Below are 72089 nucleotides of genomic sequence, written 5' to 3' on the forward strand. Positions count from 1 at the left end.
AGAAAGGAAAGAAATTCCAATGGGACGGCCGATGTCAAGCAGCTTTTGAGAAGATCAAAGAATATCTACAGAACCCACCCGTGTTGTCACCGCCAGAGCCAGGGAGACCGTTGATACTGTACCTTTCGGTAACTGAGACTACCATGGGCTGCATGCTCGCGCAGGAGTCAGAAGACAAAATGGAAAGAGCCATCTACTATCTGAGCAAAAAGATGCTGGATTACGAGACCCGCTATACACCGCTGGAGAAGGCTTGTTTGGCCTTGGTATGGGCAACCAAGAAGCTGCGGCACTACCTGTTAGCCCACTCTGTAATGTTGGTTTCGCGTTTGGATCCCATCAAATATCTTTTCGAGAAACCAGCACTTACGGGTAGGCTAGCTCGTTGGCTGCTGTTGCTCTCCGAATTTGATTTAAAGTATGTAACGCGCAAGTCAGTAAAAGGTAGAGCGGTAGCGGAGTTCCTTGCCGACCACCCAGTTGAGGGGGATGAAGCGATTGAGTATCTATTCCCACATGAAGCCATTCTGCACGTCGAAGAGGAAACTTGGACGATGTACTTTGACGGAGCGTCAAACCAATATGGGTATGGGATAGGGGTGTTGCTGATAGCGCCTGATGACTCCCGTATCCCTTTAGCATTCAAGCTCCGGTTCAAAGTTTCCAATAATGAAGCAGAGTATGAGGCATGCATTGCTGGCCTGGAAGCAGCCCTAGAACTAGGGGCAAGACGGTTGGACGTCATTGGGGACTCGAACCTTGTTGTGTCTCAAGCAAAAGGAGATTGGAAAGTCAAGGAGGAAAGGATGATAGTTTACCACCAAACCTTGGATCTGTTAATTCCTCGGTTTGAGAGGCTAAATTTCACCCACCTCGTAAGAGAGAACAACAGGTTTGCAGATTCACTAGCAACTCTATCTTCCATGATAGACATCCCGTCCGGAGTCTGGATGCGTCCAGTCATTATCGATCAGAAGTTCGCGCCAGCATACGAGTCAATTTCCGCCATAGATGAGGTTCAAGACGGTAACCCCTGGTATTACGACATCTGGAACTTCTTGGAAAAGGAGACATATCCACTAGGGGCAAATGCCAAGGATAAGAGGGCTGTCAGAAGAATGGCTGCTCAGTTTGTCATCTGCGGAGGAAAACTGTACAAAAGGGGCCATCTGGGAATGCATAAGCTCTGTGTAGAAGCTGAAGAGTCGAAACGCCTGATGGAAGCCATCCATGGGGGGGAGTGCGGTGCACACATGAATGGAGTGATGCTGGCCAGAAAGATCCTCAGACAGGGCTACTACTAGTCAACCATGGAGGAGGATTGTATAAGTTTTGTTCGGCGATGCCACAAGTGTCAAATTCATGCAAACCGCATGAACATTCCGCCGTCAAAACTGTACAACATGACTTCGCTGTGGTCTTTTTCAGTCTGGGGAATTGATGTGATCGGAGCTGTTACCCCGAAGGGGTCAAACGGGCATGAGTTTATCCTAGTAGCGATAGATTATTTCACAAAGTGGGTCGAGGCCCAATCATACGCGGTGTTGAAGGCGTCGCACGTCGCAAAGTTCATCAGAAACAACATCATCTGTCGCTACGGGGTGCCAAACGAGATAATTTCAGATAATGGTTCCCACTTCAAGAAAGAAGTGGTAGACTTGTTGGAGAAATACAATGTGGCTTTCCATAAGTCATCTACATACCGGCCGCAGACCAACAGAGCAGTTGAGGCCGCCAACAAGAATATCAAGCATATACTGCCGAAGATGGTGGGAACCTATCGGGATTGGCCAGACAAGCTGTCGTTTGCTCTGTGGGGCTACAGGACTTCAATCAGGACTTCTACTGGAGCAACTCCATATTCATTGGTCTATGGAATGAAGGCTGTTCTACCCATCGAGATTGAGGTTCCGTCGTTACGAGTATTGGCTGAATGCCAGATAGCCGAAGCAGATTGGCAGCAAAGCAGATTCGAAGAACTCATGCTTTTTGATGAAAGAAGACTGAAAGCACTGTACCACATCCAAGGCTATCAACGCAGAATCGCCCGGGCTTTCAACAAGAAAGTTAAGTCCAGGAATCTGAAAGAAGAAGATTTGGTGCTCAAAGACAACCGAGCTCCCATCCACGACCCAAGGGGCAAGTTCAAACCTAATTGGATTGGTCCTTACATCATCAAAGCTATCTGGTCAGGTGGGGCTGTGGTTCTGATGGATCTAGATGGCTTGGAGTTCTCACAACCGATCAATATGGACAAGTTGAAGAAATACTATCCTTGAGAGGCTCGCTAGGCCGAAAACCCGAAAGGGCGACCTAGGCAAAAGTCAGAGCACAAAAAATTAGAAAATATAAAAACTGAGCTCGCAAGGTTGAAAACCCGCAAAGGGCGGCCTTGGCAAAAGTTAGAGCGCAAAAGGAGAGTGAAAATACTCGAGTGAACCTTAACCTGAACTACGTAAGGCTTGATTCCCATCTTTGGGATACGTAGGCAACTTCACCTTGAAGTTCAGCCATAAACTTTTCCCCGATCAACTCTGTCCATTTTGATCATCTCAGTCATCTTTATCCACTAGCATTTATCGTGATCTCCGGTACAGTGCTGTTCAAACTAGGGGCAACTTTCCGTTGCCACGACGGTGCAAAGTTACTCAGACAAGGGGCAACTTTCCGTTGCTTTGCAGTGCCGCATTGTTCTTCAGACTAGGGGCAACTTTCCAGTTGCGGGGATCTGGGGTTGTACATCTCAGTGACAGATTTTCGGCGTGTCCAATTCTGATCCACACCGAAAATAGTTTTGAAAAGTTTTAATAAAAGTTGACTTTGTTCAAATCAATCTTTTTACGACTAAGACCATTTTTGGACCAAAAGCGGAAAATTTTCAGTACCACAACTTTCAATTTCATTGATTTCAAAATAGAGTTCTCCTGCTCTTGCATACAATCGAGGTTGCTTTTTAGTACATTCATAAAGAAAACTTGAAAATGCTAAATAAGCAATAAATTTGGGGCATAGTTGAATCAAGTATCTCTACGTCCCCTCCCAGAGCTGGACGGAGCGTCTGATGCCAAGCTGGGCCCAACCTGTGCCTCCTCATTAAGCCAATCCACGCACTCATCGGACAAGGTGCAACTGAAAGTAGAAGCAGGGGCCAGAAGCTCTCTAGTCCTCCATGCTGTGGCATATCGGGCAAGCTGTGCTCCCCGGATCGGGAAAGCGGCTGGATATTCAATCCCCTCCGGTGGACAGGTCTGATTATGACCAAACTGACGCAGGAACCGGAACGGGAAATAGAATACGCAGTGGGTTAGACCAACCAATTGGATCCCAATCAGCCGAGACATATTATAGCTCATTGCCGGGAGGTTGAGCCAGGGACAACGCCAAGCAATGCCGTCTGCGGACAAATTGCACATCCAATCAAACCACCACCTTTCGTCAAGAGCATTGACCAGACGCTGCCGAAAGAAGTAGCCTCGAGCTGAATAGGCCGGGCAAGAGTCCACAACCTGCAGTTTGTCCATTAACCATACCTAGGGGAGGGATGGAAAATGAGAGAATAAAGAATAGAGAGATGAACGATGAGAGAAAAGTGAGACAAGGGCTTTGCGAAAAAAAAAAAAAAAAAAATGAGCCTGAGGGCCGAGTGATGTGAGCAAATATATATGTAAGGTTGGGTGGGAAACATTACCTGCAGTAGCAGTGGACTCCCGGCAAACCTAGTCGCCTCCCGGCGATAGACGGAATCTAAACCCATCAGTGTCTCGGCCAAGGTCATGGCAATACAGCTCTTTCCTTCTCTCAAACCTTGGGCGACTTCAATCAGGCGAATGCTAGCCCCGCCAAAGCCCGAGGAAAGCAGAAAGTGAGACAACAAACATAAGCAGAGGGCGTGTTGCCGGAAACCCTGCCAATAATGGTTGCTACGGTCGCCAGCATCGGAAAAACGATGGATCAAGCCGAGGATGTCCAGTTCCCCACTACAAATCAGAGATCGAGCGTCATGCGCCGTGAGCCCACACATCCGCCCTAAAGCCTGGGCGTGACCAAAACGGAGTTGGGGCAAGATCACTTCAGAGCACTCAGACTCCATCAAAACCTGAAAATATTCGAAAGTGGGGCACATCTCTTGGCCGCCAAAGCTAAAAACATGCGTCACTGGATTCCAGAACCTTGCCGCGGCATGGAGAAAAGGAAGGTGTAACGGAGTACGGCTCAGCGTGAATAGTGCATTCAAGCCGAAACCCCGGAAATTCAGCTTTTCCGAGCCATCTAGAGAAGAGATCCAAGATGTGATATTTTCTGCGAGAAACGCCTCCATCTTTGGCTAAAACTAAGATGAAATAAATGTTCCCGAAGTTGAAACTTTTATAGAAGGAAAGACACTATTCACGGGGACACGTGTCAAAAATCTGGAGGCTGCAGGACTGAATGGCCGGCCAGCCACCTTTTCTAGCTGGCCAGCCATTTACTTTTTGCAGAAATGGCCGGCCAGCTGTCTCTCTCTACAAAAATGGCCGGCCGGCTCCCAAGATGGCTGGCAATGCTGCAGTGTATCTCCTTGGCCCTGTTTTACTCTTCGAGGGAGAATTCCAAGCATTTCCATGAAACGGGAGAGTCAAAGGCCTTCATCTCCCTCTGTTACGGATGCGTTCCGATGCCCAGATTGTCAGAAGTACACTCTGTTGTTGCCGAGTTTTGTTTATCGAGTTGTTGTTTTGATTATCGAGTTGTTGTTTTGCTTATCGAGTTGTTTGTCGAGCGGACGTGTTTTTGAGTCATTGCACTCTGTTTAAGCAATCTTTGTTAAAGTCTGGTTTATTTGTGTTGTTGCATTTTGCTTATCGAGTTGTAAACTTTCTAAGGTCTTGTTATATCTTAGTAAGTTGAGTTGTTTGGTTTGTTGCGTCGGTTCACTACCTGACTTGGTGATTACACAATGCGCATTTCCATTCAATTTCATTTTTGTGCAAAATAAATGATGCGATACGATGCTAAAAGTTTAAAATACAAACACCTTTTCAAAAGCTATTTCATTTCATCATGCTTTACAACAAACAAAGGTACAAGTTTTACAACAAAAATAAAACTGCCTAACAATGTGCAAAGTGCTACAAACTACTAACAAAAAGAAAAATAAAGCAGGAAATAGCAACATCAAAGTCCTCGGGAGTGGGAACGAGAAGCACGCCTCATCCTCTTTTGCGGGAAAATCTCCGCACCACCATCTGAGTCGGAGCTGTCATCCTCAGGGTCCCCCTCAGCCTCGCCTCTATTCCCCGAACCAAAACCGGAGCCCCCCTCCTCAGCAGATGTCTCTGACTGATGATCGGTAGCCTCCTCCTCCTCCTCAGCATCCTCCTCCTCCTCATCAGGCTCCACCTCCACAACGTGAGCCCTGCGTCTGCGGACGGGCCCTCCTCGAGCTCCACGAAAAGGCCTAGATGGCCCGGCTCCCCGGGAAGGCCGAGATGACCCCGCCCCGTGAAATGGCACAGATGGCTCAGCTCCCCAAGGAGGCCCAGATGGCCTGGCCTGCGGCTGACCGAACCATGAAGGCATCTGAAAACAAAGAGTTCAATTCAAATACATCAGTCCAAATATATACATCAGATGCAGATACAAGCAAAGGCTATATGAAGTGGGTGCATGTAAATACAGTGTACAAGTGAGGTGTGTGTCAGATGTGCTCTACACAAGTAGTCTATCGATGCAGTAGAAATCAGCATGTCATCAGAAGTATGATAAATGCCAGAAAACTGAAGGGTACCTGAATGCCCGCGACAGACAACTGTGCCTCCCTACGCAGGACCATGCCCTCGAGTGTGGCCACCAGTCCAACCACCTCCTCCATGTACCCTCGCGATGGCTGCAAAAATGAGCTCATAATCATCAGTGAACAAAAGAGTGTCTAAACATCTGAATGATGAATGGAAAAGTGTAGCATACCGGCGGTGAGTCCGGATCAATGGCGTATCGATCACTGGGCATCGGAGGCTCTAGTGGGATCAGAGTCGGAGAGATAGCCCCATACTGCCACGCCATCAACTCAGTAGGCATATCTGGCCATCCGGGATGAGGATGAGTCGACGGAGTCGGAGGAAATGGTCTACTCCCACCTCTAGATGTACCAGCCCTGCTAGTAGAAGGGGCGTCTGCAACCCGAGCCCGAGCCTGGCCCGGGGATGATATACCGGCAGGCCTCATCATCGGAGTACGAGCTCCTATCAATGGAGGCATCAAATATATGTGACGGTAAGTGGCGTAGTCCCCTTCCGCAACATATAGTAAAGCGTCACTGCCCAGCATGGCGCCGACTACTTCCGAGTAAGAGAGCCTGTCAGCGGTCCGCATACTGGCTGGGGGTACTGCGGGAGGATCCTGAGAAAGATACCCCCATACCTGGCGCAGAAAGCGTTCCCCCAGGAACCATGCCCTGCCAACCGGCCCTTCAAGCAAGACCCTATACTGGGAGATGTCTGACGCTCCGGTATACTGAAGTCGGAGACCATCATCCAGAGACACCCAGGGCTGCCATGTAATCTGCGGATGAAGTACCTCTGAATGTCGCACAGTGTCAAAGTACTGTCGCAGGCGAAGGAGGGTCTCTCGAGGTCTCGGCCGGTGCGGGCCCTCGAATATCAATGAATATGGGGTCATGGGAATCCCTACCACCTCCAGCTCTGGGGCTAATGATGGGAAGTATACATAGACCCATAACTGAGAAAAACAGTACAGAATGTAAGTATGAAATGCTGAGAGCAAAATACAGACTGTAAAAGTGCGCTGTGTGTGCAATGTACAAGTAATGAAGAACAGAAATGTAAATCAAGAGGACAGAAAGTACCTCCCAAGTAATACAGACTGTAAAAGTAAAGGGTAGCCAGGCCAGCGCCACCCCAGTCATATCGATGGATCTGTGATAGGTCAACCAGAGCACTCAGAAGGTATAGCCCAACTGTGTTCCCTCTGTCGGCGAACAGGGTAGTCCCGAAGAGGAACATCAAGAAACCACGGGCATACTGCTCTGTCTCCTCGGGACTCTCAGGCACCATCTCCGCCCGCCGGAAGTGGGAAGAGAACCAAGTGTATCGGACTCTCCCAGAAACCCTGTCAACAGGTGGGCGAGCCCCCAATAAATACATCCAAGCGGCCTCCAACTCTCCCATATCCTCATCATAGGGGATGGCCCAACCTCCGACGTCAAGGCCAGTCAACACAGCGAAGTCGAGGGGTGTCATGGTCATATCCCCGGTAGCAGAAAAATGAAAGGAGTTGGTGGTGTCCCACCATCTCTCTACCAAGGCTGCCATCAGAGTCCTCCTGGCGGAGCAACGAGACAACCCGACGCAGAAAGGCCCGAATCCTGCCAGATCTACCAAATCCCGGACACCCTCCGGCAGCTCGGCATACCAATCCCGCGCGGCAGTGGAGCCATACCCCCGCACGCTGCGAGAACTAACCTGCATTCAAAATGAATATATGTCAGTACAAAATGAATGAGCTGTGAGCCAATGAGATGAATGGGCTGTGTGCCAATGGAATGAAATGAGCTGTATGCCGATGAAGTGAAATAAACTACATACAAAATTTGGGCTGCGTGTTCAACTTTCAGTTAAATTGTGGGCTGCGTGTTCACTATCTACCTGGGCTGCGTGTTCAGAAAATTTGAAATTTGGGCTGCGTGTTCAACTTTCAGTTAAATTGTGGGCTGCGTGTTCACTATCTACCTGGGCTGCGTGTTCAGAAAATTTGAAATTTGGGCTGCGTGTTCAACTTTCAGTTAAATTGTGGGCTGCGTGTTCACTATCTACCTGGGCTGCGTGTTCAGAAAATTTGAAATTTGGGCTGCGTGTTCAACTTTCAGTTAAATTGTGGGCTGCGTGTTCACTATCTACCTGGGCTGCGTGTTCAGAAAATTTGAAATTTGGGCTGCGTGTTCAACTTTCAGTTAAATTGTGGGCTGCGTATTCACTATCTACCTGGGCTGCGTGTTCAGAAAATTTGAAGTTTGGGCTGCGTGTTCAACTTTCAGTTAAATTGTGGGCTGCGTGTTCACTATCTACCTGGGCTGCGTGTTCAGAAAATTTGAAATTTGGGCTGCGTGTTCAACTTTCAGTTAAATTGTGGGCTGCGTGTTCACTATCTACCTAGGCTGCGTGTTCAGAAAATTTAAAGTTTGGGCTGCGTGTTCAAATTTCAACTATTGTGGGCTGCGTGTTCACTATCTATCTGGGCTGCGTGTTCAGAAAATTTAAAGTCTGGGTTTCGTGTTCAGAAAATTTGAAGTTTGGGCTGCGTGTTCAAAATTTCAACTAGTGCGGGCTGCGTGCTCACTATTTATCTGGGCTGCGTGTTCAGAAAATTTAAAGTGTGGGCTGTGTGTTCACTTTCGAATTCGGGCCGTGTGGTCGACAAATCAGTGTTTGAGCCGTGTGTTCTAATGTGGGCTGTGTGTTCGCAATTAATTAATGAGCCGAATGTTCAGAAATTCAAGTGTTGAAACTACATGTTCAAGATGTAAGCAAAGTACTATGTCATAAGCTAAACTGCATGTTCAAGCATGGCAAGGGTGCAAAATGTAAAATACAGAAGATGAGGTAAATACCTCTCGGGCCTCATGAGAGAGATGCTGCTCCGGCTCTCTGAGAAGCAGATCCGCTGGCGCTCGCTCGTCAAAGCTAGTAAAGTGACGGAAAACAGCGCGCGGAAGGACATGTACTGACGGACGGTACCTCCCGGGAATAAAAGGTCGGGTCCTCGGAGGTAGATTCGTGGGATCAAAATCGTCTCCGGCACCTGAAAAACCTCCGCCATGAGGAGAATTACCCGCCATTTTCAGAAGATCTGCAAAAGCGAGCAAAAATAAGCAAAATGAGCCAAAATTGGAAAAAGTCAACAAAAGTCAACTCTCGGGAAATAAAAAGTCAACAAAAGTCAACTCCCGAGAAAATCTTCCAAATATTGAGACAAACTTACCTCAAGTGGCGAAAATGCAAAAAGAAGCTCCGAAGCCGGAATTTAATCGCTTCAAAGTGCTTGAAACTGAGTGTTTTTGCGAAAACAATTTGCGCGGGGCGTTGGAAAACACGTGTGAAACTCAAAATTGGAGAGGAAAGTGTTGTAGAAGGCAAGAAATGAAGGAGCTTCGGCTGCCTTTTATAGGCTTCAAGGCCTTGGATTGAAAGAGCACCAAAAAGGAGGTGAAAGACCAAAATGCCCCTGAGTTTGGACAAATGGCCGGCCGGCCCCTATTTCTAGCCGGCCAGCTATCTGCTTTTTGTAGAAATGGCCGGCCAGCCATTAGCTTTATTGGAAACCGGTTGGCCACCCCCCCTTGGGAAGATAAATGGCCGGCCATGTTCCCCACATGCCCACCTAGCTCTCTGCAAATTTTGAGGAAGATCGGAGTTCCCGGGACCTGAAAAAGTTCAAGAAAAGTACACTCCCGGTCGCGAAATAGCTCCGTCGGGACTTCGGCTTCAAGTTCTGACATATGTCTCATCATCACTCATCGAAATCAAAGTGTATCCTTTTTGAATGAGTTGTAACCTTTCAGGGAAGCAGATCGGAGGCCTTGATTGAGTTACCTTCGCCGAAACACGCATTTCCATACTCGTTATTTCATGACAAATGAACACCTCGATTTATGTTCGTTTTGTACTATCGTGCGCATAACTTGCATTCTCATGAGCATACCTGCATCAACGTGCACATTTCTTGATATTGGCATACCTCTGTGTTTGAGCATGCGTTGTCACGCATGTTCCACTCTTGCATTGCGATGCATTCACTCACCGGCACTGCGTGTGTCGAACTTTCGGAATCACATTAAATATATGTTGTTAGCATATTGTGCTTGTTGCATTTCTCTCTTTTGCATGCACGATATTGTATGTACGGTTCAATTGAGGCTGGTGCGACCAGACGAATCGCGCAGGTATCGTATCTTCTCCGTGTGAGACGTGGCGGGGATTGAATGATCCTCCGCATTCTTAACTGCATGAAATGTAGTTGTTGCTTTGCATTTTTGCTTAAAACTGTTGCATCTATTTGCGAATACTTGCCTCATTACAGCTTGCTGCATTTGCATGATCATTGGGTTACCTTCGGCTTCTTGCATATCATTTGCATTTTGCCCCCTGCTTGCGGGCATGCCTGCGGGCACATCTCTGTTTATCTTGTACGTTTGTCTAAGTCTTCGGCCTTGTCAAAAATGGGTCGTCTCTGGGCTTTGACATTCACTCCCGTCACTTATGACTTTCGAGTTCTGTCAAAGAGGGGCAACTGTAGACACCCCATTTTTGACCGACCTTAAGACTCAGACGTCACTGATTGAGCACTTGGTGATGTTGCATAATGTGCTTGTTCAGAAGTCTCAGAGTCACGGCCGTGAGCCCTGCCTCCGGACTTCCGAACCCTCTTCTGTGCCTTGTCTCGATTTGCGAACCAGACTCGGTTTGCGAACCAGACTCAGTTTTCTCTGTTCCTTTTCCTGAGGGGAGGGAGAGGTCCAGTAGACCATCTCTCGATGTCCGTAGGCTACATTTTGTGGTCGTAGGCCATTTTGCCCATTTCGGAGTCCGGTTTCCGGTTTTCGGAGCCGTCAGGCCGTGTGCCTCGGTTCGGGACCACTTAACCATCTCCTATTGCTCCGGTTTTCGGCATACATCTTATTTTATCCCTTTTGAGGGACACTGGGGTCCGAGAAACCCACTTCGTGGCCGAACGCCACTTTCGGTGCTTAACAGCCCATTTTCGGGACCCCGAACTGCGTGTTTTGGCCCCCGAGCATTCATTTTGCAACGGTTTTCGTTCATTTTTGGCAGGTACCTCTGTTTTATCACTGGAGAGGTCACTGAAGGGTGGGAAGCCAGTAATTGTTGCAGCAACCAGTTATCTCTCCTCTGGAGCCTCTCGGCGCCCGTTTTTCCAACTTCCGGGCTAATGTTGAACACCCTAGGGTTAATGTTGCCAACTTTCAACCACATATTTGTGATGTACACACATGGGAGGACCCTAAAAAATGGTGGCTGGCCAGTAATTCTACTTGACCCTTTTGACCCCCTCTTTCAAAGCTAATGTTGAACCCCTTGGACCCACTTTCTTGGACTTTGAACCACAGGGTTGTGTTGCATACAGATGGGAGAACACCACCAGTTGGTGGCCGGCCGGAAAATGTGATTGACCCTTTTGACCCCTAGCCGGCCGGCTAGGGGAGGTGGCCGGCCGGCCACCTGGAGCAAAAGTAATAGGCCGGCCGTGCTCCTCGCACTGTGCACTTTACAGCTGTGGGGCAATATCCCCCATTTATCCGGGGGATATTTTGTGGGGGAATTTTTCTCTCCTTTTCCCCCACCTTTACACCCCCTTTTGAACCCTTATAACCAGCTGGTGGCTTCACTTACAAGGGTTGGAAAAACTCTCCTTCAAGCATCCATACTAAACTCCATCTTCATCCTTCTCAATTCTTCAAAAAACCCTAAGTCCCTAACCATCATCCCTTCTACACCACCAAGCTCTACTACCTCCATCTCATTTCCAGCAGCAAGGAAGGTTTCTCAAAGGCAAAAGAAGCTGCAAATCCATCCAAGAAGCAACAAAAGTTTGAGTCTTCAAGGGTAAGTAATACTTTTACCCTTTTGACCCTTTTTCTTGATCTATTTCTAAGTCCTCCACGTTTTTTGTTTCAAGCTCCGGCCCTAACTGAAAAGGGCCCTCTTTTGAGCTCATCTTCACTTTTCATTAAGGGCTCAACCCTGTTTGAGCCCTCCATGACACACTTGCTTCATTGATCCTCTTGTATGTCATAGTTTTGCATGCTATTTTTGGCCCATGAGCAATTTATTTTCGAGCATGTTGTAAACTGATATTAGGCTTATTTTGAGCCCCTATTCAACATTGAAGAAGGGCTCAACACCATTTGGGACTTCCATGTTGTACCTACCTTTATACTCCTCTTTTCTTCCCCATTCTTGCATGCAATGGCAGCCTACCATGCTTTCGGTTTTGGCCATTTTATAGTTCTGAAAAAGTGTTTATTTTAGTCCATTATTCATGTTTTGTTTAGGGTCTTTCATGGTTTGGGGCTTCCATATGCCACTTCATGTTATATCTCTCTTTTGATTCGTTTTCTTGCATGTTTAGTTAGCCTACCATGCTTTTGTTTTCTGCCATTTTACAAGCCTATAGATAGTCTTATTTTGACCTATACTTCATGTTTTATTAAGGGTCTTTGGCTATTTGGTGATTATTTGCATACCTCATGTTATAGCCACTTTTGAGCCTCATTTCGCATCACATTTTTAGCATTTTTGTATACTGATTTTGAGGCTGCCATAAACTGTAAATGTACATATTTTTGGTCCGTCTTCAGTGTTGTAGAAGGAAATTTTTCAGTTTGGGTTTTTTTTACATCACTTGCTTCATTACCCCTATCTTGGCCCCTATTCTTGCATGCTATTTTTGCCATACCTATTCTTGCTGTTTGGCCATGTTTATAACTGTGGAAGTGCTAATTTTGGTACTGTCTAGCTTCTGTCTTTGCATTGCGTGTCCATATTGTGCATGTTTAGCATAGCTATAGGCCATTTCGGGTGCCTAAATTCGCATTTCGGGACCATTTCATGCATTTGGCATCATTTCGCCTCATTTCGGGACTGTTTTCCCCCATATGTTAGTGCTGAAATTCCATTAGAATGATTGCATGGCATTTCCATATCATTTTCATCGCATTCTATCATCGCCTCGGTTTGCGTGCCCGTGTGCACGCATTTCGAGGCACCCCATTTTTTATCCGCCGGCATCCTATGTGAGTGTGGCTGAGGCTCACTCATGTTGGTATAAGCCCATATCATGTTTCCATGTCATTTCATCACATTCTGTCATCGTCTCGGTTTGCGTGCCCGTGTGCACGCATTTCGAGGCACCCCATTTTTTATCCGCCGGCATCCTATGTGAGTGTGGCTGAGGCTCACTCATGTTGGTATAAGCCCATATCATGTTTCCATGTCATTTCATCACATTCTGTCATCGCCTCGGTTTGCGTGCCCGTGTGCACGCATTTCGAGGCACCCCATTTTTTATCCGCCGGCATCCTATGTGAGTGTGGCTGAGGCTCACTCATGTTGGTATAAGCCCATATCATGTTTCCATGTCATTTCATCACATTCTGTCATCGCCTCGGTTTGCGTGCTCGTGTGCACGCATTTCGAGGCATTTCATTTTTATCCGCCGGCATCCTATGTGAGTGTGGTTGAGGCTCACTCATGTTGGTATAAGCCCATATCATGTTTCCATGTCATTTCATCACATTCTGTCATCGCCTCGGTTTGCGTGCCCGTGTGCACGCATTTCGAGGCATTTCATTTTCATCAATCGGCTTCTTATGTGAGTATGGCTGAGGCTCTCTCATGTTAGTGTAAGTCCATGTTCCCTTTTCCATGCCATTTTAGTCATTTACATTGCGTATTCCATTTTCTCGATTTACGTGCCCGTGTGCACGCGTTTCGAGGCATCTCATTTTCATAGCATAGTGCATACTAGGTTGTATCTTAGATTGCATTCTGTCATTTTCTCGGTTTGCGTGCCCGTGTGCACGCATTTTGAGGCATCTCATTTTCATAGCATAGTGTATACTAGCTCGTATCTTAGATTGCATTCTGTCATTTTCTCGATTTGCGTGCTCGTGTGCACGCATTTCGAGGCATCTCATTTTCATAGCATAGTGCATACTAGGTCGTATCTTAGATTGCATTCTGTCATTTTCTCGGTTTGCGTGCCTGAGTGCACGCATTTCGAGGCATCTCATTTCCATAGCATTGTGTATGTTAGGATTATATCCTAGTTGCATTTCATGCATATCATGCATATTGCATCATGTCCGGAATAGGAGTTAGCCCGGGCACGGGAAACGAGGTACATTTCGTACTTCGAGTGACGGAATGTGTCTCAGTTCCCCAGTCACTGACACTCCGGATTATCCATGATGGAGTTAGGTTTTAGCTGTAGTTTCATGTGCATTCATCCTATATTGAGTTGTGCATTTCGACTCCTCGGCCATCATGCCTCGGTATGCGTGATTGGTGGCACGAGGATCGAGACATGCATACATCTGTGCAAATACATTGCTATGCCCCTTTCCTGCTCTCTGTTGCAGCAAAATGAAGAATCAGCGACTTTTTGGGGTTTGACACGCATTTCAAGAACATGTGTAAACAGAGGCTAATCGGGGCATTCCGGTGGATTTCCGCGCAAGACAATCCGGACATGCATCATCCATCAGAAGCAAGGCAGTCCCTGGCTTGCATGCCAGTTTTAATCATTTTCTTAGTTAATTTGTTAATTAATTTTGGACTGTAATATTCTTTTATTCGGGACTGTAATATCTGGACTGTATATTTATTCGGACCCTCTCTGCGAGGGCACAACTGTAATAAGTGTGGGTGAGTGTGATGTATGTCTTCCAACCCCACGTCTTTCTTCCTTTTTATTTATCCGCTTATGATGGTTAGATTAGGGCATATTTCAATTAGCATACAGTATGACAGCATGTTTGCATCATTCATCTGTATTGCATGCACCGGGCTCGGCGCATCATACTAGCTGCATTTGTACTTTCAATTTCAAAAGTTGAATACATGATAGTTGTAACATTTCATATGCCATCTTAGAATAGCCGAGCCCGCTATAGTTACATTTTGCATGTGTTGCATTAGGCATTTCTATATACTTAGGATTCACGCATGGATTTCTAATGAATGTCTGTTTTTGGCTTGGAGTACTCGGTGAGTTTTATGCTTTAGCATCCTTGCATGCGTGTGAATGCTGCCATGATAGCATGCTTACCATGAGGCTAAATGCTTATGTGATATATCTGCCTGAATGCCTGTGGGTGAAGGTTGGGTTATCTGAATTGGAATAATTCATTAAATGTTTTGTTCCAATTCGGACGGCCCAGTCTATACTTATATGCTGTGTGCATCACATAGTAACCTAGGCTAATAACCGGAATAAGAACACACAATGTTTTCAAAAATTGATATCATGGTTAGTAGAGGCCGATCTTTGATCGGGCGAGCTGGGGTGCTCACGAAGTGACCTTCCCCGATCGTACCCAAGTTCCCGAGCCGAGGCAACTTTGGTGATGACGGACACGTGGCCTTTGGCACCGAGTCAGGGTTTCCTAAATTTCCCATTAAAAAACATTTAGGTGGCGACTCTGTATCTGGCAAAGCAGTCCATGTTTGGCACTTCTTTCAAAAAATCAGTTTTCTCAAAACGATTTGCCGGATTTGGACTCTTTGGTTCAGATTAAGAACCGTGACAAATTTAAGAGTCCGAGCTGTAGTGACCCCAATACGAACGGAACGGGAGCTAACCCTCCCGGATGCGTTCGAGGTTTGTGGAGTTATGTTGGATGTACCAGCAAAGGGGTTGGCAGGTGCTGACTTTTGATCATCTCTTCCGAGTGTAAGATTGGAGCTGAAAGGGGCGTTTTAGGTACGACATCCGTTTTCCTGGCTTGCCCCTTGATTCAAACTGCCCCCAACTTGAGGGGCGAAAGTGTCAACCATAGTTTTTGTAATAACTGCAAGCACTTGCTGTTTGTTCAGTCCTTCGGCTTTCAAAGCCTCAACAGCCCACTGAAGATGTTCATAGGGACCAATGCCTGCCCCTACCTTGTTCTTTGCATTTGCCTCCACTTTGCCAAAGGATTGGGTCGCCATAACAGAGCAGAGCCCAGTTGTTGTCGACATGTCATTGTCCAGACATGGGATGGCTTTAGGTTGGCCATTTTCATTTGCTGTTTGCCCCAAGATTAGAGAGCCTTTTGGCATGAAATTTCTGACATGCGATGTGGTCGATGAAAGGCTAAATCTACCACTGTTCTTTGAAGATTTTCAATCATGCTCATTAACTCAGAAGTAGTAGGTTCAGGGGTTTGAGATGATTGGGGTTTGAGTGCATCCATTATGCACAAGTCTATGCTTTCTGCAATGAACACCTTAGGCTTGGGTAGATGCGCCGGGGTGATGTATATGCTGGGGTTGTTGGTGGATGGCAGTATATGGATTAGGTTGAGATGGGGAGGTGACAGGTCAGTAGTAGCCTGAGGTCCTTTAGGTGGAGCTATGGTCTCTTCGTCAATAAGATACTGAATCTTATGACGAAGGCGGATGCAACGGTTCGTATCATGACCGTGCTGTTGATGATAGGCACAATATTTAGCTGGGTCATATCTTGGTGGGAGAGGATTTGGAAGGGGATGAGGTTCTAGGAGCTGTAGGTACCCTTGTTCTCACAACATTCTCAAAGCTTGAGAGAGACTCATATAAAGAGGATGAAAATTTCGAGCTTCGGGCCGATTTGAAATGGTTGGTTTTTGGCCATTGAGGGAAGTGGTGATAGTGTCTACTTCTGAGCATTTCACAGCTGTGCTACCATCAGTAGTAGCATTGGAACTGCGAACAACATTCTTTTTTCAAAGGCTCATTACCTTCCGCAAAGATCCCTTGTCTGATGGCATCCTCGATTTGAACCCCCATTTCATGAAGGTCTAGAAAGGTAAACAGAGGTAGAACGATCATCCTCTGCAGCAACTTGCCATGCAGATTCTGAAGAATCATCCTGATCTGATCTTTCTTGGAAGGCCTTGTAGTCACCAGCGAGGCCTTTGCTCTCCATCTCGTCAGGAACTCTGAGAAACCCTCCTTTGGTTTTTGCCGGGTGACTTCGATATCACGAGTTGTGACCTCGATTTGCGTGTTATAGGAGTATTGAGCAACAAATGCCTCAGCCAGCTCTTCCCAATTCTATTTCACAGAATCCTCCAATTTAGCATATTAGATTACGGCTATCCCAGACATGGTTTGGCTGAAGAGAGACAACTTCTGGGCTACGGTCAAACCCATTGGCCTTAGGATATCAAAAAATAGGCGGAGATGCACCATTGGGTCTCTAGAGCCATCGAAGAGGTCGATATGCGGCATTTTAAACCGCTCCAGTAAGGTAACTGCAGATTCAGTGTACCCGTCCTCTAAATCCGGGATGGAGATCACTTCTTGTGCTCGTTTGAATAGCTTCTCCAGTTTATTGACTTTAATTGTAGTTGGGTCAACCTTAAATTCAAATGAAGCTTCGGTTTGATAGACAGGAGCTTTCGAGGCCTATTTTGGGATTGGCTCCGCTGGATTGCCCTAAGTCTCTTGCACATTAGCAGTATAGGTAGTGGCTCCGGGTGTCGGGTTACCCGTGGGAGGTGTATGAGATACAGAAGCCACGGTCGGCTGTGGCCGTTGTTGTTGTAGCCGGGTTATCACTTCGGACTAACGAGCTGTGACTTTAGCCTAATGAACTACGTCTTGCTGCCATGCCTAGATTGTCTGTTACAGGTGTTGTATCTATTTTTCTATATTGGCTGCGGGATACTGAGCCGTGGGAATGGGTGATTGATCTCGTACTGAGTTGAATGCAGACAACTGTTCCCAGACCAGACAAGACTCGAGTGAACTGAGGGGTGACTGTTGTAGAAACTGTACTGGTGAATTTTGCATGAACCTCCTTCGTCTTGTAACCGGTGGGGGTGAGGTACACACAGGTTGCTTCTGAACAATTTCTGGCCTAACAAAGTCTATCGACACAAGTCCAGAGTACCTAGGGGATATTGGAGCCTTTTAAAGCTATGGTTCCAGGACTACCTTGCAAAAGAGAAAACATACGGCATCTCAGCCCAATTTCACTAGAACAAATATGAGCATCGCTGAATGACTGTGCTCTCTACTGAATATGGCCCCCAAACAGATACCAACTTGGCAACTGATATGCACATTGCTGCACAGTTTCACTGTAAAGCATATACCAGTTAAGTAAGAGTCAAAACACCCCTATGATGGAGTAGGGTTACCCTGTCCTAATTTCATCAGGAGCTAGGGGTTCACTACGCAAGCAAGCGGTTTCAAACAAACCTACATTCGGGTGAGCAACCTGTCCTAGTTTGGAACAGTCTCTAAGGCTTCCGGAATGCAACTAGGTTGATTGGTCAAAAAGGGTGCCTTAACAAGTCTACCTAATATACCTCTCGCTCCTAACACCGAGAAGTGAAAGGACGATCAAATGGTACAACGGTAGTTCAGATCTAAGGTGTGTGTTCCCATCATGGCAGAGCCCGCAACCGGTCAGCCTTATGGCATGCTTTTCCAAGCAAGCCTCTAGCAAACCGTTCAGGAATAGCAGATGGAAAAAACTGTGACTTAGGCGCACCAATGCAAATGTAATGCAAAGAAACACATACGTGTAAATAAAACAACATATCATGAGTTCGAGTCATGTTCTCCAAATCCCTAGTGGAGTCACCAGAAACTGTAGCTCGATTTTCTTCGTGCCCCCTTTTAGAGAGCTTTAATTGGTCCTACAGTTTAGACTCCTGTCACGGTTCTGAATCTAATCTCACAAAGTGCAATGTGAAACTGATAAACACCAAAGAGTCCAATCTGGCAAATCATTTTTGGAAAATCAGATTTTAAATCGAATAATGCCAAAACTGGACTGCTTTGCCAGATTACAGAGTTGCCACCTAAATATTTTATTTTGGAAAAATTTAGGAAACCTTGAGTCGTGCCAAAGGCCACGTGTCCGTCATTACTAAAGTTGCCTCGGCTCAGGAAATTGGGTACAAGAGGGGAAGTCTTGAAATGAGCACCACCACTTGCCCGATCAAAGGATCGGCCTCTACTAAGAATGATATGTTGTTTTATAAATCTCACGTGTTCCTATTCTGGTTATTAGCTAAGTTTACTACGTGACGCACACAACCAAGTACAGACTAAGTCGCAAGACTAGGAACAAATTCAACTCAAGTTTTCTTTCGAAAATGGTTTGAATTTTCCACCCTCAAGTGGGCTAAAACGCAGATTTTCCATCAAACATGATGGGCTTAAAACATGATTTGCCACTTCGCAAAGTGGGCATAAAAAAACTCACATTCGTCGAATTGTTCCAATTTAAGCACCAAAGCCGCCATCCACAGGCATTCATGCAGATAATCACTTAAGCAAATAGCCTCATGGCAAGCATGCGAAACATGGCATTATGGAAAACACACTCATGCAAGTATGCTAAAGCATAAAACTCACCGAGTACTCCAAACCAAAACAAAAACTAGTTAGAAACAATGCATGATCCTAACTATGTAAAATGCCTAACACAACACATGCAATATGAGATTAATAGGCTCAGCTACGTAATCATGGCATATGGTACAATTTGATAACATGCTTTGAAACACGTATTCAAATAAGTATTGAAATACGATGCAGTTTGAATGATGCGCCGAGTCGCGATGCATGCAAGACAAATGAGTGAATGCAAACATGTGAGTATAAGGTATGGTAATTGAAAATGTCCCTAATCTAAGCATCGGAAATGATTAAATAAAAGGGACAAAGACGTGGGTTTAAAAGACATGCACACACACACACACACACACACACACACACACACTTATTACAACATTATGCCCTCACGAAGTAGGGTCCGAATGGATAAGAGCTAAGCTAAGCTAAGTTAAGCTAAGCTAATCAAACTAATTTAATTAAACTAATTAGACTAATTATTACAAATCAAATGAATAAAAAAATAGCTAAGCTAAGCTACTTAATTATTACAACGAACAATGCAAATTAACTAGGTAATTAAGATATTAAACTATGTTGCTACTACACTGCTTCAGGAAGTAGAAGATGCATGCACTCGGTTCTCACCCTGAAAAGTCCTCCGATTTGCTCTTGAAAGGCTTTATTTGAAGGGTTGAGTACACTTCAAAACCTTTCTGCTCCAACTTGCCAAATCAATGCTGAGGATTGCACCAGTGACCTGCCGGCCATGGTAGGTTGCTGCCGGCCATCTACCTGCCAAAAGTTTGCCCTCCCGACCAAGAATGAAGCACTGCTGGCCACCAATGAGCCACAGTCGGCCACTGGTGCTCTGAGTCCGCACATTGCAACAGAGCACAAATAGAGGAAAATAGAGGGTTTTCCAAGGGTATGTTTGTACTGTGCCCCTCCTTATCATCTCAAAACATCAAAGAAGTGGCACTCTTGAATCCAAAACCACCAATCAAGCATTTTCAATGCATGATGGCCAAAGATCCAAGTTGCACAATTTCAATAAATGCACAAAAGGAAGACTCTAGACCACTACCTTGTCATGAATGATCAAAGGTAATGGAGACAAACGGGATTGGCTCATTTCATCACTTTGAGTATGAAATGCTCTAATCTACCTTGTGCTCAATATAACGTCTGATTGAACACATGCAATGCAAACACAAAATGCTTAACTTGCTCAAGTTTTACTTGTCATGTTTTATTTACACATTTTACATTACCAAAGCATTCTTTAGTTGATTTAGTCCAAGGTGAGTGTCCTCTAATGAGAGAGGGGTCAACCAAAGGATAATTTAAGACATGAGAGAGATCATGCCGTTGGTTAGTAGAAACCCTCAAAGGAGGATTAAAACCATTAAGCACAGGCTTTATCTCAAGCTTAAACACAACCTTAAGGTTAACCAACCCTCAAAACAAATGGAAAAGAGAAGAAATGAGAGAGGTTGTAGATATTTCAGTACTGAAATGGCATGAAAAATGATACTTCCACATGCAAGCAACTCATGCACAACATGTTCAATAGCCAAAAACACTAAACTAGTAAAGAGCACTACACTATAGCCACGCAATATAAAGCTCAATTGACCATACCAGCTCAGAATAGAGTAAAAATATGCCAAAATAGTGGCTAAAACTTGCTGAGATTAAGGCATAAAAGGCTAGAAAAACATGCTCACATGTTAGGCTACAAACAAGACTCAAGAGTAACTCTAAAAAGCAATGAAAGAGTGAAACAAATAAGCATGTGATAGAGCTATTAACATTGAAATTACATGTAAAAAGACACTTGAACATGCAAACATCTCAAGCAAATCAAGTTTAGAGGCCTAAAATGCCAAGCTAGTGAAGCCATTTGCACTACAACCATGCAAGACAAGGCTCATATGACCAAGACAGCCCAAAACAGAGTTAAATCATGCCAAATTAGTAGCTAAAACATGCTGAGATGAAGTCACAAAAAGGTAGAAAAACATGCTCACATGTTAGGCTATCTACATTTGCAAACAAGACACAAGAAGGGGAGGCCACCCTCTCCTATTTTGGACCTCAAAACAAAATTTTTACCACTGAAAATCCCCTAGAATTCAGTGGATAAAACTGCCCAAAAAAGTTGTTTTAAGAGCTTTGAAAGATGGCACAACGCTTCAATAAGCAAGCTACAAAAATGGTGGACTACCCCTAACTCAAGTCAAACCTCAAACCACCATTTTAAATTATAAAAATAGAGATTTCATAGGTTAAAACCAACCTCAAAATAGCATGCCAAGGTGGCTAAACAAGTATTTAAATTAGACTTAAAATACAAGTATTCTACCTCTTTGAAGACAAGATGCTATTTAGGCAAGAAAGGCAAGTCAAACGAAGCTAATATCCTCTTCTAGAGCTCAAATAGGACCTCAAGCAACCTCAACACAATGGTGATCAAGTTTGATCAAGAGCTAACAAGCAAAAGTGTAGAGAATTTAGGCTTTAAGGCAAAATATTAAGAGAGAGAGAGGATTCTAGAGAGAGAGAGAGAATTTTTTTGTCTTCAAAATTTCCAACCTTGAGCATGCAAGAGGAAGGCTTCTATATATAGAAGATACAAAATCCTCTCAAGGAGATCCAGCCATACACGTACAAGAAGATGGCTCAACCTGTGCAAACAATTGGCACAAAATATCAAAAAATATCTACTGGTACACTGGTGGCCGGCCGGCCATCAGTGATTGCCAGTAGGGGCTCATTGATGGCTGGCAGGGCACATCAATGGCCGACAGGCCAAAATCCATGGCCGGCCGTGCATCAAGAATAACATGCTGGAAGGACCAAAACATGGTCCAAAAATGAGATAGAATTGATGCAGGGTTTGGAAAGCTCAAACATGTGGCATTCCATCGCGGAGTTCGAGCGCTCGACGAGCAATCAAACTTGTCACTAGATGTACCTGCAAGAACATCCAAGTCTTGAGGACGGTCAAAAATGGGGTGTCCACACCGCCAACAAGAACATGAAGCAGATTCTGCAGAAAATTGTTGAGACCTATAGGGATTGGACAGACAAACTGCCATTCACACTCTTGGGCTATAGAACTTCAATCTGGACGTCTACAGGGGCAACTCCTTACTCTCTTGTCTATGGGATGGAAGTTGTTCTGTGAATTGAACTAGAAGTTCCGTCGTTGCGGGTTATGGCTGAGTGTCAAATAGCAAAGGCAGATTGGACCCAATTGGACTGGTCCTTACATCATCAAAACTATTTGGCCGGGTGGAGTTGTTGTTCTCATGGACCTGGATGGCCTAGAATTTTCCCAACCGATCAACATGGACAAGTTGAAGAAAGACTATCCCTGAGAGGCTCACTAGGCCCAAAACTCGGAAGGGCAACCTTGGCAAAAGTTAGAGCACAAAAAAAAAAAAAAAAAATTAGAAATAAAGAAAAACTGAGCTCACAAGGTTGAAAATCCTAAAGGGCAGCCTTGGCAAAAGTTAGAGCACAAAAAGAGAGCGTTAATACTCGAGTGAACCTGAACTGAACTATGTGAGGCCTGATTCTCATTTTCAAAATACGTAGGCAACTTTATCCCGAAGTTCGGCCGTACACACCTCCAACTCAACTGTCCTGTCCATGTGTTGATCAGGTCATCTTTGTCCGTTCTTTATCTAAGAGTTCGATTATGATCTTTATTATGAGAGAAAAGCTGGTTACAGTGCTGAGCAATATTATTCAGACAAGGAGGAATTTGTTATCTTCGAATTTGGGGTTGTACATCTCGAGGATAGATTATGTGCATGTCAAGTTGTGATCCTTATCAAAAATGGTTTTGAAATGTTTTGATAAAAGTTGACCTTGCTCAAATTTTACCTTTTACAACTTAGACCATTTTTGGACCAAAAGGAAAATTTTTAGTGCTCATAACTTTAATTTCATTGATTTCAATACAAAGTTCTCCAAACTATCGATTCAAATTAAAGTTATTTTTATTACATTTATAAAACTTGAAACGTAAGATCAAAGCAATAAACTACGGGCATAGATGAGTCAGGTGCTCCTACATCCCTCGCTTGTGCTTGTGGAAGCTTCTGATGCCAAAGTGGGCCCGAATTGTGCTTCGTCCTCGAGCCAAATCAGACATTCGTCAGAAAGGGCACAACTGAAACTAGGGGCAGGGGCCAGAAGCTCTCTCGTCCTCCAAGCAGTGAGGTGCCTAGCCAAATATGAATCTTGGATGGGAAATGAAACTGGGTACTGTACCCTCTTCTCTGGGCAAATCTGATCATGTCCAAACTGAAGCCTGAACCGGAATGGAAAATAAAATACACAGTGTGTCAGGCCAATTGGCTGAATGCCAGGTTGCCGAGTCATGCTTAGCTCATTTCTGTCAGATTAAGCCAAGGGCAACACTAAGCAATGTCAGCAGCAGACCTGTCGCGCATCCAGTGGCACCACCATTCTTTATTCAGGAAATCCACTAGCTGTTGGTGGAAAAAGTATGCTTAGACAAAGTACGCGGAAGAAGAGTCCACTACCTTCAACTTGCCCATTAGCCACACCTAGAGAGGGATGAAAGAAAAGAGATTAAAGAATAGAGAGATGTATGTTGAGAGAAAAGTGAGAAAAGGGCTTTGAGAGAAAACCAGAGCGTGAGTGTCGAGTGATGTGAGAAACAAATATTAGAGGGGGTGGGAAACATTACCTGAAGAAGTAGTGGACCCCTTGCGAATTTGTTCATCTCTCACCGATGGAAGATGTCTAAGCCCATCAAAGTCTCGGCCAACACCAAACCAATGCAACTCTTGCTCTCTTTCAAACCTTAGGCTGCTTCGACCAATCGAATACTAGACCCGCCAAAACTAAGGGTAAGAAGAAAATGTGCCAGCATACACAAGCAAAGGGCGTATTGCCAAAAACCCCGCCAAAGAAGGTTGCCGCGGTCACCGACGTTAGAAAATTAATGAATCAGACTTGGAATATCTAGCTCTCCGTTGTGGACCAAAGATCGAGCCTTGTGTAGAGTGAGCCTACACATCCGTCCTAAAGCTTGGATGTGGCCAAAGCGAGGTTGAGGCATGATTTTCTCATTGCACTGGGATTCCATTAGCACTTGAAATTCTTCAATTGTCGGGCATATCTTTTGTCCCCCAAAGCTAAAGAAATGTGTAATCGGGTTCCAGCATGTAGCCGCGACATGAAAGAACGAAAAACAAAGTTTAGAATGACTCAGCGAGAAAAGTGCATTTATGCCGAAACCACGAAAATTTACCTTTTTCGAGCCATCTAAAGTTGCAATCCAATTCGAGAGTTTTTCAGTGAAAAATGGCTCAATTTGTAAAGAATTTGCAGCTAAAATGAGGAAACTACGTGGTCCAACCTTTTGTAGAAGATAAGGCAGTGAGTGGAAGCCAGATGTCAACAATTTGGAGGTCCTGTACATCGATGGCCAGTAAGGCTCATTGATGGCTGGCAAGAGATATTGATGGCTGACAAGCCACCTCATATGGCCGGCATGTGGCCGACAACCTTTACTTATGGCCAGTAGTCTCTCACTCTGACCTACTGTCCCTCTTTGTATTGAACAATGCCGAAAGCATATGTTTTGTTATGTTTTTAGTTTGTTTTAAGGTCTTGTTCTCAGTCCTTTCGACTATAACAAGTTTGTTATTTTGTATTTCAGTTGTTGTTGCATAGTTTTGCTTATCGAGTTGTATGTTGTTCTATTTATTGAGTTGTCGTTGTTTTGCTTATCGAGTTGTTGTTGTGTTGCTTATCGAGTTGTGTATTGCTTTTCATTTCAATTGTTTGTCGGTTCATTACCCGATTAAGAACATTGTGCCAATACAAGTGTTTAGTTTTCAATATCAAATTCAATCTCATTTCCATGCTAAGTGGTGCTCATGATGCAAAATACAACACTTTTTCATAAAAAAATAGCTCTTATTTTGATCATGGTTGTTTTTACAAAAGTGCAGTACAAGTTTTTAAAGAAAATAAAACCTTTCTGAAGCTGTACAAAGTACTAAAACTATAAACAAAAAGAAACTAAGTAAAAATAGAAAAAATTAGCTCTGGTCGCCTCAGGCTCGAGAAGCCCTCTTTATCCTCTTCCTCAGAGGAGAGGACTCTGGGGCACTGTCTCCGTCGGCGCCATTATCTGAATCAGAACCAGCATAGTATGCAAAATGAGTATATGCTGAAGTCAGATATAATGTGAATATAGTATGCAAGCGCAGTGTGTCAGATGTGGTCTATCAATGTAATGTATCAGTACAGTTTGGGAAGTCCTCAGTTGAAATGCCAGTGTCAGTGTGTTAGTGGAAATTTGATGCCTGAAGTGCAAACTGAAGAATTACCTTAACACCGTAGGGGCTGAGCAACACCTCTCTCTTCTGTACCATCCCTATCAGCGAGGCAATCAGCTAGAGGGTGCCTCCTATATACTCGATCAATGCCTGCAAATGCAGTTTGAATGATCAGTATTTGCAAATGAATATATCTGAAATGACATATGGAGTGCAAGTGCTAAAGTGTGGTTCATACCGGAGTCGGGCCTCGAACCCCAACAAGCCCATGATTAGCCGCTGCGAGCTCTTTCGGGACCTAGTAGACATCCTCAGTGTGTCGCCAGCAAGTCAGCATAGTGGATACTCTAGCCAATCAACCATCTGCCTTGCATAGGAAGCCCCTCTGCCACTGGCCTTGATTTTCCGGGTCACTCTGAGTCTCGCTCTCACGGTAGGAGCTCTCGCTCCCTCATCTCCACGAACATCGGTCATGGGCAGCATCAAGTGTGTCTGGATGAAATTTGCATAATTGCCCTCTACTCAGAAGAAGTCGCCGTCCAGGCCCGTCATGAACTGGATGATCTCCTTAACAGATAGGCTCTCTGTGGACCGCATGGACTATGGTAGAGCCATCAGGACGATCGGGTCGGGCAGACCCATAATCTGGCATACGAAGCGCTCAACTAAGAACCAAGCCCGATAGATTGGGCCCTCAAGCAGAATACAGTAGCGAGAGATGGCCCAGGCGCCGGCAAACTCGTCCTTGAACCCCCTAGCATCAAGACCCACGGTTGCCACGTGATCTGCAAACAGAAGTTGTATAGATTATTATTTGCTATCAGTTGCTAAATGTGTGAAGCAAGACTTGGACGTCACCGTTTGAACACTCGGTGATTATCCATGTTTGTGTTCGTTTGGAGTTCCCGAAAGTCTCGGCTCGCGCGCCTTGCTTCAGGATCCCCGAACTCGACCGTTTAGTGTCTGGTTTCACACCAAACACTTGCATCTTACCTTTGAGAGGTAGGGTACGGCTTGTAGACCATCCCCACCCATCACCAGCAGTGGCTGGAGGCCACCGGCTGGTTTTTGTCTCCACCGGCAATATAGTTTGCCGGCCGGCACTGTTTGTTGCTGGTCAGCACTATTTTGTGCCGGTCGGCACTCTTTTTGGCCAAGATGGCATTTTTGGCCGGCCGATTGCGGTTCATCTGCTTTTGTAGATATTTCAGGACAGCTGTCTTGCTTTTTCATCCCTCCATACACGTGTATGGAGGGATCTTCCTCTTGTAAAGCTTGTCTTGTAAGCTTTACAAGACAATATAGAGAGAGGCTCTCTCTAAGAGCAAAAAAGGGACTAAGGTTTAGAGAGAGAGAGATTTTGAGAGCAAAAAACAGCCATTGTTGAGCTCTTGTTCTAGGGTTTGAGTTACATATATACAATTTCTATCTCTCTTTCCCTCTCTTTTGTTCACTAGGTGTTTTGTGTCTTACTATTGCACACAAACACCTAATGTTTCACCTTCCTTTGGCTCTTGAGGTTCTAAGGGACTGGTTTTGAGGTTTTGGTGTTGGATCCAAGCTAAAGGAGGCCATTGGAGCACCATTTGTGAAGGGGTCATCAAGGGTGAGATTCTAGTCCAATTTTTCCCCATTTTTGCATTGATTTTCTACCTATCTTAGAGCTGTTTTTGTGCTTATTGTATAACATAAAAAAGTTCTGTTTTTAGGCCCTCTTTATTGTTTATTAAGAGTGTTTTGTTGTTTGAGGGTTGTTGACCCCTCTTAGGCCTTGAAAGGCCTCATTTTGTGCCCTTTTGTGTGAGCTCCGGGATTTTGGTGTTGGGGTCTCTTCACCACTGAAATCTTGAGGGATTTCAGTGGTGAAGATGATGCCTTAAAGTCCCAAGAAGGAAAGGGCCACCCCCTCTCCTTGTTGTCCTTGAAAAGGGCATGTTTTGGCCTCTTAAGGAAGCCTATGCTTGAGTGTGTATTGAGCATGTTTAGGTTGTTTTTCATGCTTATATATCCATAATATAACATGATTTCAAGTTGGTTTTGGTACTCCATGCATGCTTAGCATAGTTGCCTTGTAATGCCTTATTTATGCCTTAACATGTCTTAGGTTGTTAGCCTTAGTTGAAGCATGTTTTAGGCTTAGTCTTGTGAAGATTTTGTGCATGTTTTGCCATGGTTTAGGTCTGTCCATAAGTGTTTGGGTTGATTTTGGCATGCTTGATATAGCTCCTTTGTATTTGGGCTTGTTGGCCTTGAGTATGTGCATGTGTAGCATGACATCTTTGCATTGTTTTGGTGATTTGGGGTCACCTTGTATGTTATTTCAGTCCCATTTCCATGCTTGTTTGATTGCCTTGCATGTCTCTTTGATGCTTTGAAAGCATGTGTTGCAATCCTCCATGTTTTGGTGTTTATGCACGCCTTTATTTTTGAGCCACTTAGATGCCATCTAAGTAGTCCTTAGGCCTTGTATTAGCGTCCCAAAACTCTGTTTTTGGTCAATGAGTGCATGCCATGTTTGGTCTTGCTTAGTGTAGTCCAATGCTCCATTGGTTTGTTTTGAGCACTTAGGCCATTTGTTGCATATTTGGCTTGGTTTATTGCTTGGTTTGGCACCATGTATTAGCATGATTTCAAAGCTTATAATGCATGCTAATTGTTCATGTTTGTCCCTTTCAAGTGTGCTTGAATGTTGCTTGATTTGTGCTTAAGTGTTGGTCCTTATGTGCATGTGTGTGTGTATGCCATTTAGCCCTCACTTTTTAGCACTTTGGCCACTGTTTTAGGCCTATTTAGAGCGGCCTAATTCATGTTTAAGACCACCTTAGCATTAGTTTGCATTGCCATATGTATGCTTGCATGCTTGCATAAGCTAGTTGCCATGCCATGTTGCATCCCTAGCTTGTATGCTTAGGTTGCATTACATCTTGCATGCATGCCTTGCTCCTTGACTTGATGATAGGAATTGGGCCTTGTTTGGTTTGATTGGTTTGCATTGCATTTGAAATCAAAGTTGCATACTTGGTTCTTTGGGCCATCATGCATGGAAATGCGTGATTGGTGGTCCGAGAATCGAGGCACATTCCCCTTTGAGTCAATACAATGATGAGGGACATGGTTGGTGCATATATGCCTTGAATTGTGCTGCCATGCTTTGCCTTGCCCTCTGTTGCTGTGAGTTGCAGGTTCTGCAGGAATACTCTGCCGACCGGCAGTGTAAGGTGCCGGCCGGCAACAATTTCTTTGCCGACAGCTTCAATTTTGTGCCGATGGCCATACCACACTGCCGGTGGTAATTCCATCTAGCCGGTGGTGATCACCTCTGTCCAAGGGAGCAGTCCTGAGGTTTTGACAACCTCAAGAGGAGTGAAGGAAAGAAAACAGAGGCAGCCTATGCATGGCGGCGCGTTTCCCGAGGCGTTTACTATTTTTCTTAGTCTATTTTAATTTGTTAATTAAATTAGGCAATTTGTAATATTAATTAGCTTGCGTAGTTAATTAATTTGTAATATTTATTTGGTCCCTCCGAGTGAGGGCAAATCTGTAATAAGTGTGTGTGGGTGTGTGAATGTCTTCCAATCCCCACTTCTTTCTTCCCTTTTACTTACCTGCTTTGATGGTTAGTATTAGGGCACGTTTAAATTAGCATACCTCATGCTATGCCTGCCTGCATTCATACATTTGTATCCCATGCATTAGGCTCGGTACATCACGCTAATTGCATCCGCACTTCAAATTCTGAAATTGAATATGTGATAATTGTGCATTCTCACCTGACATGTTTAGGATAGCCGAGCCTGTTCTAGATTGCATTCTTGTATGTGATGCATTAGGCACTTAACAAGGACTTGGATCATGCATGTTTGCTAACAAGTTCTTTGTTTTGGCGTGGAGTACTATGTAAGTATTTTAATACTTTAGCATGTCGCATGTGTGTGAATGCCACCATGACAGTATGTTTACCATGTGGCTAGATGCTTATGTGTTAAACTATTTGAATGCCTGTGGGTGGAGGTTGGATTGTTTGAGTTGGAAAAACTCGTTGAAATCCGTATTTTAGCCTACTTGCGAGTAGCAAATTCCAAAGCATTTTCAAACCGAACGGATATGCAATGTTTATTTCCAAATTAGGCAATCTAGTCTATACTTGTTTGCTGCGCGCATAACATAGTAATTCTAGGCTAATAAATGGAATAAGAACACATAGCGTTTTCAAAATCGGATATCATGGTTAGTAGAGGCCGGTCTTCGGACCGGGCGAAAGGGGGTGCTCATAGCTGACCTTCCCCGATCGTACCCAAGCTCCCGAGCCGAGACAACTCCGGTGATGACGGACATGTGGCCTTCGGCACCGAGTCAGGGTTTCCTAAATTTCCCCATTTTAAAATATTTAGGTGGCGACTCTGTATCTGGCAAAGCAATCCATGTTTGGCACTACTTTTTCAAAAATCTGTTTTCTCAAACGATTTGCCAGATTTGGACTCTTTGGTTCAGATTAAGAACCGCGACAAACAAAATCGCGAGTCCGAACTGTAGTAGCGAGGGCCCCCTCGCGGGGGTGCGTCTACATAGAGCTCATATATCCATACAACGTAGAGAGGCCAGCTCCGCCCTAGTCGTAGAAACGAACTCGAGGAAGGGTCACCAGGGCACTCAGCAAATGCAGGCCTACGGTATTCCACCTGTTCAACAACAAGGTGGTACCCAAGACGAACATTAGGAAGCCCCTAGCGTACTACTCGGTCTCCTTTATCGTCTCGGGCCCGGTCCCTCTGAATCGCTCAGGGAACCAAGTGCATCTGACCATCCATGCCCGGTATATCAGTGGGTATACCCCTAGTAGCTCGAATCAGGTTGCTTCCCACTTCTCCATATCTATATCAATAGGGATCAGATTGCTCTTTACGTCTAAGCTGGTGATCATGGAAAAGTCGTAATGACTCATCGTCATCTCCCCTGCAGTGGAAAAGTGGGAGGAGTTGGTGGTATCCCATCACCTCTCCACTAGTGCTCCTAGGAAGGGATGACTCGTGGTGACTTGGGTCAAGCTAGAGAAAAAGAAGCCGAAGCCCACCTCATCAATGATGTCGAGAACCCTAGCCAGAAGCTCGTCATACCAGTCTCGAGCGGTCGTAGCACTATAGCCTCTAAAGGTGCGAGACTCGCCCTGTGGTTGAAGACAAATGCATTAGATGAAGACAGTGCATGAAATGCAATCAAATGAAGATAGTGCATGAAATGCAATCAGATGAAAACAGTGTATGGTCAGATATAAGGCAGTATATGAAATGCAGTAAGGTGGATCTGACACAAGGAAGTGCAGGAATTGCAACTAATGAAAGGTAAAATACATGAAAAACAGGGTGCTTACCTCAATGGCAATGGCCGACAAATTTGGCTCCCTCAGCAAAAGGTCCTTCAGTGCAGCACGGGCAAACTCGGTGAAGCATCTAATGCCTCTTGAAGTGGGCAGTATGTGTATCTGTGGGTGATATCTCGCTGGATCAAAAGGCCATACCCTCAGTGGTAGCGGCTTTGGCTCGACGTCGAGCTTGAACTCTTTCTCTAGGTCAGCCTCAAGGTTGGCTATTGGCTCCTCTACCTCCGTCACATGTGGAACTACTTGGGGAACCTCCAAAGGAGCCCTGTCGTGAGGAATCTCGTCCGCCATCTGAAATAGGTGCGAGATGGATGAAAAGTGAAGAAAAATGAAGAAAAAGGGTACACTTAGAAAAAGTCAAACCCTAAGAGAGAGAAAATTGAGAAAAAAGTCAAAGCCGCGAAAAGTGCACCGAACTCGAGAGAAACTCGAGGGGAACAAGCCTAGAATGGTGGAAATGAGGAAAAAAACATTGAAATCAAATTTTAATCGGTTCAAAGTGAAGAGAACAAAGAGGGTTTAGAGAATCAACTTCACTTAGGGTGTTGAAAAACGCATAGAAAGCGTAAATCTAGAGAGAATGAGTGTCTAGAGAGAGAGGGAGATGATTTTCGGGCAAGAAGGTGTGAGGAAATGAGCCCTAGTGGCTCATATTTAAAGACCCAAATCGAAATGACCAAAAAATCCCCAATCTTCCATCGATGGTTGGCAGCTTTTCTTGGGTTCTTGATGCTGTTTTGTGTCCTTGGTTTCCAAGAATTGAAGGGATTGTTCACTGTTAAGTTCAGAATGTCTCTACGGAAGCCCAAAACTATGTTTTCGAGGCACAATGTTCGTCACTTGTCAATGTGAATGAGGTGTATCCTTTCAATACATTGTAATTCTTCCGAGAGGTGAATCAGAAGTTGCTACTGAGTTTATTTTCATCAAATCATGCTTTGACATCTTGCATAGAACATGCATTTCCTATTCGTTGTTCCATGGAACATGTACTTCATTTTGTGGCATAGCATATGCATTTCACATGTGTTGTTGTAAAAAGTGCATCTTACGGGAATTACATGGGCGTCTTGTATTCACTCTTGAATCATGCATGGAACGTGCATCCGCTTTTAAATCATGCATAGAATATGTTCCCGTTATCAATCATAGAATATGCTTATGCTTTTGTTTCTTACATAGAACATGCCATTAACATTGTATTTCGATTGTTTGTCTTGCATAGAACATGCATTCTTACTGTATTGTACTTGTTAAGTCTTTTCCTACACATGCACGATATTGTATGTACAGATCATTCAGAGGAGTTCCAAGTAAAATCTTTCATACCCTTCGAATTGCATCCTTTTACCTCTTTCTCCTCTCGCATGAGACGCGTTAGGATTGGTTCGGTTAAAACCATTCAGGTGCGTCTTGGAGTTCACACCAACTCCTTTAGTTAAAAATATTTGGGTGCGTCTCGGTGTTCACACCACCTCCTTCGGTTAAAAATATTGGTGTCCTAGTGGTCACACCACCTCTTTCGGTTAAAAACATTATGGTGCATCCCAGTGTTCACATCCCTTTTAGTTAAAAAATATTCGGGTGTGTCCCGGTGTTCACACCACCTCCTTCGGTTAAAAACATTCGGGTGCGTCCCGGTGTTGACACCACCCCTTCCTCCTCTCGCATGAGACGTGTTAGGATTGCTTCGGTTAGAAACATTCGGGTGCACCCCAATGTTCACACCAGCCCCTCCTCCTCTCACATGAGACATGTTAGGATTGTTGGTATCGGTTAGAAACATTTGGGTACACCTGGTGTTCACCCCATCCTTTTTCTCCTTCCGCGTGCAATGCATTAGGATCTCGATTGAGATCTCGGGTGAGCTCGACGATTACGTTGCTCTTTGCTTTTCATGCGCGTCACGTAGTTAAGCCTACATATTTTCTTACATCCTTTCTGCATGAAATGTAGTTTGACTAATGTTTCTCGCGCGTGGTGCGTGGTTTTCTTTTCGTGTTTGGAATTACTGTGCTTTGTTTCAATTTGTTTAACTATGGCATTTCATTGCATAGCATTTGCATTTAAATTTTTCATTGTACATCCTCATTACATGATCATAAGTTATGTTCTTGCATTCCGCATATCATTTGCATTTTTTCCCAGAACTACGCTGGTTTGATTCCTTGCAAAGTGATATGTAGGCAGCCTACGGGCGCAACGATTTATTTCTATTTTGTTTGTTTGTCCATCTTACGGCCTTGCCAAAAATGGGTCGTCTCTAGGCTTTGACATTCACTCATGTCATTTCATGACTTTGAATTCTGTCAAAGAGGAGCAACTGTAGACACCCCATTTTTGATGGCCCTTTAAGACTTGGATATTCTTGTAGGTACATCTGATGATGAGTCTGTTTGCTCGCCGAGTGCTCGAAGTCCTTAGCGGAACGCCATAGCTTTGAGCCTTTCAAACCCTGCATCCATTTTGTCTCATTTTTGGACCATGCCTTGGTCTTTCCCTCCTGTAGTCTCTGGTGGCTTGCCGGCCATCTACGGAGGTTGCCGGCCAGCATTTCTTATCTGTTGGCCATTGATGTGCCTTGTCGGCTATCACTGATGGTCGGCTGTCCACCAGTGTTTTCTATAGATATTTTATGCCAGTTGTGCCAGTTGTTTGAACAGATGCTTGCATCTGTCCACACGTGGAGGGCTGGAGCTCCTTGTATAGATGTCATGTTTTCTATATATAGGGACCCACTCTCTTATGTTTTGAGGTGAGAAGATTTCAAACTCAAAAATTTCTCTCTCTCTCTCTCTCTCTCTCTTGCAATTTTGTGAACACTTGCCTAGTTATGTCACTCTTTTGCATACACATCCTTAACCAAAATTGATCACCTTTGAGTTGAGGTCCCTTAAGGTCTTGCTAGAGCTCTTGAAGGTGGTTTTGACTTGTATTTTTTCCTAAAGTTGTGCTTGGCTTCAAGAGGTGTAACACTTGTCTTTTAACTTGTTTTAGTACACTTGTTTCTCTATCTTTTCCCGCTGTTTTTGGGCCATTTTGAACTGTAAAAATCTCTGTTTTAATGGGTTGAAATTGGTGTTTTAATCCATCTAAGGTTAGGGGGGTGTCTCACCCTTCTTTATTCCTTGCTTCTAAGGCTTTTGCACCTTTGTTCCCACTTTCAAACCAACCTTTTTTGGGCTTTTAACCATTGAATTTCAAAGTATTTTTAGTGGCAAAAAATATGTTTTGAAGTCCAAAATTGGAGGGGTTAGCCTCTCCTCCTTGTGTCTTGTTTGCTAGCCTAGGTAATTCTATATGTTAACATGATTTTCTAGTTTTTTGTAGCTATATTCTAGCATATTTTTCCCTTTGTTTTAGACTGCTTTTGGGCTGTTTGGGTTAGTTGAGTCTTGTTTTGCATGGCTATAGTGTAAAGGTCCTCACAAGCTTGGCGTTTTAGGCTATTAGACACCCCTTGTTTGAGTTGATTGCACGTTTTGGTGCTGTTTTGAGGGTTGTTTCTAACTTGGAATTCTTTAAGCTTGAGATTAAGGTCCATGCTTAATGGTTTAATCCTCTTTTGAGGGTTCATTACCAACAATATGAAACTTCTCTCATGCCTTAAACCACCCCTTGGTTGACACTTCTTTCACTTTAGAAAAATCTCACCAATGGACTTAATTGACTAAGTAATGGTTGGTAATTAAAATGAGTAAATAAAAGTGGCAAGCAAGATTGAGCAAGATAATAACTTGTGTATTGTGTGGTCAATCGGACGTTAATTGAACACAAGGAAAATTGGGACATTTCATACTCAAAGTGATGAAATGTCTCAAGTTTCCTAGGTCTCCATTGCCCTTGATCGTGCTTGATAGGGTGATGGTTCTTGAGTGCCTTGTTTTGCATTTATTGAGCTTGCTCATCTTGAATCACAAGCCATCATGCAATGAAATTGCTTGGATTGGTGGTTTTTTGGCTTAAGTTCAGAACTCCTTGGATTTATTCATGAAAAGGAGAGGTGAATTGTGCAAACAATCCTTGGAAACACCCTTTTTTTGCTCTCTTTGTACTCTGTTACAGCATGATGATCTAGTGCATTAGTGATCGACAGGTGACCGGCAGTGCACCATAGATGGCCGGTAGGCCACTTCTATGGCCAACATTTGGTCGGCAGCCTTTACCAGTGGCTAGCTAGCCACTGATACAAAGTTCAACAGAATGTTGGTAAGGTGAAGCAAAATGGTCATGGAAGTGTTCAACTCTGCAAGCGGAGGCTTTCGAGAGAAAAATAGAGGTCTTTTCGGGTGGTATCCGAGCATGTGCATCTTCCATTTCCCGAGGCGGATTAGTGGCAGCGTAGGTATAGGTTTTAAGTGCTTAGTTCGTTCACATTTGTGTTGTAACTTAATTAGTTAACTTAGTAGTTAGTTTGTTCAAGTGATGTAATAATTAGTTAATTAGTTTAGATATTTATTTTATTCGGTTTGTAATAATTAGCTTTATTAGCTTAGCTTTAATTAGTTGCTAGTTAGCTTAGTTATCCATTCGGACTTTCCTTCGTGAGAGAAAAATGTAATAATGTGTATGTCTTCCAACCCCACGTCTTTCTCCCTTTTATTTATCTGCTTTTGATGGCTAGATTAGGGACATGTTTCAATTAGCGTACCTTATGCTTGCATCCATTCATCTTGTATTGCATGCACCGAGGCTCGGCGCATCATTCTAACTTCATTGTCATTTCAATAAATCTCTGAATACGTGTTTAAACCGCATGTTATCAAAATTGATCCATATGCCATATTAGTAGCCGAGCCAATTAATTTCATTTTTCGCATGTGTTGCATTAGACATTTTGCATAGTTAGGAATCATGCATATTTTTTTAACTGATATCTTTTTAGCGTGGAGTACTAGGTGAGTTTTTAATGCTTCAGCATACTTACATGAGTGTGAGTGATTGCCATGTCTACTTGTGAAACTACTTGAATGCCTGTGGATGAAGGCTTGTTGCTTGAATTGGAACGATTCAACAAATGTTCATGTAAGCCCACTATGTCTAGTGGTCAATTCACAGCTTTAAGCCTACTTTGTTGAGTGGCAAATTTGCAAACTTTAAGTTTTAAGCTCTATGTTAGTTTCTCCCCGTAAGCGTATACTGATTATTGACCTTTCTGTGACAAGGGTTCTCAAGTCTTGCATGGCCATTTTCTCAAAACTTTAAGGAAGTAGTACTTTGGCAAGAATAGTTTCCCTTTCCTACCAAAAGACGAAAAAGAAAATATACCCATCTAATTTATAATAAAAAATGTAAAAAAAAAAAAATAACAGATAACTTGTATGACCCATTCTGTGAAACACATTTTTAAGAGATATGGGACACCATAACCACTCTAGAGTTAATCAAAATTTTTACTAAATTGTAATACCATTTTACACTTCTTTCCATAGTCAACATCCATAGGCTAAGAAAACACATCAATAGATGAACAACATATCCTTGACTTGGTGGCATTACTTAATAGTTCATGTCCAATTATAGATCTAATGTAATGTATATTATGAAATTAAGAACTAGAAATCAATGTTCTAAACCAAGTTTGTGTTTGGGAGTTACATACCAATCTATGTTACTATGGATTTAGGAATTGGTGCCAGCTGCGGGTATGTAGGTATTTGTTGCTCATTTCCTAACGGCTTAAGCTTTTGGGACAAATGGTGACATAACATAGTATAGAACTCAGGTTGGGAGAGACCTTGAGTTAAAATCTCTCTGTTGACATTTGGTATTCGGTCCCCATTTGGTTTCTTCTTCTCTTTTTGGTTGTCCAGTTCTCTTTTTGTTTGCATTTCCATTTGCAAGATGGGGTTGAACATAAGGGAGGGTTTTGAATAGCTTGATATACATTGTTGGGTAGTTTAAGCTTTTAGAACAATTGGTGACTAAACAACATTAAGTTCGTCAAATTCGTATGTCTTAAGGACGTCACGATGCAACTAGATTTTATATGTTTAAATACTTTTTTTTTTAAGGATAAAATGATGTTGAACAACTAACATAGAGCTTTTTATTGCATACAATGGGGGTCTCATGCATATTTATATACTAGTAAACTTGACTACTTAAGACATACTTGTTAGATGCATGTCTAACTAAATTTATCAGCCACATATCCCATGCATTTCCTAAATGTTTAGTGCCTGGCATGGGTGCTTTACAAATTTAGAAAAGTCTGGGTAACATAAATGCCAATGAATGAGGCCGTAGATGTTCTACACTGATTAGAATCTCGAACTCCCAATGTCATCATAGTTGCCAAAAGATATCCTTTGCTGCTGAATCAGATTTTAGCACTGTATGTATCTTTTTAGTTTCAATAAAGTAACACAGTACCATAGAATCTGTGATCATGTCACATATGCATGGCTTACCAATCAACACTTCATACACGCCAAGAGTACTTCCATGCATAAATGTTGGATGTAATAAGTGCTTACTTTTTATACTCTTACTTGCCCACTACAGAACATAAAATCGCATATGTGACACATTGAAATTCAAAAATTGTAGTGAGAGATCTTACATGAAATAAATTTTATCCCTCAGATTCTAATTGGCCCAGGAAAATTATTTAATTACCTTCACCACTTCATTTAAAATGAGCCAAATACCATCAGGCTTTGAACCCTTTTTAAATAGTGTCACACCACGTAGTTTCATTATCTCTTTGGGAGAACCTGCAAGTTGCTCATGGACAGAAAAATGAAGATCTACCAGGAAATGATGGACAATACTTGGAACCTTCTCTAAAGGAGGTTTCCTTAGTAGCTTTTTAAAATTGGTCTGTATAAAAATTGGAATAATACTCTCAATATAAATGAAAAAAAAAAAGATTAAATTATATATATAAAGGAAGACCATAAGAAGGAAAAATGACAAAAAAATATTTATCATCGAGCTTGGATAGCATCATGAACATGAATCATCTCTTTTTCTTGCAACAACCTAATCTTCTCAAGATTTTTGACATAATCAATTAATTAATTAAGCACACAGTATGTTGCCTCGTTTTCACATAATGAAGAACTTGAAAATGTATCTGGACCTATTTATTGATGTTTGAGCATGTATTGAAAACTTTGTTGTATTGATTTAATATAAACATTGTATATGTTTTGAAAATATGAATTGTATATTCAATATCGAGAACTTGTTTATCATTATGATAAGAATGGATGACCGGTAGACGGCTCATGGTGATGAATTTGATTTACTACTCTTGTTGTAATTGGTTTAAAACATGGATTTGATGTTTGGTTTAAATTTCGGGACGAAATTCCATAAGGGGGGAGGTTATAGTGATTCTAGTTTAGACCCAACCCATTTGATGTTCTGGATCCAGGTTTCATCGTCTTACATGTGATTCAAGTCTTGTTTCTCTTTTTCCTCATTGAGTTTGGTCATTGGAGTGTCAGGGTTGTGTTTGGAACAGGTTGGGGGTTAGTTTTTCAAAATTGTTGTTGCCCAGATTTTGAGTCTTACGCTCAAGCGAACTTTGTGAATTCTCAGTACTTTTGCAAGCCTGCAAAACTACTGGGAGTGTGCATTCTTCACTTGAGCGATGCTTTCTGTGCTTGAGTGGTATCCTGCTCGAGCAAGACTTCTTGTGCTCGAGCGGTGGTTCTCTATTTGTAAAACTACTGGGCGTTTGTATTTTATGCTCGACTGAAACTTCATGCACTCGAGCGGTCATATCTTTTGTGTCTGGATGCTCGAGCGACACTTCTTGCGCTCAAGCAATCTGCGCATAGATCAATCTATAAAAGTCACTTTTTACATCACTTTTTCATCTATCTCTCTCTCTCTAAACATTTCAAAGCCTTAAGTTGAGACAATCTCTCTCTAAAACTCACCTTCTCTCTTCAAATCCACCTAGATCTGTTGATGTTTTCACCCGTGTGCCTTTGTTAAAAAGATAGAGCTCGACGATGGCTTTGTTCTAGTCAGAGCAAAGTTGATTTTTGGTGTCTTTGGGGTTCCCCCCCCTCTCTCTCTCTCTCTCTCTCTCTCTCTCTCTCGTGTTTTAGCTTAAGGTAGGGATACTTTCCACACGTTTTATGAGTTTTAACGTAGTTAATTGTTATTTCTAAACAATATTGAGATTTTAGAAGATTTGGAACAACCTAGGGTTTTCAGTAAAAATTAAAGGAGGGATTTTTCAAATAGGTCCTTCAAAATGATTTTGGTATGAAAGAAAATGTTGAGTTGGGAACAAATAGTTGATTTTGGTATTTGAGATGGATTTGGGAAAGAAAAAGGATTTTGACCTAAATGCCTCAAATGCTGATTTTATATAAATTGTGAGATTGATATTGAAATTGTGAAATTGGATTGAGGTTGATGAGGAAGGTGGAGTTAGATATGCATTATCACTCACCTTTTGAAAATTTGGAGAATTTATCTTTATTGAAATTGTTTATCTATTTAGAAATATCTATTGTAGGCTATCGATGGAGGACAGTTATGAGTGTTGTAGAAATTGTATGTGAATTAGGATAATTGAAACTATTGTCTCATTCATTTGCACTTAGCAGTATCTCACACTTATATATTGGAAATGTTACTATTTTGAGAAAATGGGTGAATCTGGAAAGGAATTGTTGTTACATCAAATAAGTTGGCATGTGTGTCCAGTGTGAAAGTCTTGAAAACCGTGTGCATACATGGGTTTGATCCCGCGGACGAAATTTGCGTGAAATGGAAATAGTTGTGCTTGTATAGCCTTCGTTTACATAAGTCCCGGTTTATAGTTTCGTCCAGACAAAATTTCTGGAAAAGATTGTATAGTTTTGAAATTCCCAGAGTGTGATTCACCCCCTTAGTTTCTATTGTAAAGGAAAATGATTTATGAACCATGATATTAACTTGGCATTGCATGGTTTTGGAAAGAGACATAAAATGTTTTGACACGAGCATTGCATATGCATTCATCTTATAGTTTTGTTAAGATTCATAAATTGTGTTGGACTATTTCTACTGGGCTTTGGCTCACCTTATGTGAGAAAAACATTTCAGGTGCCGATGATATGCCTCTGCCAAGGCAATAGCTTGGGAGGACTTGAAGCGAGAGCTTCTTTTGTGTATTTATTGTATTTACTTTTGTACAAGCCAAGGGATTTAACTGTATAGGACTTAAGTCCACTTTTGTTGTAACAGAGCATCGTCTTGGAAAGATGTAAGCCTTTAGGGTAGTTTCAATTTGTCTAACATTTATCTTGTCTTTCTATTATATCACTCTTTTGTAAAAGTTAAAGAGAAAATTATCAATACTTTACTAGTGTTAGTGTTAGTGTTAGTGAATGACAAAGGTTGGGTGCAAATTATTACAGTACGAACAAAAGTAATAATTGAGAACCATAGAAATTTAAGGCTAACCATGTCATGTGTAATGTACTCAAGAAGTGTATAATTTTATGAAATAAAATCCATTCCATGTAGAAAACCACCATATTTTAGGAGTAACCCAATATCCAAATGGTTCACTTGTTCAAACAATGGTTAGGTGATTCCCCATCAGTTATATAAAATCCCAGTTTGGGATTTTTCTACCCTAAATGTTTTTTTCCCGATTCGAGAATATTTTGAGGAGTTGCATTCTGTCTTTATCTTAAATCTCTACAGTTTTTAATTCTCTCATACTCCTCTTCCTACCTTTTCTCGAGTGACCCTTTCACCCTGAGCTCTAATTCTTCAAATGAATTAACCAAAACCCACAAGAAACCTAATGGTAAGTAGATTATAGTGCCCATTAAGTGACTCTCTGGCTGTGAACATCAAAAATTCATTTACCCTAGTCTATTGTTAGAATCTTACGATTCCCGATTCGATTTGCAATTTTTACAAATCGATACAAACCTATGTGTAATTCTATTCTGGAAGTGATTCTTTTGTGAATTGCACAATTCACAATTGATTCACGATTCAATTCACTTTTTACGATTTATGCAATTCTTGAAACTATCATGTTCAACATATTTCAATTCTTTTTTCTCCCTTTTTTTAATTAAATGACATAATACAACTAATAGTGTTTAGTACGAAAATAACCAATATATTTATATGATTTGTTGTTATTTTGGGGATCAATGAGTTTTTAATAGGATCCAATTAGATTTAGTTAGACCTAACATGTTTTTAACCTTTTTTTTTTTCTTAAAAAAAAAAAATCATAATGTTTATTCTAAAGATGTTAAGGTTAAAGCAACTTGCAAGATGAATTATCTATTGTTATTTTATTGAAATAAATATACTTCAATATTGTTTATTTGAGAGAAAACTAACTGAGAGAATGATTAGACAATGGAAACCTTGATTAGACAATCACCCCTTTTGTATTGATAATAGGTAGCTTACAATGGAAACCTTGGAGGCTTAAATAAGGAAGTAATAACTAATAGAATAAGAAAGTCCTAAGGCACTAATTAAGAAATCAAAATATAATCTAAATAAGAAAACAAATAATAGAATGATCCTAACATATATTCTAACACTCCCCCCAAGTTGGTGCAAAGATATCTCTCATGCATAGCTTGCCAAGAATATCATGAAATGGTTTACTACCAACTCTCTTAGTGAGAATATCTGCAAGTTGTTCACCAGACTTCACAAATAGAGTACATATCGTGCCACTAATGAGCTTCTCTTTGATGAAATGATGATCAATCTCAACATGCGTGGTCATGTCATGTTGAATAGGATAGTGAGCTATGTTGATGGCAACCTTCTTATCATAATATAGCCGCATGGAGTCTTTTTGGTCAATTACCAGATAAGGAAATAACAACTTGATCCACAAGAGCTTACACTCACCTTATGCCATAACTCTAAACTCAGCTTTCACACTAGACTTGGCAACCACATTCTGTTTTTTAATTCTCCAAGTAACCAAATTACCTCCAACAAAAGTATAATACCCTGAAGTGGACCTCCTATAAGTTATTGATCCTGCCCAATCAGTGTCCGTATAAGCTTCCACACCAAGATGATTATGTTTGGGAAAATAAAGACCCTTTCTAGGAGAAGATTTCAAGTACTTCAAAATTCTCTTAACTGCCCCCAAGTGTATTTCGTGAGTGCAGACACCCCATTTTTAACCGACCTTAAGACTCAGACGTCATCGATTGAGCGCTTAGTGATAGTGCATGTTGTGCTCATTCGAGTTTCCGGAGTTTTCGGATGAGTGCCTTGCCTCCGGGCCTCTGAACTCTTTGTGTTTCGGCTCGGTTTGTGGACCAAGCCCTGATTACCTTCCTTGGAAGGAGAAGGAGGTCTAGAGACCACCTTTTGTGGTCATAGACCACTTTTCGTAGTCGTAGACCACTTTTCCTGCTTGGAGACTAGTTTCCAATTTTCGGAGTCTTCGGCCGCGCGCTTTGTCTCGGGACCACTTAATGTTCTCCGTTTGGCTTGGTTTTTGAACCATGCCTTGTTGCCTCTGCCTAGAGGGACACTGTGGTCCGGGAGACCACTTTTGATGCCTGTAGACTAGTTTTCGAGGCTCCCGGCCGCACGCCTTGCCTCCCAGACTTTCGTCTTGCATCCTTTTTGGTTTGTTTTTGGCACAAACCTTGTTTTCCTTGCTTGGGGGGTGGAATGAGGGTGGGAAACCAGTTTCTCTCCCTAAAAACCACTTTTCTTCCCCGCCAACCTGTTTTCTAGTTAGCCAGCTGTTTTTTTAATCGAGTAGTCCTCGCTAAATCAGGCCCATCCTTTTGAATACTTGGATTTCAGCTGTGAGGCCACACTGTTGGAAAGCTTACTTTTGGGGCTTAATTTTTCACTCAAGAATCTCTTAAAGCCAAGTCTGGATGGGGAGATATGGTTGGTTGAAGTAGGGGATCAATCTGGTTTGATCGAAACTGCGCAGCTTTACCAAAACAGGCATAACTTTTTGCACAGTTAGAATTTTGATGCAAGGCTGGTGCCATTGGAAAGCTAACTTCTGGGGCTTTAATTTGGACACTAGCCGACCACTTTTTGGCCTTAGCAACCACCTGCTGACTACTTGCTGTTCTTGCAGACAAGAAAAAGTAGCTGGCCGACCACTTCAACTGGTCGGCCACTTTCCTGCAGATTCCTGAAGATCTTTTTTTGCCAGCTGTGCCAGTTGGTGAGCACTGAAACCATCCTCCATACAAGCTTGTTGATTGTTTTTCTATATAAGGGAGCCTCCTCCCTCATGCCTTAGGTTCAGATTTTCTTGTTTGAGCTATAGATACACATATATATCTATATCTCTCTCTTGATCTCATATTTGTGCCTTAAAGTGTAATTTCTTCACATTATTGCACACAAACACACAGTCAAACACCATCCTTTTGTTGTTGAGGCACCTAAGAGCTGGTTTTGGAGTTTTTGGATTGGTTTGAGCTCAGAAAAGCTGCTAGAGTTGTGGTTTTGAAGGTGTTCTTCAAGGGTGAGCTTCTAACCCTTAAAACCCTTGTTTTGGTTTAAGCTTTTGGACCTATTTGCATGCTTATTTAGACCTGAATTTCTACAGTAAAAAGTTCTGATTTTGCATGGTTAACATGTTTGTTTCTGGTCACTTTTGTGTTGGAGGTAGTCTACCCCCACTTAGGCCTTGTTTGGTCTTGTTCTTGTGCCATGTTTTTAAGCTATTGGGACCACCTTCTTTTGGCCTTCTCACCACTGAAACTCAGAGGAATTTTAGTGGTGGAAATGGTGTTTTGAAGTCCCAAATCCGAGAGGGTCATCCCCTCTCCTTGTGCTCTTGAATGCTTGTTTCATTTGCCTCATGTTTAAGCATGTTTGTTAAGCTAACGTTGGCTCCATCTTAGCATGTATTTGGGGTTATTTTGAGATGGCATACCACTGTTTTTGGTTGTCTTGGTCACCTCATGCATGCCTTATACACTTGTAGTGTATTTCTTGCAAACTAGCTTTGTATGCCTCATGTTTGAGCGTGTCTTTTTAGCTTGTTTTGAGTCCATCTCAGCATGTACTTGGTGTTTCTTTGCCATGATATTCCTCTGTTAAGGTTTGTTTTGATGGCCCCTTGCATGCTCCATACACTTGTAGTGTAATTCCATGAATTAGCCTAATGAATATCATGCTTTTGATCATCATTCTATCATGCTTTTTGCTTGACTCTAAGAAGATTTTGTCCATGTTTTAGCATGCTCTAGCTCTAATTTGTGTTGATTTGGTCATGCATGCCATGCTTTGTAGAGCTATAGTGCATTCTAGCTTGTTAGCTTTGTGTATCAAGTCCACTAGCATGCATTGCTTGACCTATTAGAATGATTTGGCATCATTTTTTATGAGATTTTAGTGCATGTTTCATGGTTATACACTCGCATCTTTCACTTATTCCATGCTTTGAAGGGTTGGTCCTTCATGCTCTTAACATGAGTCATTGTGTATGCCTTCATGCCTAAGCTTGCGAGCTATCATTTCAGTGTGTTTTTGGGGTTATTTTGCCATGATATAACTCTAATTTTTTTTTGGTGAAGCCATCCCGTGCTTGGTCTTGGTAGGTGTAGTGTAATCCTCCCTTTTGGCCTTGCATATTCCATACTTTATGCCCTTCATGCTAGCTTGTTTTGGCTTCCTTCGATGCATGTTTTAGGCTCATTTTGGCATGTTCTAGGACTGTTTTGGGTTGCCTTTGCCATATGCTTTATATATTGCATACCTGTAGTGCAATTGGCCTTGCTAGCTTTGAGTTTTAAGCACTATAGCATGCTTCATTTGTGACATGTACATGATTTGGCATCATTAAACATGATATTTCAGAGCATGTAGCATTGCCATGTTTCCACTTCTTTCACCCTTTGAGTGCTTCTAAGGGTTGTGCATTGTTGCCTAGTTTATGGCCTAGCTTGTATGCATGTTTGCCTAAGCTCTTGAGCTCCATTTTTGCATGTTCTTGACCCTTAACTTGGCATGGTTAAGCTTTGTCCAGAGCTAGTTTAATGGTTAAAGCTTAGTATTGCATGCTCCTTGTGTAGTCCTCTTTGGTGGCTTTACGCTTTAAGGACCCTAGCATGCCATACTTGTTTTGCTTGAATGATTTGGCATCATTTCATACCTAATTTCAGTGCCTATATGTAGACGCGCCCGCGTGGGGGGGGGGGGGGGCTCGCTACTACAGTTTGGACTCGATTTGTGTCACGGTTCTTAATCTTGAACCAAAGAGTCCAAATCCGGTAAATCGTTTTGAGAAACAGATTTTTTTGAAAAGAATTGCCAAACATGGACTGCTTTGCCAGATACAGAGTCGCCACCTAAATATTTTTATGGGGGAATTTAGGAAATCCTGACTCGGTGCCGAAGGCCATATGTCCGTTATCGCCAGAGTTGCCTCGGCTCGGGAGCTAGGGTACGATTGGGGAAGGTCAGTTATGAGCACCCCCTCTCGCCCGATCCGAAGATCGCTCTCTACTAACTGTGATATCCGTTTTTGAAAACGTTATGTGTTCTTATTCCATTTATTAGACTAGAATTACTATGTTATGCGCACAACACACAAGTATAGACTAGATTGCCTAATTTGGGAATACGCATCGCATATCCGTTTGTTTTGAAAAAAATATTTTGGAATTTGCTACTCGCAAGTAGACTAAAAACATGGATTTCAATGAGCTATTCCAACTCAGGCAACCCAACCTTCACCCACAGGCATTCAAACAGTTTATCACATAAACATCTAGCCACATGGTAAGCATGCTGTCATGATAGCATTCACACGCATGCGAGGATGCTAAAGCATAAATACTTACATCGTACTCCGTGCCAAAACAATAAACTGGTTAGCCAACATGCATGGTCCTAGTTCATGTCAAATTGACTAATGCAACACATACAGGATGCAATTAGAGTAGGCTCGGTTAACCTAAACATGGCATGTGAAATGCAATCAATTGACGCACGTATTCAATTTGGAATTGAAGTACAAATGCAGTTAGTATGATGTACCGAGCCCGGTGCATGCAAGACAAATGTATGGATGCACGCATGCATAGCATAAGGTATGCTAATTTTAAAATATGCCCTAGTCTACCATCATAAGCAGGTAAATAAAAGGAAAGAAAGACGTGGGGTTGGAAGGCATGCACACACACGCACCCACACTTATTACAGATCTGCCCTCGCTTGGAGGGACCGAATAAATATTACAATTTGAATAACGAATTAACTAACCTAGCTAATTAATTATTACAAATTACCTAATTAGTTAACAAACTAACTAAGCTAGGAAAAACAGTAAACCGCCTCGGGAAGGGAGCTCAATGCAATGCATGCTCGGTCCTGCTCGGATGTGCACTGTCATGCGCAAGCTGCCTCTCTTTTCCCTGCCATACTTCTCTGGAGGCTGCCAAAGTCTCAGGATTGCTTCCCTGGACATTGAGAGACACCACCGGCTGAGTAGAATGGCCACGGGCAGTGGTATGTGATCACCGGCTGTGAATGCATCCATCGGCCATCAATGGGTTTCCAGTCGGCACTTAATACTGCCGGTCGGCAGAAAGTTCTTGCAGAATCTGCAATTGACAGCAAAAGAGGGCAAGGCAGAGCATGGCAATGCAATTCAAGCAATGTATGCACCAATCATGTCCCTTATCATGTTAGTGACTCAAAGGGACATGCTCCTTGGTTCTCGGACCATCAATCGCGCATTTCCATGCGTGATGGCCCAAGGGGCCAAGTGTGCACATTTTGATGTCAAATGCAATGCAAACCAACAAACCAAAGCCCAATTCCTATCACTAGATCAAGGAACAAGACATGCATGCTAGATGCAATGCGACCTAGGCATGCAAGCTAAGGATGCAACATGGAAATGCAAGATATACATGCAAGCATGCAAACAACATGCAAGGTAAGCATGCAAGCAAACAGAGGATGGACTTAAACATGATTTGGACAGCTCTAATTAGGCCCAAAACAGTGGCCAAAAGTGCCCAAATTGAAGGACTAAACACACATACACACATGCACATGTTAATGGGCCTATACTTAAGCAAACAAAGGCGACTTTCAAGCGCATTTAAAAGAGGCTAAGCATGGACTAATGACATGCAATGTAAGCTTCTGGAATCATGTTATGATAATGTCAAACCAAGCAAACAAGATAGACTAAGCATGCAATAAAGGGCCCAAGTACTTGAAGCAAGTCAAAGGGACTTAAACCATGGCTAAGCCAACCAAGCCTCACAAGGCCAAGAGGGCTTAAAACAGGTCAAAGCAGACCTAGACCATGCATAGGGGACCCCTAGATGGCATCTAAGTGGCTCAAATTCAAAGGCATGTACAATGGCCAAAACATGGGGCATATAAAACAAGCTCATAAGGCATCAAAGAGACATCCAAGGCAAGCATACAAGCATGCTAAGGGGACTGAAATGATGCTATAAATGATGCCAAACCATTAAATCAAAGCAAGTAATGCATGCTATACCCTCACATACTTAAGTCCAACAAGCCAGAATGCAAAGGGGCTATACCAAGCATGCCAAAGTCGACCCAAACAACTATGGACAGACCTTAAACATGGCAAAATAAGCATGAAAGATTCACAAGGCTAAGCCTAAAACATGCTAGAATAAGGGTTTACAACCTAAGGCATGTTAAGGCAACAAAGTGGCATTACAAGGTAGGTATGCTAAGCATGCATGGTGTACCAAAACCAACAAAAAACAGAGGCATAATATGACATAATAAGCCCAAAAATTAGCTAAGGCATGGTCAACATGAAGCTTAGCTAGGTGCTCCCTCAAGAGGCCAAAAATGGTCCATTTCAAGGACAACAAGGAGAGGGGGTGGCCCTCTCCTTCTTGGGACCTCAAGGCACCATCCTCACCTCTGAAATCCCTCAAGATTTCAGTGGTGAGGAGGCCCAAACACCAAGGTCTCGGAGCTCACACAAAATAGCACAAAATGGGGCCTCTCAAGGCCTAAGAGGGGTCAAACACCTCCAAACCACAAAACACTCTAAACAAACTATTTAGAGGGCCTAAAAAAAGAACTTTTTTATGTTATACACTAAGCACAAAAACAGTTCTAAGATAGGCAAAACAAGTATGCAAGAATGGGGAGTAAAGGGACTAGTTTCTTACCCTTGTTGACCTTGTTCACAAATGAGGGACCAGCTGCTTCCTTGAGCTTAAACCAGCCCCAAAACTCTGAAAACAGTCCCTTAGGACCTCAATAGCCAAGGAAAGGTGTAATGGTAGGTGTTTATGTGCAATACTAAGAACAAATGCACCTAGAACACTCAAAGGAGAAAAATAGAGATAGAATAGCTACAACTATACTAACCCTAGAACCAAAGCTCTCCTCTGTTGTCTCTAAAATCTCTAACCTAAAGCCAAGAGGGGAGGGCTCCTCTTATAGAAGAGCCAATCTTGTAAAGCTTACAAGGTAAGCTAACAAGGAAGCCATCCCCTCTATACATGTGTATAGAGGGGAACAAAATGCAAGTCAGCTGTATTAAAATATTTGCAAAAGCAGATGAACAGTAGTCGGCTGCTCAAAATTGCCATTTTGACAAAATTGACTGCGGACCAGCAATAAATAATGCCGACCGACAATATATATTGCCGATGAAAACAAAATATCAGCCGGTGGCTTCTGGCCATGGCCAGTGATGTGTGGGGATGCCTCACAAGGCATTCCCTGCCCCTCCACGGCAAAACACAAGTGTTTGGTGCAAAACCAGACACTAAACAGTCGAGTTCGGAGATCCTGAGGCAAGGCGCGTAGCCGAAACCTCCGGGAACTCCGAACGAACACAAACATGGATAATCACCAAGTGTTCCAATGGTGACGTCCAAGTCTTGAGGATGGTCAAAAATGGGGTGTCTACAGTTGCCCCTCTTTGATAGAACTCGAAAGTCAATAAGTGACGTGAGCAAATGTCAAAGCCTAGAGACGATCCATTTTTGACAAGGCCGAAGACTTGGACAAACAAACAAAATAACGATAAATAAATGGTTGTACCCGCAGGCTGCCTACGTATCCCTTTGCGAGGAATCAAACCAGCGTAGTTCAGGGGCAGGATGCAAATGATATGAAAGAAGACTTTGACAATTGGACTTATACGCTACGCGAAGCCGGCTTGTAATTGGACTTATACGCTTTCGCGAAGCCGGTTTGATAAAACAATGCAAGTGTAATGTGCGTGACAACGCAAGTTAAGAGGTGTGCATGACAATGCAACCTAAGATGAATTCCAAACACACTGAAATCGTGTGGGGAAATGGGACAGGGAGAAACATAGGGACATATCCCTGTGTTTCGGAAGGGTGTGAGCATTGGAACGTATTCCGAATGCTTTTAACTGAAGAGGGAGAAACATAGGGACATATCCCGGTGTTTTGGAAAGAAGGGAGAAACATAGGGACGTATCCCGATGTTTCGAAATGGTGTGAGCATTGGAACGTATTCCAAACGCTTTTAACCGAAGAGGGAGAAACATAGGGATGTATCTTGGTGTTTCGGAAAGAAGGGAGAAACATAAGGACGTATCCCGGTGTTTCGAAATGGTGTGAGCATTGGAACGTATTCCGAACGCTTTTAACCGAAGAGGGAGAAACATAGGGACGTATCCCAAAGGTTAGGGACGTATCCCAAGGTTAAGGATTAGGGACATATCCCAAAGATTAGGGACGTATCCCAAAGATTAGGGACGTATCCCGAGGATTAGGGACGTATCCCAAAGATTAGTGACGTATCCCAAGGGTTAGGGACGTATCCCAAAGGTTAGGGACGTATCCCAAAGATTAGGGACGTATCCCAAGGATTAGGGACGTATCCCAGTGTTACGAACAAGGAGGAGAAACATAGGGACGTATCCCGGTGTTTCGGCGAGAAAGAGAAACATAGGGACGTATCCCGTTGCTTCGGAATGGAAAGAGAAACATAGGGACGTATCCCTGTGTTTCGGAAAAGAAGGAGAAAGGGAAACGTAGGGACGTATCCCGGTGTTTCGAAAGAAGGGAGAATCATAGGGATGTAGGGACGTATCCCGGTGTTCAAGAAAGGTATAAGAAACAAAAGGACGTATCCCAGTGTTTCCAAACAAAGGAGCGCGCAAAACAAAGCAATGCAGGTGCACAAGACAGTGCAATAAAATGCATTTTCTATGCAAGTATGGGGGCATTTTCTATGCAACATTGAAAGCATACTCTATGCAGAAACATAACGATGCGCGGCATGCATGCAACTGAAGTGTATATAAAAGTTTACATTCTATGCAATGGAAGGGCATCAAACAGGTACTCTGGTGTCTCCGATTTACCTTTCGGAGGACGTGGCAACACAACTCGGCTCGAAAAGGGGACACCCTGTTTACATTGGCGGGAGATAACATCTGCTGCTGCTTTAATTGCCATTCTGGCTTGAAGCAGGCTTAAGTTTGGAGTAGAGGCGCATTCATACTTCGGTAGAATTAACAAGGCCTGAAGAGGTACACCCAGAGTACAATCACGAAATTGTTTGCTTTGCTGAAGGTGAAACACACTCAGGTGCTTCGATTTTCCCTCTTTTCTTTTGCTTTGCAATCTGGAAACTATAGCTTCAAATGTGTCCCTATTTTACGGTTCTTGCATGACCTAGGTTGAACCCTGCGGTTTTAAGAAAGAACAAATTTTTGTTTTGCACAAGTGTAGAGAATGACACAGCACTCTGAGCACAAAACGATTCATTTTGAAATTAAGGATGAGTTCTCGACCGGGTATTGAGCCTACGACTGGCCACAGCCAAAACGACTCGGCAAGAAGAAAAAAAACAACCTAAACGCATCGAGTAACACTCGAAACGATTCAAAACAAGATTTGAGACAAACAAAACAAAAGACACGACATTCAGACGTGCACAGGGAGCCTGTTTCTTTGGGTATTGTTTTCACCCTTTCTCATTTGTGATTCTCACATCACTCGGCCCTCAAGCTTTGTTTTTCTGAAAAAAAAAACCTTTTCCTCACTTTTTCTCTCAGTGCACATCTCTCTATTCTTTAATCTCTCATTTTTCATCCCTCCCCAGGGTGGTTGATGAATAAGCAGGAAGTTGCGGGGTCTTGCCCCTAGCATTCCGCTAGATTCTTCTTCTTGTTCACAACAGTGAGTTTCTTCCACAGAGGGGCTGCGCTACAATTGGGTGTGTAGCAAATCTGCAGCTGACATCGGTTGACGATGCTCTGCTGGAGAGTTTGGACGTGATTAAATCTGCCCAGAGGAGGGAATAGGATATCTTGTCCCATTCCGATTCGTGCTTTGCACTTGGCTTGATGCCTCGTTGCTTGGAGGATGTGAGAGCTTTCTGCCCTTTTGCGGTTAGCTTCAGTGGTGCCTTTTTCCGGCAGGTATGCTGCCTTTCTTGGCGAGGATGTTAATAATGGGGAAAAGACAGAACAACTGACTCAACTGTGCCCCTAGTTCATCATTTTGACCATTTTTTGTTTTGGTTTTCTACTAAAACAATTTTGGCCAATATGAGAGTTAGATTAACATACTTGTTCAATTTTTGATTTGAAATCATGCAAGTCAGGCTATGTGCACTGAAAATTTTCCTTTTTTGGGTCCATGAAATCGTCCAATTTTTTGGAAAAATGGAATAATTTTCGAGAGAATCTTCAACCTCAGTAAAAATTCTCAAAAACTATTTTTGCAAACGGCCAATGCTCAACAAGCACGGAACCTACTCTTGAGATGCGCAACTTCAGATCCGAAGGAAAATTGCCCCGTGCTTGAAAAAAGCTGCATGGCAACGGAAAGTTGCCCCTTGTTTGAATGGCACCAAGGCACACTGTACGGCAACGGAAAGTTGCCCCTTGTTTGAATGACACCGCAGTGCATTGAATGGCAACGGGAAGTTGCCCCTTGTCTGAATGGCACCGTAGTGTATCGTAATCAGTCCTTAGAGCGATGATTGCAACCAAACTCCCGGATACAGAAAAGACAAAGATGACTAGAACCATCACATGGACACAGTTGAATTTGAAGTATTTTATGGCTGGACTTCAGAATGAAGTTGCCTACGTATCCCAAAGATGGGAATCAAGCCTTACGTAGTTCGGGGTTAAGGTACACTCGGGTATTAACCTCTCCTTTTTAGGCTCTAACTTTTGCCAAGGCGCCCGTTGCAGGTTTTCGACCTTGCGAGCTTTGTTCTTCTTTTCTTTTTTCAATTTTTGTATCTTCTCTTTTTTTCTCTTTTATTTTTAATTTTTCATTTTTTCATTTCTTTTGCATTTTTTGTATTTTTCTCTTGCTCTAACTTTTGCCTGGGTCGCCCTTCCGGGTTTTCGGCCCAGCGAGCCTTTCAAAGGGTAAAAGTGTAACAAGTCCATGCCAAATGGTTTTGAGATCCTAAAGTCATCTGAATCTAGGAGAGTGGTTGTTGTATTGATTTACTAAAGGATCCATCTTTGGCTCTTCGAGCATATCTGACATTTTTGCCCCTAGTTTGATGGGGGGCTTTTGATCTAGCTTTACAAGCTTCCTTTGATCTGATCTTCTTGATCCGACTTTGGTGCCTCTTGTTCGAGGGCTGCTTCAAAATGGCCACACAGGCCTCACGTTGTGGTTGATCGTTGAACGTTCTGAACTCAGGTTCAAGGTTTGAAAGTGAGGGGTCGAATCTCGAGGCTAAGAGTGATCCTAAGCTGCATAATCTCAAGAGCGATCCCACACAAGTCTTCGCAAGGCCGCGCAAAATATTTTTTGAAATTTTTTAAAAAAGCGACAAATCGCTCACGCCGAAGACAGCGTAGAACCAATCTGGATCAAGCCAAGGTCCTTCTCAGTACTCACATTAACAAGCATGATCTCAATCATTAAGGGCTTAGCATGCCTCTCTTTCTCTCAATTGACAAGTTTTGCAAAACCTGAGGAATTCCTTCATCTTTGTTTTTATCACAATGTTTTGAAAAAAAAGTTTTGAAAAACTTAGGTCATTATAATGACTTCAAGGGCACAGAAAACACAGGCGAAGAGCACTGTCATTTCATTCAAACTTCTGGCAGAACTGGCATACGGCAGAAGTAAACACAAGGGTGTAAAAATCACTGCTGTTCCATTCAAATCTGTCGGCACAACTGGCTCCCCGACAGAAACAGACTCAAAGGAAAGCAAAAGGACAAACCCAAAACAAAGCAAGTGATATCCAAGGTAACACCCCCGAAATCACCTGACTCTAACAAAACAGGACTGACTCGATACAATAAGACAGACCCGACTGACTCAGTATGAAAGGACTGACTTAAAACAAAGAGACAGACTCAAAACAATACAACAAGACTGACCCAATACCCAAGTTAGAATGTACAAAACTAGTATTCACAAATGCTCAAAACAGTGCGTGCCAAACGCCACATCTTGGAATAAACTGAACGCTGCCCGCAGCTGGTTCATCCCTCGATCACATCACATTATCCCCTCACAGGTTCACCGATCAAGTGCCAATAGACTTTGCAGGACCTGGTGCGGGGATGACCTTGCTGTCAATCAGATTTTGTATCTCATGGCGAAGACGGACACAACTGTCGGTGTCATGACCGGTTTGTTGATGGAAGGCACAGTACTTGGTCGGGTCATGCTTTGCAGGGAGAGGATCGGGTAGGGGCCGTTGTTCTAACGGTTTTAGATGTCCTTTCCTGAGTAGGACCCCTAGAGCTTTAGACAAAGGCATAAAGAGTGGGGTGAAAACCCTCTTGCCTCGGGGTAGATAGTCCGAAGTTCGGGGGTTTGAAGTGGATGCACCAACAAAGGGGGTGGCTGCTCTTGGTGTGATGGTGGCGACCATGCCCACGTCTAAAGTCCTAGCAGCTGCATCACCGCTGGTGGTCGTACTTGAATTGCGGGAAAATGCCCTCCTAGACTGCTCCTTCTCCTGGTCAATAAGGCCCTGCTTCATAGCATCCTCGATCTGTACCTCCATCTCATGCAGATCCGAAAAGGTAGGGAAGGGGAGCACGATCATTTTCTGTATTAGTTTGGGTTGGAGGTTGCGCACAACCATCCTTATCTGGTCTTTGTCGGAAGGCCTTGTAGCCATCATTGAGGCCTTTGCTCTCCACCTAGCCATAAACTTAGAAAAACCCTCCTTTGGCTCTTGGCGGGTGACTTCAAGATCACGAGTTGTGACTGTGTGTTGTAGGAGTATTGATCACTGAAGGCCTCAGCCATCTCTTCCCAATTCTGTTTCACAGAGTTGTCCAATTTCGCATACCAGATTGCGGCTATCCCAGATAGGGTCCGGCCAAACAATGATAGCTTATGTAATCTGGTGAGGCACATCGGCCTTAGAATGTCTGAAAACAGCCGCAAGTGCATCATGGGATCCCCGGACCCATCGAAACGGTTAATATGTGGCATTTTGAATCTGTCTGGCAGCGTCACAGCTGCATCGGTATACCCATCCTCGATGTCCGGGACGGATTTCATGCCTTGAGCCTTCTTGAACAATCTTTCAAGCTTGCTCATCTTTAGCGCCGTTGGATCTGTCTCTAACTCAAAAGGGGAGTCTGGTAGGTTGATGGGTGTCTTGGATAGCTGGGGTAGAACCGGGGGCGGAGCTGGCCCGACTGGAATGTCTGTATCATATTGGACGTGGGTTGCCTCCCCGAGTATGGGAACTCTTGGTGGGGAGGAGCCTGGTGCGAAGTAGATACTCCAGTTTGCTGCTCCAATCTGGCAATTGTCTCTGCCTGTTGGGCTATGACCACAGCCTGTTGCTTGGCGAATTTTGCTTGACGGACAGTGTCTTGCTGCATGGCTTTCATACTATCCTGGAGTTGGCACACCATCTCTTCCAGACTCGACATGCTGTTTTAATCTAACTGAGCAACCGGTATATCTATGTCGGCAATAGGCTCAGAAATCTCAGCCCGACTGCTCAAAGATCCCTGATCTGGTAGCTGTTGTACTGGTGGTCCGTGCCTGAGTAGCCTTCTCTGGCCCTAATTACCCTTGAACTGTGTCTATGACCTGACAAAGTCTATCAGTACAAGTCCAATGAACCTCGGGGGATATTGGAGCCTTCTGAAGCTATGGTTCCAGAACTACCTAGCAAAAGAGAAAACAGGTAGCATCTCAGCCCAATTTCATTAGAACAGGCATGGGCATAACTGAATAACTGTATTCTACTACTGATCACTGTTCCCAAAAATCACTGCCCTAAATCTGAATCTGATACCTGCAGATATAACTGACTCTTAAAACATTGATGCCCGCAGGCCTGATACCTAGATTTGCAAACTGATATATGCATTCCTGTAGAGGCTAACTCCAAAAAGCACATAGCAAGCAAATGAAAGCCAAATCACCCTTATGTTGGGGTAGGTTTTCCCTGTCCTATTTTCTCAGGAGCTAGGGTTTCACTACGCACACAGCGGTTTCAAACAACCTAATATCAGGTAAGCAACTTGTCTTAGTTTGGAATGGTCGCTATGGATTCGAATATACACTAGGTCGAATGGTCGAAAAGGGTGCCCCGAAAAAATCGGGGTTTGTGTTCCCATACTGTCAGAGCCCATAACCGGTCACCCTTATGGTCATGTCTTGACAAGACAAGCCTCCGGCAAAAACTTCAGGAATGGCAGATGGCAAACACTGTGTTCCTAGGCGCACCAATGCACATGCAATGCAAAGAGACACATAAACGAAATCAAAATAGGATATCACGAGTTCGAGTCAAGCTCACTAACCTCCCCAACGGAGTCGCCAGAAACTGTAGACGCGCCCGCGTGGGGGGGGGCCCTCACTACTACAGTTCGGACTCGATTTGTGTCACGGTTCTTAATCTTGAACCAAAGAGTCCAAATCTAGCAAATCGTTTTGAGAAACAAATTTTTTTGAAAAGAAGTGCCAAACATGGACTGCTTTGCCAGATACAGAGTCGCCACCTAAATATTTTTATGGGGGAATTTAGGAAACCCTGACTCGGTGCCGAAGGCCACATGTCCGTCATCACCAGAGTTGCCTCGGCTCGGGAGCTAGGGTACGATTGGGGAAGGTCAGCTATGAGCACCCCCTCTCGCCCGATCCGAAGATCGGCCTCTACTAACCGTGATATCTGTTTTTGAAAACGTTATGTGTTCTTATTCCATTTATTAGCCTAGAATTACTATGTTATGCGCACAACACACAAGTATAGACTAGATTGCCTAATTTGGGAATACGCATCGCATATCCGTTTGTTTTGAAAAAAATGTTTTGGAATTTGCTACTCGCAAGTAGACTACAAACATGGATTTCGATGAGCTATTCCAACTCAGGCAACCCAACCTTCACCCACAGGCATTCAAACAGTTTATCACATAAGCATCTAGCCACATGGTAAGCACGCTGTCATGATAGCATTCACACGTATGCGAGGATGCTAAAGCATAAATACTTACATCGTACTCCGTGCCAAAACAATAAACTAGTTGGCCAACATGCATGGTCCTAGTTCATGTCAAATTGACTAATGCAACACATACAGGATGCAATTAGAGTAGGCTCGGCTAACCTAAACATGGCATGTGAAATGCAATCAATTGACGCACGTATTCAATTTGGAATTGAAGTACAAATGCAGTTAGTATGATGTACCGAGCCCGGTGCATGCAAGACAAATGTATGGATGCACGCATGCATAGCATAAGGTATACTAATTTTAAAATATGCCCTAGTCTACCATCAGAAGCAGGTAAATAAAAGGGAAGAAAGACGTGGGTTTGGAAGGCATGCACACACACGCACCCACACTTATTATAGATCCACCCTCGCTCGGAGGGACCGAATAAATATTACAATTTGAATAACGAATTAACTGACCTACCTAATTAATTATTACAAATTACCTAATTAGTTAACAAACTAACTAAGCTAGGAAAAACAGTAAACCGCCTCAGGAAGGGAGCTCAATGCAATGCATGCTCGGTCCTGCTCGGAAGTGCACTATCATGCGCAAGCTGCCTCTGTTTTCCCTGCCATACTTCTCTGGAGGCTGCCAAAGTCTCAGGATTGCTTCCCTGGACATTGAGAGACACCACCGGCTGAGTAGAATGGCCACCGACAGTGGTATGTGATTACCGGCTGTGAATGCATCCATCGGCCATCAATGGGTTGCCGGTCGGCACTTAATACTGCCGGTCGGTAGAAAGTTCCTGCAGAATCTGCAATTGACAGCAAAAGAGGGCAAGACAGAGCATGGCAATGCAATTCAAGCAATGTATGCACCAATCATGTCCCTTATCATGTTAGTGACTCAAAGGGACATGCTCCTTGGTTCCCAGACCATCAATCGCGCATTTCCATGCGTGATGGCCCAAGGGACCAAGTGTGCACATTTTGATGTCAAATGCAATGCAAACCAACAAACCAAAGCCCAATTCCTAACACTAGATCAAGGAACAAGACATGTATGCTAGATGCAATGCGACCTAGGCATGCAAGCTAAGGATGCAACATGGAAATGCAAGATATACATGCAAGCATGCAAACAACATGCAAGATAAGCATGCAAGCAAACAGAGGATGGACTTAAACATGATTTGGACAGCTCTAATTAGGCCCAAAACAGTGGCCAAAAGTGCCCAAAATGAAGTACTAAACACACATACACACATGCACATGTTAACGGGCCTATACTTAAGCAAACAAAGGCGACTTTCAAGCGCATTTAAAAGAGGCTAAGCATGGACTAATGACATGCAATGTAAGCTTCCAGAATCATGTTAAGATGATGTCAAACCAAGCAAACAAGATAGACTAAGCATGCAATAAATGACCCAAGTACTTAAAGCAAGTCAAAGGGACTTAAACCATGGCTAAGCCAACCAAGCCTCACAAGGCCAAGAGGGCTTAAAACAGGTCCAAGGCAGACCTAGACCATGCAAAGGGGACCCCTAGATGGCATCTAAGTGGCTCAAATTCAAAGGCATGTACAATGGCCAAAACATGGGGCATATAAAACAAGCTCATAAGGCATCAAAGAGACATCCAAGGCAAGCATACGAGCATGCTAAGGGGACTGAAATGATGCTATAAATGATGCCAAACCATTAAATCAAAGCAAGTAATGCATGCTATACCCTCACATACTTAAGGCCAACAAGTCAGAATGCAAAGGGGCTATACCAAGCACGCCAAAGTCGACCCAAACAGCTATGGACAGACCTTAAACATGGCAAAATAAGCATGAAAGATTCACAAGCCTAAGCCTAAAACATGCTAGAACAAGGGTTTACGACCTAAGGCATGTTAAGGCAACAAAGTGGCATTACAAGGTAGGTATGCTAAGCATGAATGGTGTACCAAAACCAACAAAAAACAGAGGCATATTATGACATAATAAGCACAAAAATTAGCTAAGTCATGGTCAACATGAAGCTTAGCTAGGTGCTCCCTCAAGAGGCCAAAAATGGTCCATTTCAAGGACAACAAGGAGAGGGGGTGGCCCTCTCCTTCTTGGGACCTCAAGGCACCATCCTCACCTCTGAAATCCCTCAAGATTTCAGTGGTGAGGAGGCCCAAACACCAAGGTCTCGGAGCTCACACAAAATAGCACAAAATGGGGCCTCTCAAGGCCTAAGAGGGGTCAAACACCTCCAAACCACAAAACACTCTAAACAAACTATTTAGAGGGCCTAAAAACAGAACATTTTTATGTTATACACTAAGCACAAAAACAGTTCTAAGATAGGCAAAACAAGTATGCAAGAAAGGGGAATGAAGGGACTAGTTTCTTACCCTTGTTGGCCTTCTTCACAAATGAGGGACCAGCTGCTTTCTTGAGCTTAAACCAGCCCCAAAACTCTGAAAACAGTCCCTTAGGACCTCAATAGCCAAGGGAAGGTGTAATGGTAGGTGTTTATGTGCAATACTAAGAACAAATGCACCTAGAACACTCAAAGGAGAAAAAGAGAGATAGAATAGCTACAACTATACTAACCCTAGAACCAGAGCTCTCCTCTGTTGCCTCTAAAATCTCTAACCTAAAGCCAAGAGGGGAGGGCTCCTCTTATAGAAGAGCCAATCTTGTAAAGCTTACAAGGTAAGCTAACAAGGAGGCCATCCCCTCTATACACGTGTATGGAGGGGAACAAAATGCAAGCCAGCTGTATTAAAATATCTGCAAAAGTAGATGAACAGTAGTCGGCTGCTCAAAATTACCATTTTGACAAAATTGACTACTGACCGACAACAAATAATGTCGACCGACAATATATATTGCCCACGGAAACAAAATATCAGCCCGTGGCTTCTGGCCATGGCCGGTGATGTGTGGGGTTGCCTCACAAGGCATTCCCTGCCCCTCCAAGGCAAAACACAAGTGTTTGGTGCAAAACCAGACACTAAACAGTCGAGTTCGGAGATCCTGAGGCAAGGCGCGTAGCCGAAACCTCCGGGAACTCCGAACGAACACAAACATGGATAATCACCAAGTGTTCCAATGGTGACGTCCAAGTCTTGAGGACGGTCAAAAATGGGGTGTCTACACTATAGTGTTGTTACACTTCCACATTTGCCACTCCTCGAGCACTTTCAAGAGTTGTGTTCATATGCCTAATTGGTGAGCCAATACATGTGCATGTTTTGTCTTGATCTTCATGCCTTAGTTTCATCATTATGGCCACTGATTTGGATATGATTAAGGTTTGTCCATTTTGGTTTAAGTCCATTGAGCATGTTGTTTGAATCATGTTACACTGCATTGTGTATGCTATGTTGTTGTTTGCATTATGTGTGCCATGTCCTTGTTAGCGTTGTGTATGCCATGTTGCATTACATGTTTGCATGCCTTAGTTGCATTGCATGTTTTTATGCTTGAGTTGCATTGCATTTGTTTGGATTAAGTGTTAATCCGAGCACGAGAAACGAGGGACATTTCATACTTGAAGTGATGAAACGTGCCTCAATTCTCGATCGCTGACACTCTTGATCAAGCATGATAGAGTTTAAGGCTTTATTTGTTTATTTGTGCATTCATTTCACATTGATTCATGAAATCTTGGCTTCTTGGCCATCATGCATTGAAATTCACGATTGGTGGCCCGAGAGTCGAGAACCGCACTCCCCTGAGCTCATGAAATGATAGGGAGGGTGGTTGTGCACACATATCTTGCAAATACATTGCCATGCCATTTCCTACTCTCTGTTGCAGCAAATTGGAGAAGTGCAGCAATAACTGGTCGGCAGGTGGTCTCCCACATCAACAACTGGTCGGCCATGTTCCTACAGGTCCCCAAGGTGAGTTAGAAGCTATCTGGAGCTTGGTGCAACGTTCTGAGAACAATTGCAAATAGAAGCAAGTTGGTGCATCGCGATGGATTTCCGAATGAGGAGACCGAGCATGTATTCACTTCTCGCCACAGGGCTCCTGTTTTATTGCTTTGCTTAGATAGCTAGTTTATGCTTTGTTATGTACTTAAGTAGTTAGTGCATTTAGCTGCTTATTTGTTTTGTAATAGTTAGTTAACTAGGAATAATTAATTAGCATTGTTTGTAATAATTAGTTTAATTAGCTTAGATTGGCTAGTTAACTTCTTATTCGGACCCTCCGTCGAGAGGGCCAATTGTTGTAATAAGCGTGTGTGTGTGTGATGCATGTCTTCCAACCCCCATTTCTTTCTCCCTTTTACTTAACCGCTTACGATGGTTAGTTTTAGGGCATATTTTGATTAGCATACTTATGCTTTGCATGAGTGCATCCATTCATATGTATTGCATGCACCGAGCTCGGCGTATCATACTAACTGCATTGTATTTCAATACATTCACTTGAATACGTGTTCAACAGCATGTTATCAAGTTGCATTCTTATGCCATCTTAGAATAGCCGACCCTATTTTAGTTGCATTTTTGCATTTGTTGCATTAGCCATCTTAACATGAACTAGGATCATGCATGATTTCTAACTAGTTCTCTGTTTTGGCTCGGAATACACTGTGAGTGTTTACGCTTTAGCATACTGCATGAGATGTGTATGTTGCCATTGTAGCATGCTTGCCATGAGGCTAACTGCTTAAGTGATTAACTACTTGAATACCTGTGGGTGAAGGTTGGATTACTTGAATTGGAACAATTCATTGAAATGTGAGTTTTAAGCCCACTTGAGGGTGGCAAAATCCACGACTTAGCCTACTTGCGAGTAGCAAACTTCAAACTGTTTTCAAAAAAATGAACATGAAATGTTTTGTTCCAACTTAGGCAATCTAGTCTATACTTGTATGCTGTGCGCATCACATAGTAATTCTAGGTTAATAATCGGAATAAAAACACATGTGTTTTCAAAAACAATATATCATGTTAGTAAAGGCTGATCTTTGATTGGGCGAGTGGGGGTGCTCATTGCATGACCTTCCCCTCTTGTACCTAAGTTCCCGAGCCGAGGCAACTTTGGTGATGACGGACACATGGCCTTAGGCACGAGTCAGGGTTTCCTAAATTTTCCCAAAATAAAATATTTTGGTGGCGACTCTGTATCTAGCAAAGCAGTCCATGTTTGGCACTTCTTTATTAAAATTAGTTTTTCAAAACGATTTGCCGGATTTGGACTCTTTGGTGATTTATCAGTCTCACATTGCACTTTGTGAAATTAGATTCAGAACCGTGACACAAGTCCGAACTTGTAGTAGCTAAGAACTAAAGAATTCACTCCCCTCGCGTGCACGCAGCGGGGAGTTCTCCGGGCGGTCTACAGTGAGGAGCATGCATAAACTGGCTAACCACACTAATGACAATAGCAATTTCAAGACAAGAATGGGCTAGTAAATAATCTTACCCAGTAGTCTCTAATAACTCCCTCTATCAACGGTTGCTCCCCCACTATCATCACAAAGTTTTAGATTAGGTTCCAGTGGTATGTCACTGGATTTACTTCCAAGCATCCTTGTTTCCTTCAACAAGTCATGGACATAGTTTCTCTAACAGATGAAAATTCCATCTTTCGATCTAGCTACTTCAATCCCCAGAAAGCATTTCAGGTTCCCCATGTGTTTAATTTCAAACTCACTGGCCAAATATTTCTTCAACAAAAGGATTTCCTCAACATCATCTCTTGTAAGCGCTCTGTCATCCACATATACAATGAGAGTTGTTGTCTTATCATGAGAGGAATGTTTAACAAACAGAGTATGATCAGCTTGATTTTGTTTGAAGCCATATTTTAGTATCGCCTAAGAATGTTGCAAGCATGTCCATGTAATTGGATGTTGTGGAAAGAGAAGGGGGTTTTTTTTTATTTTAATACTTCCAATTTATTTAACAAAAAAATTATCCACAATCTTTTGGTGCCAAAAGAAAAATACATAAGATGGGGATGCATTACTAATGTATCTTTATGACGTTCTTATTTTCCCTATTACCTACAAATTAAAATGATACAATTAATTTAGCATTGTTACATAGCCTACTTTTTGAATGTGAATGTCCGCTTCTAACCAAATTCACTCATGTAAATCCTATGCCCCTTAAAATGAGAAAACTGGGATGGAGATACATTACAAAATTATCTATATGATTGTCTTATTTTCCCTATTACCTACCAATTAAAATGAGATAATTAATTTAATATTGTACCCTAGCATACTTATTTTAAACAATTATTTATGGCATCGTCATGCCAAAAACCAATAACAAAGGCCACTTTCATGTTATTTTTCCAATCAGTAGTTGGAGAAATTATTCATTACTTTTAAAATAATATTTAATTCTATTTATTAATTAATACTTATTATGTTGTCTCTTAAAATTTTAATACAAAAGTGATGATTTCAGCCATAACTAATTATTTGAAATACCATATGAACTTTGTTTTAAAAGTACTGAGTGTTTGAGACTTACTTTTTGCTAATGTATTTGTAGGCGTACCATACATGTGTAATGACGGGTTCCATAACCCCATGAAGCTATCAAAAATAATAATAATAATAACTATTATTGTTATTATTATTTAAATTAATAATATTTTATTTAATGTAATTTAATTCTATTAAAAAATTGGGAGATTTATTAGAAAATTATTTTTCAAATGTTTGTATCCCAATTAATCCATAAGATATTCTTGTATTCCAATAAATCCTATTATTTGAACATTTGATCTACCAAATGCTAATTCTCATATTTAATGTATTTTATGGACATTTCTACCCTTACAAATATTTTTTGAACGGTTAGCAATTTGGTAATGTGAAAATTCATATTTTACAATGTGAATATTCACATTAACGTGTGAATGTTGACATTGATAGTGTGATTAACATGTTAACATTCACATTGATGGTGTTATGACTGTTGTGAATTGGGGCCGAAGTGCTGTCCGATTTTGATTGTCTTTTTCTTTCTTTTTGCTAGGTAGTTTACCATCATAGCTTCAGAAAGACCCGGCATTCCCCAAGTTGTGTGGACTTGTTTCGGTAGGCTTTGTAAAGCTCAAGACCTTGTTGGTGGTTAGTTCGTGTTTGTCTCGCTTCTGCCAGTCACTCAACACAGAAGGAACAGACAGTCGGTAGCACCAGTATAAAGCACTCTGCAAACACCTATCTACTCTCGCTCAATTAGTTCACCAGCATCTAGCTCGCCTAGACCGACAATGGCACAGGATATAGCACAGAACGTGGAGGAATTTGCTGCCATGATGATGGCTTTTCAAAGAACCATGGATACTATACACTAGAGGATGGCTGCACAAGATGAAATCATTGCCGATCTACGATGTACATCTAGGGCATCCGCATCAACCGTGCACCCTATCCCGGCTACTCAGCTAAATCCTGATCTACTCCCACCAGTAGAAAATCTGCCAATCCCAGATCCTTAGGACATGTTCCCTCCAGCTCCAGCTTATTGGCCTCCAGTTCAACCGCTTGCAGGGATATTTCATTTTGATGCCTTAGTTAAGATTACTAGGTTGGAGAAAGCATTGAAGAAATCCCAGGGCTTCAACTCCATTCCAGATATCGAAGATAGGTACACTGAAGCTTTGGTCAGATTACTGGAGAAATTTAAGATGCCTTACATCAACAAATTCGATGGGAGTGGGGATCCGATTGTGCAGGTCTGGTTATTTTCAGATGTATTGAGGTCCATGGGTTTGTCCCGGGCGTAGAAGCTCTCGTTGTTTGGGAGAACCCTGTTCTATGTGGCAGCCATCTAGTATGCTAAATTGAAGGACTTAATAAAGTGGAATTGGGAAGAGCTATCTGAAGCATTTGTCAATTAGTACTCATATAACACTGATATAGAAGTAACCATTAGTGAGCTCGAGGCTACTACCCAGAACCCAAAAGAATCATTCATTGATTTTGTTGCCCAGTAGAGAGCCAAGGCAGCCCGAATGACAAATAGGCCTACCAAAAGAGAACAAGTCCGACTAGTGGTCCAGAACCTTGAGCCAGACATGTTGTAGAGAATGATGGTGGCAACATTGTCCACACTTTCTTCCTTACATGTCACACCCCAAACTTGCCCCTAAAAGTTTGGGCATGACCAATTTGGAAACAGACACAAAATTCGATTTGCATAACATATGGGGCCTGAACGGAAGCAATTATCAACGTAAATAATATCCATTGAGCTATCACTAATATGCCAGGATCACAAACATTACATCAGGTAGACAAACATACAGGGACATACATATGACAAACAGTTATGTACATACATATATACAGACCCGGCCCCATGATTGGGCGTGTAGCAAAAGCATTGGTAAAAGATGGTTATATACATTTCATGACATTAGACAGAAGACTTAGAGCATAAAACTAAAAGCTAAGCAAGAATTCCACAAAATGAATGAGCTTCATCTAAGTGCTTGGACGCATTGAAGTTGACAAAAGAGAAACGGGCATGATGGGTTAAGACTAACCTCCAGGTTGATTACCTACAGAGACAGACATAACACGGAGTGAGCATGGCTTAGTGAATAATAGTACTTAAGCAATTCACTGAATAAACTTGAATTATAATGTATATAAGTGCAGAGATCATATGATTAATCTTATTCTGTAAATATTTTCAGAACGGCCTTGGGCCCAATCTGTATACAGAGTGGCTTCAAGCCCAGTAACATACAGAACGGCCATAGGCCTAACAAACTTTATTGATCGGCCTCTGGCCCAAATACCAACAAAGCAGAATAATTCTAGAGTTGTACAGATGTACACAGATTTTCCAATTGTTCATATAGGTTAGCATAGTTAACTTGCGAATAACAGAGTGTTAATACTAATTATTAACAATAAGCAAATGTACTACTATAGTACTATTACTCACTATGCTGTGGTGGAGCGATAGTCTCCTCCTGTATGTGACCTACAAACACATATAGTTCAGACATTAGTTCAGTTTCCTCTTTAAACAATATCAGATTCGTTCGCTTCTAATGAATTTACAACCATTTTAAAAGCATAAAACACACATTTTAGTAATACTAGAGGGTCAAAAAAGGAAAACGAAGCAGACCAAATTTGTTGGCATGGGCCGCACGTGTGGCAGTCCCCCTCTGCACGTGCGGGAAGGTGGGCCGCATGTGCGGTAATCCTCCCTTGCACGTGCTTTTATTTCAGTACCAAGCCTCGAGTTCCCCTGTTTTTCACACGTGCGGCTGTGAGCCCCACACGGGCGGCAGTGCTTCCCGCACGTGCGGCCATGACCCCCGCACGTGCGGTCGTAGCCCCTGTTTTGGGCAGTCCGAATTTAGGCACAAATTCATCAAATCCCCACATCACAAAGGGAAGAAATGGGAAGAACAACTCAATATAATGGTATAACCATACCATAAACATGGGTTACAACCCATAACACTATATAATCATAAATTACAAACTTAATATGATCATAATCTAACTCCCCCACTTAGTATATAAACAATAAAGATGTATAAACTTGTAGTTTCAACATAGGAATTCAAGGAATAAGTTACAATCCCTTCACATAACCCAAATTACTTCCCAAACAGCTCAATGATATGAACACACATCCAATTAAGTGATTACATACATACCTCATCTCAACTACAAACCCTAGCTTACACATTAACAAGAATTTCTTACTCAAAGTCAAGAGAAGGGTTGTACAAGAAGAATTAAACTTACCTTGAGTTCGAATCTCTACACTTCCTCCCAATTCTCCAATCTTCTTCTTTGCTAAACTTCTCCTCCTCCTCTCTCACTTTTTTCTCCTCTAACCCTCTCTCAGGAGATATTTTATGCCTTAGCGTTTGTAAATCAAGGGTTAAAAGGATAGATATATATCTAAATGTTGAATAAAACAAAATTTAATCAGTTTAATCATCCCGAGTCAGATTTTTACAGAAAATCACATTATACTCTAAAAATCATGCTGATCTTAGGTATAAAGGCAATTTCGGATTATTAAGCTTCTAAGGCTTCCAATTTCTGATCAAATGTCATAATTATAACAGATATTCTCCTGTTAGACAGATATGAATCTCTAACCAGAAGATTCACTCACTTAAACTTAATTTCTCATGAAATTTCACAGTAAGCATGTAAATGCACAGAGTAAGGGACTGAAAGCATACCAGAAAACATGTACGAGGGTCGGGTTATTACACTCTCTCCCCTTAAATAAGTTTGGTCCCTCAAACTTGTTTTACCTTATGGTAGGAACATATGCGGATACTAGTGTTGCATTTCCTCTTCTTTTTCCCAAGTAGCTTCGATTCCGTAATGTTCCTGCCATTCGATTTTCACCATTGGAATCTCTCGGTTCCGTAGTTGTTTCACTTGCCGATCCAAAATTCGAATTGGCTTTTCTTCATACGTTAACTTATCATCCAGAACAATTTGGTGGTAATCAATGACATGAGACGGATCCGGAAGATAACCTCGTAGCATAGATATATGAAATACATTATGTACTTGGCTTATATTTGGCGGAAGGGCAACTCGATAAGCCACCGAACCCACTTTCTCCAGAATTTGGAATGGGCCAACATATCGGGGTGTTAACTTACCCATTTTTTCGAATCGTGGATGTCCCTTCATCGGTGTAACCTTCATAAAAATGCGATTACCTACTTCAAATTCCAAATCTCTTCGTCGGTCATCTACATAACTCTTTTGCCTACTTTAGGAAGCTTTCAGTCTTTCCTGAATAGTCTTAATCTTTTCAGTTGTCAGTTGAACAATTTCGGGCCCTAACAATGACCTATCTCCAACTTCGGCCCAACACACGGGAGAGCGACATGGTCTCCCATACAGAGCCTCATAGGGTGCCATCCAAATACTCGAATGGTAACCATTATTGTATGCGAACTCTACCAACAGTAGATGAGTTTCCCAACTTCCCTGGAAATCCAGAACACATATTCGGAGCATATCTTCTAATGTCTGTATCGTTCTCTTGGATTGTCCGTCTGTCTGAGGGTGGAAAGTTGTGCTAAACTTTAATTCTATACCCATTGTTTCCTGTAGACTTTGCCAGAATCTAGATACAAACTTTGGATCTCTATCTGATACTATTGAAACTAGAACACCATGGAGTCTCACAATTTCATTCACATAGATTACAACAAGTTTATCCGCATTGTACTGAGTTTTCACAGGTAGAAAATAGGCAGACTTAGTTAACTGGTCTACAATGACCCATATGGAATTCATACCCCGAGGAGTCCGTGGTAACCCTACAACAAAATCCATGGTTAGATGTTTCCATTTCCACTCCGGGATTGGAAGGGGTTGCAATAACCCTACCGGTCTCTGATGCTCTGCCTTTACTTGCTGACATTGTAAACATGTAGAGATGAAATCCACGATCTCCTTTTTCATACTTGGCCGCCAAAAATTTTGTTTCAAATCCCGATACATTTTAGTACTTCCAAGATGCATTGAAAATCTCGAGGCATGTGCTTCTTATATCAATTTCCATTTAAGTTCTAACACATTGTGAATACATAATCTGTTGTGAAATTTGTGTACTGAATTCATCAAATTGAATCCCGGTCTCGGTTTTCTCCCTAACTCATCACAGATCTTCTTTAAAAATTGATCTTCCATTTGTCTCTGTTTAATTTCTTCAATTAATGTTGGTTGGACTGTTACTGTTGCAACCATGGCATCCCGTTCATGTATCACAAAGTCTATATTCATTTTCTCCAATTCCCATAATAATTCCTTTTGCCCAGTAAACAGATTTTCCAGATTTCCCACACCTTTCCGACTAAGTGCATCTGCAACTGTATTGGCTTTACCAGGATGGTAATGGACCTGCAAATCATAACCCTTAATAAGTTCCAACCATCGTCGCTGTCGTATATTCAACTTTTTTTGGGTAAAAAGGTACTTGAGGCTCTTATGATCGGTATAAACTTCACAAGTAGTACCATACAGATAGTGTCGCCATATCTTCAAAGCAAAAACTGCCACTGCTAGCTCAAGATCATGTGTGGGATAGTTCTTTTCATGGAGTTTGAGTTGTCAGGAAGCATAAGCGATGACTCTCCCATTTTACATAAGTGCACAGCCAAGTCCTTTATAAGCAGCATCACTGTAGATTACAAATCCTTCAGTACCAGATGGTAGTGCTAGAACCGGTGCTGTAGTCAACCTTGTTTTCAATTCCTGGAAGGCACATTCCCGTTATTCTAACCACTCAAACAAAACTCCTTTCTCAGTCAATTGGGTAAGTGGCACCGCAATTTTGGAAAAATCTTTCACAAACCTCCGGTAGTACCTGGTTAATCCTAAGAAACTACACACTTCAATTACATTGGTAGGAGTCAGCCAATTTATGATTGCCTCAATCTTGTGCAGATCAACAGATACACCTTCTTTCGTTATCACATGGCCCAAAAATGCTACCTCTTATAGGCAGAACTCACATTTCTTCAACTTTGCATACAATTTCTTTTCTCAGAGTGTCTGAAGAATTAAACAAAGATGATTCTCATGAGCTTCTGCATTCTTTGAGTAAATAAGGATGTAATCGATAAATACCACTACAAACTCATCCAGATAGGCTTGAAAACACGATTCATCAAATCCATAAATGCTACTGGTGCGTTAGTAACTCCAAAGGGCATAACCAGAAATTCATAATGACCGTATCGGGTTCGGAAAGTTGTCTTCTCAACATCATCAGCTTTGACCTTCAGTTGATGGTATCCGGACTGTAAATCAATTTTCGAAAAGACTTGTGCCCCTTGTAGCTGGTCAAATAAATCATTGATCCGAGGCAATGGGTACTTATTCTTGATCATTACCTTATTAAGTTCCCTGTAATCTATACATAATCGGAGTGTCCTATCTTTCTTTTTCACAAACAGAATTGGTGCACCCCAAGGAGAGATACTCGGGCGAATGAACCCCTTATCAAGTAAATCTTGCAACTGAACCTTCAACTCTATCATTTCAACCGGTGACATTCTATACGGAGTTTTAGAAATGGGTTGTGTTCCCGGTACCACTTCAATTGTAAACTCGATTTCACAGCCTACTAACTCCCTCGGTAATTCCTCCAGAAAAACATCCAAAAATTCACAGACTACCGAAATCATATTAATACTCCCATCCATTGCTTGCCCCTCTAAAACACTCCACAAATACCCCTGACACCCTTTCTGAATTAATTTACAGGCCTTCATTGCAGAAATCACAAAGGGTGGTGTAGACGCGCCTGAGGACTCCCGAGCTCCACGCACGAAGGAGCGAAATTCGTTTGCTCTCTAGCTACTACAAGTTTGGACTCATGTCACGGTTCTGAATCTAATCTCGCAATGTGCGATGTGAGACCGATAAATCACCAAAGAGTCCAAATCCGGCAAATCGTTTTGGAAAACTGATTTTTATAAAGAAGTGCCAAACATGGACTGCTTTATCAAATACAGAGTCGCCACCTAAATATTTTATTTTGGGGGAATTTAGGAAACCCTGACTCGTGCCTAAGGCCACGTGTCCATCATCACCAAAGTTGCCTCGGCTTGGGAACTTGAGTACGATTGGGGAAGGTCATTTAATGAGCACCCCCGCTTGCCCGATCAAAGATTGGCCTGTACTAACCATGATATCTTGTTTTTGAAAACACTTGTGCTCTTATGCCGGTTAATTAGCTAGAATTACTATCTGATGCGCATAACACACAAGTATAGACTAGATCGCCTAATTTGGAACAAAGCATCGCATATCCGTTTGTTTGGAAAATGGTTTGAAGTTTGCTACTCGCAAGTAGGCTAAAATGCGGATTTCAATGAATTGTTCCAATTCAGGTAACCCAACCTTCACCCACAGGCATTCAGGCAGTTATAGCAAATAAGCAATTAGTCTCATGGCAAGCATGCTTTCATGGCAGTCAGTAACACACATGTAGTATGCTAAAGCGTAAACACTCACAGTGTACTCCGAGCCAAAACAAAGGACTAGTTAGAAATCATGCATGATCGTAGTTCATGTTAAGATGGAAAATGAAACACATGCGAAATGGAACTAAGATAGGCTCGGCTACCTAGAATGCCATGTGAAATGCAACTTGTTACATGTATTCAAATTGGAATTGAAATACAATACAGTTAGTATGATACACCGAGCCTGCTGCATGCAAAACAGGTGAATGGATGCACGCATGGAAGCATAAGGTATGCTAAATGAAACATGCCCTAAAACTAACCATCGTAAGCGGTTAAGTAAAAGGGAGAAATAAATGGGGGTTGGAACACACGCATCATACACACGCACGCTTATTAGAACATTACACCCTCTCGAGGGATGGACCGAATAAGAAGCTAACTAGCTAATCTAAGCTAATTAAGCTAATTATTACAACACAATTAATTAACTAATCCTAGTTAACTAATTATTACAAAACAAATTGAATAGCTAATGCATTAACTAATTAAAGTACAAACCAAAGCAAAAGCAAGATATCTAAGCATGGGAGCTAAGCAAAGTAGTAAAACAGGAGGTTCTCGGAGGGAGAAGACGGGATGCATGCAAGCCCGATCGCCTCGTTCAGAAATCCAATGCGATGCCCCGATTTGCCTCTGTTTTCATTTATTCTCAGAAACTTGCACCAAGCTCTAGAAAGCTGAAACTTCACCTTGGGAGTCTTACGGGAGGGTGGCCGACCACTTTTGGTCTCTCCAGACACCTGCCGACCACTTTTGGTTGTTGAAAAACTAGAAGAGTGGTTGGCCAGCAAGTTTTTTTGGCTGGCCGGCCAGTTGTTGCTGCTGAATTCCAGTTTGTTGCAACAGAGAGCAAGAAGGGGCATGGCAATGTATTTGCAAGATATGTGTGCACAACCACCCTCCCTATCATGTCATGGACTCAAGGGGGTGTGGTTCTCGACCCTCACGCTACCAATCGCGCATTTCAATACATGATAGCCGAGAGGCGAAGTTGCACAATTCAATATGAAAATAAATGCACAAGTAAACGCATAAAGCCTAAAACTCTATCATGTATGATCAAGAGCGTCGGCGACCGAAAATTGAGGCACGTTTCATCACTTTAAGTATGAAACGTCCCTCTTTTCCCATGTTTGGACTAACACATATTCCAAACACAATGCAACACATAACATGGCATGCACAATGCAACAATGTAATGCAATGAAACAAGCATGCAAACAACATGCAAGGCAACATGATCAAACTACTAATGCTAAGGGCATGTAAACAATGTGAATGCATGCATACACAATGCAATGCAACAATGGCAACTTATCAATGTTAGGGACAAGCATACTCAATGCAAGGCAAAATAAGCATGCCAACAACATGATACAATGCAACTACCATACACAATGCGAATGGACATGGCATACACAAATGCAATGAACCAATATGGCATACTCAATGCAATATGATCATGGCATACTCAATGCAACACGATCATGGCATACACAATGCGAATGAAGAGCATGGCATGCGCAATGCAAATAACATAACATGCACGATGCGATGTGACATGACATACACAATGCTCAATGGGCTTAAACCGAACGTTGGTAGACCGTAGCCATGCCAAAACAGAGGCTATAATATTAAAATGAAGGCACCGAAAACACATACAAGCATGCATGCCAATTGGCTCACCAATTAAGGCACTAAGTTGCACCTCTCAAGAACACTTAAAGAGTGAAAAAGCATGGAAGTGTAGCAACACTAAGTACACTGAAATGAGGTACGAAATGATGCTAAATCATTTAAACTAACACAAGTATGGCATGCTAGGGTCCTTAAAGTATGAAGCTAGTAAAGAGGACTACCAAGGGAGGCATGCAATACATGGCACATAAGCATGAACTACGTATGAAC

The sequence above is a fragment of the Camellia sinensis genome, chromosome 11 (genome assembly GCF_055761805.1).
Source record: "Camellia sinensis isolate YWXY chromosome 11, ASM5576180v1, whole genome shotgun sequence".
NCBI lineage: Eukaryota > Viridiplantae > Streptophyta > Magnoliopsida > Ericales > Theaceae > Camellia > Camellia sinensis.